General features: G+C 41.1%; 1 protein-coding gene across 1 annotated transcript; it reads right to left on the bottom strand.

The window, feature by feature from the left end:
* Positions 1-31,355: 31,355 nt before the first annotated feature.
* Positions 31,356-41,624, bottom strand: TYRP1 (tyrosinase related protein 1). The gene is made up of 7 exons (XM_054398353.1): positions 41,243-41,624; positions 37,995-38,317; positions 36,481-36,685; positions 35,468-35,635; positions 33,631-33,810; positions 32,064-32,210; positions 31,356-31,561 (listed from the first exon to the last, which is right to left on the bottom strand). Exons 1-7 carry the CDS (start codon positions 41,622-41,624, stop codon positions 31,356-31,358), a joined length of 1,611 nt encoding a protein of 536 aa, XP_054254328.1.
* Between the last annotated feature and the right edge of the window lie 30,465 nt (positions 41,625-72,089).

Raw genomic sequence — 72,089 nt, 5'->3', positions numbered from 1 at the left:
GACATTTGGGGGAGTGCGTGCTGGAAAGCGGCAACTTGGAGAATAGACTTGGGTGTATGGTTTGCTAGTTGCGTGAACATGATTTTATTCAGGTGGAAAAGAAAGCAAATGGCATCCTGGGCTTGTATTTAGAAACACAGTGCCAGCATAACATGGAGGTGAACATCCCCATGTAGTCAGCGCTGGAGGGCCACATCCTCAACGTATTTAGTTTAGTTCTGGGCCCCCCCGCACTATAGGAAGGAAATTAAGGATTCTGGAGCATCCTCTAGGGAAGGGCAAAAAGGCTTGTGAAGGGCCTGGAGCACATGACCTATGATGAGCATCTGATGGAGCAAAGGGTTGTTTCAGTCTGAGAGCAGGAGGCTAAAGGAGACCTAAATCAATCACCGCTCTCTACAACCACACAAAGGAGATGGAGAGAGGAGGGCGCCAGCCACCTCTTGATGACACATGACAGCACTAGAAGGAAAAGGATACAAGCTGATCCCAGGTGAGGTTTTAGCTGGATATTAGGAAAAACTTGCTTCAAGAAGGGAAAATCAAACATTGGAACGGTCTACCCAAGGCAGCAGTGGAAGTCCGCATTACTTGAGGAGTTTTTTTCAGTGAAGTGTGGGACCTTGCACTTAGAGATATGATTTTAGTGATGGCCCTATCAGTACAGGATCAAGGCTGTATGGATGATCTTCAAGGTTTCTTCCAACCAGATAGATATCTGTGATTTGTATACAACTGTTGATTAGAAATTCCCCTTCGGAACCATCACATTTCTCTTGTAATCGTGTCAAATTCAGCAATGGATGATCAATGATTATTTTGATGTTGTTATTCTTTATTGCTTCCTCAAGTGTCACATTTGGCTGCTTCTAGCCCTGGTGCTTGGGCTTGATGTGATGGTTTTGGCAAAACTCAGATGAAACCTAACAGATTTGAAGATTTTTTTTTTTTTGTCCCAGGAATGATAGGCTTCATACTAGACTCTTGACTAACTAGCCCCGTTTGGAAAAACAGAACTACATTGAATTTTGCAATAGCTAAGAAGAACTCTCACCTGTTGGTGGCAATGGGAACACACAGTTTTCCTTGAAAGCAGATTTTTCAGTCACGTGGGTTCACAGACCTTGGGGAGATCTGTGGACTGCTATTTTTAATTAGGCTTATTTTAGCTAAGGAGACTGTAAAAAACTGCTGTTCAGAAGATTTTTAAAATCTATTGTACAGTGATTGTACTCTGTTTACAGAAACAACATTTAAGAAGCTTCGTAATATGGGGAAGAAAGTTATGAACCACTGAACTTGGAGGGCTGCTGAGATGGCTGCATGCACTTAGGTGCTGCCCAGAATTCTATATAGAGTGGTGTTTTTTTAACAGCCTTATTATAAATCACAGAACAAAGATTGCAGAATGATAGGGAATTTGAAGGGATGGCCTCAGGGAGTTTCATCATAATTAAAACCCCCAATGCCAGAGGATGTTCACCTAGAGAGGTTGTACAGTACAGCACATCCCAAGGTAGGGTTTTTGAAAAGACTCCAGAGGATAAGATATCACCCCCCTCTGTGGGCAGCCTTTTCCAGGTGTTCTACCACCTCAAAATAAAGAAGTATTTTTTCCTCATGTTTATATTGGGAACCTGACCCATGTTCAAGTTTGTGTCATTAACTCTTATTCTGTCTCAGGGCACCAACTGAAAAAAAGGCATGGCCCGGCCCCACCCCTTTAAGTATTATAAAAGCATTGACAAGATGCCACCTCAGTCTTTCTCTAGGCTAAAAAAAGCCCAAGTCCCCTCAGTCATTTCTTTGTAAGGAGAGGGATGTTCTACTCCCTAATCATTCTTCGTAGTCCCATATACTGTATCCTCTTCCAAGCCAGGGTAGCCAGTACGTTCTTGAAGCAGGGAGCCCCAGAACTAGGAACAATATTCCCAGATGAGGCCCTCAACCAGGATAGAGGGGAAGGAACAACCTCCCGTGGATATCTATTTTCCCACCACTCCTTCTTGATGCACCCCAGGAAACACATACCTTGGTGTGGCCACAAGGACACATTGTACACACACAGGCCAGCCAGCACTCCCAGGTCTTTTTTTCCACAGTGCTGCCTTTTTCCAGCAGCTCAGTGCCTAACCCGTACTGATACATGGGGCGTGTCCCATTGTAGGATGCAGCATAATTACGAATTGCTCTTCTTCAAACTTTCATAAGGTTACTCTCTGGCAGCTCTCCCAGAGCCTGTCCAGGTTGTTGCGGGAATTGCAGCCACAGCCTTTTGGTATGTCCAGCCACATCTCCAGCCTCGGCGTCATCACGCATAACCTTGCCTGAGGGTAACACTCCTGTCCCTTCATCTAGCCATTGAAAATCATAGCATCAAAGAAACACAGAACTGTTAAGGGTAGGGAAGGGACCACAAGGATAATCTAGTTCCCAACCCCCCTTGCCAATAGCCCAAGGGACAAAACGTCACAACCAAGATCAGGTTTGCTCAGAGCCACCAATCCAGCCTGGCCCTCTAAAAACCTTCAGAGGATGGGGCATTTCCACCACCTCCCTGAGAAACCCATTTCAGTGTCCCCACCCACACTTATGGTGAAAAACTTCTTCCTAACATTCCAAACTGAATCTACCCTATTTCTTATTTTTATTCCCATTTCCCCTTAGTCTCTGATCAATTACCGAACACCCTAAAAAAGTCCTTCACCCAGCCTTGTTGTAGGCCCCCTTCAGATACTGGAAAGGCCAAAATAAAGGTCTCCTTCGGAGTCCTCTCTCTTCTCTAGACTGAATAGCCTCCCAACTCTTTCAGTCTGTCCTCAATAGGAAGTGTGCTCCCAGAGCCTCCTCTGATCATCCCTCATGGCCCAGTTCTCTGGACACACTTCCAGCATGTCCTAGATCCACTCCTGTAATATGGGCTCCAGAACTGATGCAGGTTAACATTACATAGCTGGATAGAGAGGGAGAATCACCTCCCTCGACCCTGCTGGCTGTTGCTTTTCTCTTGATGCAAGCCCCAGGATGTGATTGGCTTTGTGGGCTGCAGTGCAACAACTGTTGGTTCATGCTGAGCTTTTCTCATCCACCTGCAACGCCCCAAGTCCTTTCTTTCTCGAGGCTTGCGCTCAAGCAACGTTACTGCCCAGCCTATATCAGTGCTTAGGGATTGCCCCAACCCAGAATGCAGGACCATTCATTCAGTGTCTTGTTGAACCTCATGAGGTTGGCTTGGGGCCCATACCTTCCAGTCTGTCAAGGTGCCTCTGGCATGGCATCCGGATGGTCTGCTGGCACCACCCAACGCAGGTCTTGGTTTGCTGGCCAGGGCCTAAAAATCCAAAATTGCTTGAACGGGTTTGCCAAACTCAATCGGGGCCCACTGTCCATTGTTGCCAACCCAAAGGGATGTTTGCAAAACAAGGAGGGTCTGGTCCCAGGGGGGGGACTAATCCCTGATGGGGAACTTCCAATTGACACCTGGTCCTTCCACTTGCAACCAATTTATATTTTGCACCCCTGGTTGTCCGTGGTGAGCTGAAATTCCCCCCCCACCAACAATAACCAGGCTAGCCCAGTCTGGAAGCAAATGAAAAGCTGTATTTACAAGCAGAGTCTAAAATCTACAATGAAATGCAATGAATATGTACAAATATACAAAATTCACAACATTCACAAATATATACAATCAACAGAAAAAGCACAACCGATCTCCCTTTGCTTCCCCCCAAGGGGACCCTCCCAAAGGGGCCTCCCTCTCCCAGGAGCTTCCCCCCCAGACCCCCCTGGACAGAGAAGCAGAGTTAGTTAAGCAGAAAGTTGTTAACTTAGCTGCCAAGGTCAGTGTGTTATCTTCAGCCAGAAGAGAAGAAGAAACAGCAGCCAGACAGCCCAGCAACTGCCCCCACTGCCGAACGCAGAATGTGCAGAATGCCTACTTTGTTTTGGGTAATAGTTCTTAAACATTTCTATCTATCCAATGGAAGTGTTTAGAACAATCGTTATTTTGCTTTCTTACACCCAATAGTGACTTATTTACATTCTTTCACTTTCTCTGTTCTGAACTTTGCAAGGAAAAATTAAAAAGACAGTTTCAAACCATCACAGTCCACCCCTTCTAAACAATTCCATTGGCTGCTACTATCATTTATCTAATCTAAAATAATATCTACAACAATAGGTGAATAAAGACCATAGTCCATTCCGGCTATCTCAGATGTAGATGATTCAAAAGAGTCAAATCACAGGAAAAACAGCAAACAGCTTGTTTCCTCGCAGATGGAGCGAAGAAAGGAACAGGGACTCTCAGGTGACTCAGGGCTCTCAGGGTTCGTGCACCGTAGATCTCATGAACTCTCCTCTTGGGCGCGATGCTGTATCTGCGCAACACTCTGAATTTAACCTCTCTCAGCCAAAGTTAGATTTCTTTGTGGAATACACTGAATTTCACCATTTTCTTGCATCACCCAATAGGTGTGACCAGGACCTTCAGCAGAAACCACCCCTCGGACAGGTTTGGCCTCTCCTGAAGGAGAAAATACCCAAACAGTTTTGCCTAACAGATTCTTTTCTCTGATAACAGGAACTCTATCACCTTCTTCCTTTCGCAACAAATCTGATTGGGCAGGTCCAGCTCGATTCACTGAACCTCTACTATTCACCAACCAGGTTGCTTGTGCTAAATGTTTCTCCCAGTTTTTCAAAGATCCACCCCCCATGGCTTTGAGAGTGGTTTTCAGCAAACCGTTGTAGCGTTCGATCTTCCCTGCAGCTGGTGCATAGTAGGGAATGTGGAATATCCACTCGATGCCGTGCTCTTTGGCCCAGTTTTTTACAAGATTGTTCTTGAAATGAGTTCCGTTGTCTGACTCAATCCTCTCTGGAGTTCCGTGTCTCCACAGGATTTGTCTCTCCAGGCCAAGAATGGTGTTACGTGCAGTTGCATGAGGAACTGGATAAGTTTCCAGCCATCCAGTGCTTGCCTCTACCATAGTCAGCACATACTGCTTACCAGATGGAGAACGAGGTAGAGTGATGTAGTCAATCTGCCAGGCTTCACCATACTTGTACTTGGACCATCGGTCACCGTACCACAAGGGCTTGATCCGCTTTGCCTGCTTAATAGCAGCACAAATGTCACAGTCATGGATGACTTGTGTGATAGCATCCATGGAAATGTCAATGGATCTGTCACGAGCCCATCGGTAGGTTGCATCTCTGCCTTGATGTCCTGACGAGTCATGGGCCCACCGAGCTAAGAACAGCTCACCTCGGTGTTTCCAGTCAAGATCAGGATCAGGATCAGAGTTTGTGTCCACCTGGGAAACTCTTGCAGCTAGATCTGCCTGATGGTTGTGTTGTTGTTCCTCAGTAGCTTTGCTCTTAGGAATGTGAGCATCGATGTGTCTCACTTTCACTGGGATTCTCTCAATGCGAGCAGCAATGTCTTGCCACAGATCTGCAGCCCAGATTGGCTTTCCTTTCCTCTGCCAGCCATTCTTCTTCCAGTCTTTCAGCCAACCCCACAAGGCATTGGCTACCATCCACGAGTCGGTGTAGAGATAAAGCTTTGGCCATCTCTCACGTTCAGCTATGTTAAGAGCTAGCTGGACAGCTTTTACCTCTGCAAATTGACTGGATTCTCCTTCTCCATCTCTCGCTTCTGCAACTCTGCGCGTTGGACTCCACACTGCAGATTTCCATCTCCGCTTGTTCCCAACAAGACGACAGGAACCGTCTGTGAACAAAGCATATCTCTTTTCATCATCAGACAGATCACTGTAAGGAGGAGCTTCCTCAGCACGAGTTACTCTCTCCTCTGGAGGTTTAGCACAGCTTGTGCCTTCTGGCCAGTTTGTGATCACCTCCACCAAACCAGGCCTTTCGAGATTTCCCATTCGAGCTCTCTGTGTTATCAGAGCCATCCACTTAGACCAGGTAGCATCTGTTGCATGATGTGGTGAAGAACCTTTGCCTTTGAACATCCAATTCAGAACTGGCAATCTAGGAGCTAGAAGAAGTTGTGACTCAGTTCCGATCACTTCAGAAGCAGCTTTCACTCCTTCATAAGCAGCTAAAATCTCTTTCTCTGTTGGAGTGTAGTTTGCCTCTGAGCCTCTGTAGCCACGACCCCAGAAACCAAGAGGACGTCCTCGTGTCTCCCCTGGAGCTCTTTGCCATAAGCACCAGGTTGGACCATTGTCACTCGCGGCCGTGTACAGAATGTTCTTAATGTCTGGACCAGTTCGGACAGGTCCCAGACCCATCGCTTGGACTACCTCTCGCTTGATCTGGTCAAAGGCTGCTTGTTGCTCAGGACCCCATTGGAAACTGTTTCTCTTTCGAGTCACATCATAGAGAGGTTTCACAATCTGACTGTATCCAGGAATGTGCAGTCTCCAAAATCCCACTATGCCTAAGAAACGCAGAGTTTCTTTCTTGTTGATGGGATTTGCCATGGTGGAGACTCTGTTTATCACATCCATTGGGATGTGACGGCGACCATCTTGCCACCGCACTCCCAGAAACTGGATTTCTCTGGCAGGTCCTTTCACCTTGTCTCGCTTGATAGCGAAACCAGCTTGCAAGAGAATGTCAAGGATTTTGTTACCTTTCTCGAAGACTTCTTCAGCAGTCTCACCCCAGACGATGATGTCATCGATGAACTGAATGTGTTCTGGAGCTCCACCTTTCTCCAAAGCATCATGGATCACTGCATGGCAGATGGTTGAACTGTGAATCCACCCCTGGGGCAAACGATTGAATGTGTACTGAATGCCTCTCCAGGTGAAAGCAAACTGAGGCCTGCATTCCCATAGCAGAGGAATGCAGGCCTCAGTTTGCTTTCACCTGGAGAGGCATTCAGTACACATTCAATCGTTTGCCCCAGGGGTGGATTCACAGTTCAACCATCTGCCATGCAGTGATCCATGATGCTTTGGAGAAAGGTGGAGCTCCAGAACACATTCAGTTCATCGATGACATCATCGTCTGGGGTGAGACTGCTGAAGAAGTCTTCGAGAAAGGTAACAAAATCATTGACATTCTCTTGCAAGCTGGTTTCGCTATCAAGCGAGACAAGGTGAAAGGACCTGCCAGAGAAATCCAGTTTCTGGGAGTGCGGTGGCAAGATGGTCGCCGTCACATCCCAATGGATGTGATAAACAGAGTCTCCACCATGGCAAATCCCATCAACAAGAAAGAAACTCTGCGTTTCTTAGGCATAGTGGGATTTTGGAGACTGCACATTCCTGGATACAGTCAGATTGTGAAACCTCTCTATGATGTGACTCGAAAGAGAAACAGTTTCCAATGGGGTCCTGAGCAACAAGCAGCCTTTGACCAGATCAAGCGAGAGGTAGTCCAAGCGATGGGTCTGGGACCTGTCCGAACTGGTCCAGACATTAAGAACATTCTGTACACGGCCGCGAGTGACAATGGTCCAACCTGGTGCTTATGGCAAAGAGCTCCAGGGGAGACACGAGGACGTCCTCTTGGTTTCTGGGGTCGTGGCTACAGAGGCTCAGAGGCAAACTACACTCCAACAGAGAAAGAGATTTTAGCTGCTTATGAAGGAGTGAAAGCTGCTTCTGAAGTGATCGGAACTGAGTCACAACTTCTTCTAGCTCCTAGATTGCCAGTTCTGAATTGGATGTTCAAAGGCAAAGGTTCTTCACCACATCATGCAACAGATGCTACCTGGTCTAAGTGGATGGCTCTGATAACACAGAGAGCTCGAATGGGAAATCTCGAAAGGCCTGGTTTGGTGGAGGTGATCACAAACTGGCCAGAAGGCACAAGCTGTGCAAAACCTCCAGAGGAGAGAGTAACTCGTGCTGAGGAAGCTCCTCCTTACAGTGATCTGTCTGATGATGAAAAGAGATATGCTTTGTTCACAGACGGTTCCTGTCGTCTTGTTGGGAACAAGCGGAGATGGAAATCTGCAGTGTGGAGTCCAACGCGCAGAGTTGCAGAAGCGAGAGATGGAGAAGGAGAATCCAGTCAATTTGCAGAGGTAAAAGCTGTCCAGCTAGCTCTTAACGTAGCTGAACGTGAGAGATGGCCAAAGCTTTATCTCTACACCGACTCGTGGATGGTAGCCAATGCCTTGTGGGGTTGGCTGAAAGACTGGAAGAAGAATGGCTGGCAGAGGAAAGGAAAGCCAATCTGGGCTGCAGATCTGTGGCAAGACATTGCTGCTCGCATTGAGAGAATCCCAGTGAAAGTGAGACACATCGATGCTCACATTCCTAAGAGCAAAGCTACAGAGGAACAACAACACAACCATCAGGCAGATCTAGCTGCAAGAGTTTCCCAGGTGGACACAAACTCTGATCCTGATCCTGATCTTGACTGGAAACACCGAGGTGAGCTGTTCTTAGCTCGGTGGGCCCATGACTCGTCAGGACATCAAGGCAGAGATGCAACCTACCGATGGGCTCGTGACAGATCCATTGACATTTCCATGGATGCTATCACACAAGTCATCCATGACTGTGACATTTGTGCTGCTATTAAGCAGGCAAAGCGGATCAAGCCCTTGTGGTACGGTGACCGATGGTCCAAGTACAAGTATGGTGAAGCCTGGCAGATTGACTACATCACTCTACCTCGTTCTCCATCTGGTAAGCAGTATGTGCTGACTATGGTAGAGGCAAGCACTGGATGGCTGGAAACTTATCCAGTTCCTCATGCAACTGCACGTAACACCATTCTTGGTCTGGAGAGACAAATCCTGTGGAGACACGGAACTCCAGAGAGGATTGAGTCAGACAATGGAACTCATTTCAAGAACAATCTTGTAAAAAACTGGGCCAAAGAGCACGGCATCGAGTGGATATTCCACATTCCCTACTATGCACCAGCTGCAGGGAAGATCGAACGCTACAACGGTTTGCTGAAAACCACTCTCAAAGCCATGGGGGGTGGATCTTTGAAAAACTGGGAGAAACATTTAGCACAAGCAACCTGGTTGGTGAATAGTAGAGGTTCAGTGAATCGAGCTGGACCTGCCCAATCAGATTTGTTGCGAAAGGAGGAAGGTGATAGAGTTCCTGTTATCAGAGAAAAGAATCTGTTAGGCAAAACTGTTTGGGTATTTTCTCCTTCAGGAGAGGCCAAACCTGTCCGAGGGGTGGTTTCTGCTGAAGGTCCTGGTCACACCTATTGGGTGATGCAAGAAAATGGTGAAATTCAGTGTATTCCACAAAGAAATCTAACTTTGGCTGAGAGAGGTTAAATTCAGAGTGTTGCGCAGATACAGCATCGCGCCCAAGAGGAGAGTCCATGAGATCTACGGTGCACGAACCCTGAGAGCCCTGAGTCACCTGAGAGTCCCTGTTCCTTTCTTCGCTCCATCTGCGAGGAAACAAGCTGTTTGCTGTTTTTCCTGTGATTTGACTCTTTTGAATCATCTACATCTGAGATAGCCGGAATGGACTATGGTCTTTATTCACCTATTGTTGTAGATATTATTTTAGATTAGATAAATGATAGTAGCAGCCAATGGAATTGTTTAGAAGGGGTGGACTGTGATGGTTTGAAACTGTCTTTTTAATTTTTCCTTGCAAAGTTCAGAACAGAGAAAGTGAAAGAATGTAAATAAGTCACTATTGGGTGTAAGAAAGCAAAATAACGATTGTTCTAAACACTTCCATTGGATAGATAGAAATGTTTAAGAACTATTACCCAAAACAAAGTAGGCATTCTGCACATTCTGCGTTCGGCAGTGGGGGCAGTTGCTGGGCTGTCTGGCTGCTGTTTCTTCTTCTCTTCTGGCTGAAGATAACACTACTGACCTTGGCAGCTAAGTTAACAACTTTCTGCTTAACTAACTCTGCTTCTCTGTCCAGGGGGGTCTGGGGGGGAAGCTCCTGGGAGAGAGGAGGCCCCTTTGGGAGGGTCCCCTTGGGGGGAAGCAAAGGGAGATCGGTTGTGCTTTTCTGTTGATTGTATATATTTGTAAATGTTGTGAATTTTGTATATTTGTACATATTCATTGCATTTCATCGTAGATTTTAGACTCTGCTTGTAAATACAGCCTTCATTTGCTTCAAGACTGGGCTAGCCTGGTTATTGTTGGTGGGGGGGGGGGAATTTCAGCTCACACTGACACAGGGTGCATGTGCAAGTGGAGGCCAGTGACAATTGGAGTCCCACAGGGATTAGTCCTGGGACCAGTCTTGTTCAACATCTTTGTTGGCAACATGGACAGTGGCATTGAGTGCACCTTCAGCAAGTTTGCTGGCAGCACCAAGCTGTGTGGTGCAGCAGACATGCTGGATGCCATGCAGAGGCACCTTGACAGACTGGAAGGATGGGCCCAAGCCAACCTCATGAGGTTCAACAAGACTGAATGAATGGTCCTGCATCTGGGTTGGGGCAATCCTAAGCATTGATATAGGCTGGGCAGTAACTTGCTTGAGCGCAGCCCTGAGAAAAGGACTTGGGGGTGCAGGTGGATGAGAAACTCAGCATGAACCAACAGTGTGCACTTGCAGCCCACAAAGCCAATCACATCCTGGGCTGCATCAAGAGAAACAGCCAGCAGGTCGAGGGAGGTGATTCTCCCTCTCTACTCAGCTATGTTGTACTGCATCAGTTCTGGAGCCCATATTACAGGAGAGATCTAGACATGCTGGAGTGTGTCCAGAGAAGGGCCATGAGGATGATCAGAGGGCTGGAGCACCTCTCCTATGAGGACAGACTGAAAGAGTTGGAGCTATTCAGTCTAGAGAAGAGAGGACTCCAAGGAGACCTTATTTTGGCCTTCCAGTATCTGAAGGGGGCCTACAAGCAAGCTGGTGAAGGACTTTTTAGGGTGATCGGTAATGATCAGACTAAGGGGAATGGAATAAAAATAGAAATAGGTAGATTCAGTTTGAATGTTAGGAAGAAGTTTTTCACCATAAGTGTGGTGGGACACTAGAATGGGTTTCTCAGGGAGGTGGTGGAAGCCCCATCTCTGAAGGTTTTTAAGGGCAGGCTGGATGTGGCTCTGAGCAACCTGATCTTGTGTGACGTGTCCCTGCCTATGGCAGGGGGGTTGGAACTAGATAATCCTTGAGGTCCCTTCCTACCCTAACAGTTCAGTGGTTCTATGATTCTATGATTTCAATGGCCTAGATGAAGGGACAGAGTGTACCCTCAGCAAGTTTGCTGATGACGCAGAGCTGGGAGATGTGGCTGACATACCAAAAGGCTGTGCTGCAATTCCGCAACACCTGGACAGGCTGGAGAGCTGCCCAGAGAGTAACCTTATGAAGTTTAAGAAGAGCAATCGTAATATGCTGCACCTACAATGGGACAGCCCCATGTATCAGTACGGGTTAGGCACTGAGCTGCTGGAAAGCAGCACTGTGGAAAAAGACCTGGGAGTGCTGGCTGGCCTGTGTGTACAATGTGTCCTTGTGGCCAACAAGGCTAATGGTTTCCTGGGGTGCATCAAGAAGAGTGAGGAAAGTATATCACGGGAGGTTGTCCTTCCCCTCTATCCTGGTGAGGCCTCATCTGGAATATTGTGCCTAGTTCTGGGCTCCCTGCTTCAAGAAAGTACAGGCAACTGCTTGAGAGGATACAGTAATGGGCTACGAAGATGATTAGGGGAGTAGAACATCTCTCTTACAAAGAAAGACTGAGGGACTTGGGGCTTTTTAGCCTAGAGAAGACTGAGGTGGCATCTTGTCAATGCTTATAAATACTTAAGGGGTGGGGCCAGCCTTTTTTCAGTGGTGCCCAGTGACAGAATAAGAGTTAATGAACACAAACTTGAACATGGGTAGTTCCATATAAACATGAGGAAAAACTTCTTTATTTTGAGGGTGGTAGAACACTGGAAAAGGCTGCCCAGAGAGGTGGTGATATCTTCATCTCTGGAGTCTTTCAAAACCTCCTTGGATGCTGTACTGTACAACCTCCTCTAGGTGAACATCCTCTGGCATTGGGGTTTAATTAGATGAACTCCAGAGCTCCCTTCAAATCCCTATCATTCTGCAATCTTTGATCTGTGATTTATATAAGGCTGTTAAAAACAACACTCTATATAGAATTCTGGGCAGCACCTAAGTGCATGCAGCCATCTCAGCAGCCTCCAAGTTCAGTGGTTCATAACTTTCTTCCCAATTACGAACTTCATAATGTTTTTCTGTAAACAGATACATCACTGTACAATAGATTTAAATCTTCTGACAGCAGTTTTTACAGTCTCCTTAGCAAAATAAGCCTAATTAAAAAAGCAGTCCACAGATCTCCCAAGGTCTGTGAACCACTGACTGAAAAACTGCTTCAAGAAACTGTGTTCCCATTGCACCAACAGGAGAGTTCTTTAGCTATTGCAAAATTCAATGTATCAGTTTTTCAAACGAGTTAGTCAAGAGTCTAGTCTGAAGCCTTCATTCCTGGGACAAAAAAAAAAAAAATCTTCAACTGTCTAGTTTCATCTAGAGTTTTGCCAAAACCATCACATCAAGCCCAAGCACAGGGCTAGAAGCAGCCAAATGTGACACATGAGGAAGCAACAGAATAACAACATCCAAATAATCATGCTCATCCATTGCTGATTTGACACGTTACAAGAGAAATGTGATGGTTCCGAAGGGGAATTTCTAAATCACAGTGTAACAGAATCACAGAATATATCTGGTTGGAAGAAACCTTGAAGATCATCCATACAGCCTTTGATCCAGTACTGAAAGGCCAACACTAAAACATATCTCTAAGTGCCAGGTCCACACTTCACTTGAACTCCTCCAAGAATGCTGACTCCACTGCTGCCTTGGGTAGACCGTTCCAATGTTTGATATCCCTTTCACTGAAGCAGTATTTCCTAATATCCAGCCTAAACCTCCCCTGGAACAGCTTGTAACCATTTCCTCTAGTGCTGTCATTTGTCATCAAGAGGAGGCTGGCTCCCTCCTCACTCCAACCTCCCTTTGTGTTGTTGTAGAGAGCGATAAGGTCTCCCTTTAGCCTCCTGCTCTCCAGACTGAACAACCCTAGCTCCATCAGATGCTCCTCATAGGTCATGTGCTCCAGGCCCTTCACAAGCCTTTTTGCCCTTCCCTAGAGATGCTCCAGAATCTTAATATCCTTCCTATAGTGCGGGGCCCAGAACTAAACACAATACTTGAGATGTGGCCTCACCAGCGCTGACTACATGGGGATGATCACCTCCCTGTTCCTGCTGGCCACTGTGTTTCTAATACAAGCCAGGATGCCATTTGCTTTCTTTACCACCTGAATAAACTCATGTTCACTCAACTATCAACCAATACCCCCAAGTTATTCTCCAAGTTGCCGCTTTCCAGCCGCACATCCCCAAGTCTGTAACTTACCAGGGGGTTGTTGTCATCCAAGTGCAGGACCTGGTACTTGGCTGTGTTGAGCTTCATAACATTGGCCTTGGCCCATCAGTATGATCTGTCGAGATCCCATTGTAAAGCTTCCCAACCCTCTAGCAGATCAACACAGCTGCCCAGCTTGGTATCATCTGCAGACTTACTGAGGGTAACTTAGTCCATTCCCTCATCCAGATCATTGATAGAGATATTAAAGAGGAGAGGCCCCGGTACTGAACCCTGGCGGAATCCACTAGTGACCAGACACCAGCTATTTTTAACTCCATTCATCACCACTCTTTGGGCCTGGCCATCCAGACAGGTTTTTATCCAGTGCAGCGTGCATTACCCAAGCCTTGTGCCATGAGTTTCTGCAGGAGAATGCTGTGGCAGCAGTGTCAAAGACTTTAACTAAAGTCACAGAATCACAAAATCAAAGAATTAACCATGTTGGAAAAGACCTTTGAGATCAAGTCCAACCTATCACCCAACACCATCTAATCAACTAAACCATGGCACTAAGTGCCTCATCCAGTCTTACTTTAAACACTTCCAGGGATGATGACTCCACCACCTCCCTGAGCACCCCATTCCAATGGTCAATCACTCTTTCTGTGAAGAATTTCTTCCTAACATCCAGCCTAAACCTCCCCTGGCACTGCCTGAGACTGTGTCTTCTTGTTCTGTCACTGGTTTCCTGGGAGAAGAGACCAACCCCCACTTGGCTACAACCTCCCTTCAGATAGTTGTAGATGGCAATAAGGTCTTCCCTGAGCCTCTTCTTCTCCAGGCTAAACAACCCCAGCTCCCTCAGCCTCTCCTCATAGGGCTTGTGCTCTAGACCACTCACCAGCTTTGTTGCCCTTCTCTGGACGCATTTAAGCAACTCAACATCTTTCTTAAACTGAGGGGCCCTGAACTGGACACAGCACTCAAGGTGTGGCCTAACCAGAGCTGAGTACAGGGGCAGAATGACTTCCCTGCTTCTGCTGGCCACACTATTCCTGATCCAGGCCAGGGTGCCATTGGCCTTCTTGGCCACCTGGGCACACTGCTGGCTTATGTTCAGCCTACTGTCAACCAGTACCCCTAGGTCTCTTTCTGCCTGGCCTCTCTCCATCCACTCTGTCCCCAGCCTGTAACGCTGCATGGGGTTGTTGTGGCCAATGTGCAGAACCTGGCACTTAGATCTCGTTCCATTGGACTCTGCCTATCTGTGCAGCCTGTCAAAGTCTCTTTGCAGAGTCCTCCTACTCTCTGATTGACTACTGATCCTAGCTTGGTGTCCAGGTAGACAATGCCCACAGCCCTTCCCTCATCCACTAGGTTGGTCACCTTATTGTAGGTGGATATCGGATTAGCCAGACAGGACCTGCCTCTCATAAACCCATGCCAAGAGGCAAGTCACTCTGGAATATCACATGGCTAGGTGCAGGCGCTTTGAAATGAATGTTACTAAGTGTTGCACACATGAAATGATACAGTGTCTCTTTGTAACGAGGCAAGTCGCTGGGTTACTCTGGCTGCCCTCTGTCTGCCGGCCCGGGGCTGGCCCATCTGAGCAGTGACTTTCTTTCTCCTCCCGCCTCCCCGGGTGGGGTGAGGCGTTCTTTCTCCTCCCATGGCGTGACTGCGGTGGTGGGGGCTGGTAGGATTGGTGTGGTACCCTGAACAGGGTTGGCCTGGCAGGGCTGGTCCAGGGGAGTAGTCCTGCGTGGCAGGGCCGGGTTCCTTGTGATCGAGGTGATGTTTCCAGGTAGGCGGGGTCAGCCATCTCCAATCCCAGAGACGGGTTTTGGGGAAGGGGTGCATTGGAGCAACGCTTCCCCCTTGGCTCGAAGTGAGCTGACAATGCCGATCTCAGCGACTGCTTCCCATTTAAGGTGACAATGCAGTCCTTGGCTTGATCTCAAAGGAGAGGATGTCTTTCTCTCGGGAAATTCCGGGTTACATTGCCCTGATGACACAGGGCTGCGGAGTGGCGACAGTGGGCAGCTCCTCTTATCTCCCAGAAACGGCAGGGATCATGCAAGCTATGTAGCTGCTTATGGCTGCAACTGTGCTGGACTACCTGGCTTGGGCTAGTCCTTCCCCCTCTGGGCTAAAGCTTACCCTCAGGGTTCCAGTCCTCTTGACTGGGCTTACAATGCTGGCTTTCTGTAACTCTCAGTGAAGGGATCCCCTTTGCAGGTTCCTGGAGCAGCTCGGGGAGCTGGCTTCTTTACGTGTTGCAGTGGCCTCTAGTATTCTTGCACGTGGGAGTAAGAAAACTTAGGGGTTGTGAGCTTATGTGGCTTGACCAAAGTGAGAGAAAGTGAAAGGAGAGAGCAAGTTGGTAAACAAGAGGGTAATACTTCTAGATTTCCTGAGGCTGGATCTGGCCAATGGGCACACTTGTCAACAACCTGCTTCAACCTATAGAAAGGGTGAAGCTAGAATTATGCTCTTAGATGGCAAGAGCATGAACATGCCATGCGATGGGTGCATGTAGTTGTTTATCCTGTAGGAGACAGGTTGGCACCTAGGCCTTTGTCTCCCTCTCCTGAAAGGAGGGTGGAAGGGAGACTTACCAAAACATGTTGGGACAAGTTTGCTGGTATTTGGGGGCATAATTCTGGGCATATGGTGCCTTCACCACACATTCTGCCATGTTTCCTTTGATTGTCTTCCCCTTCTAATATCACAGATGCATATTATGGTATTGCAATACTGCTCCCAGGCACCATCATTTTGCTAGAGCCATCTTCATTTTTACTGCTGACAGAGTTGGATGTGCACACAAGCACCAGTAGTTTTATTCAAATAAAATACTGGTCTGTGCAGTGAATTGAGAAATAAGTATCCACATTAAAAAAGACAGGTGAAATATATATAACAAATTAGCTAGAGAAAATCTGTTTGGACAGGTTTTAGTCTGTGCCATTCTGGTGTAGAAATGTTACCTGAGGATCATGTCATATCTTGAAATGAGGAAAAAACACCTAAGCTGGGTACCGCAGCCCAGCACAAACAGTTTAAAAATACTGAATTAGCATTCAGAAGATCTTATTTCAGTGTTCAGGCATTGTGATACCTTCAAAAAAATCACTTCGGATCTGTATGTATTATGTCTTTATATGTAGAGTAAATTAAACCTGACCTTGCAGTTAGAGACTTTTCAAAATTCATAGTAAAACCTAAGGACATATATAAATCTTCCATAAGAAAAAAGGATTTCAAAGGATCCATATTTTCATTATGATAGTCTTGCTTATTTATAAATAATAAAGTATATTACTGTTGTCAGAGGTTATCACTTCTTCAGACTCTGGTGCTTTGCTTCCAAAACATAATCTCTTGATCTCTGCCCTCAAAGTGAAGGAGTTACCATGCTGTTGAAAAATTAACCATATTTCTAGGCCCCAGAACACTGAGGACATTCATCACATAAACCTTACATGTATACATGAAAACACCAACTATTTCCCACCCATGTACCAAAAGTAGTCCTTTATACTCTATGCAGCATGTGTTGTCAGTTAATTTAGCCCTGATACCTCTTGCCTTGTTAACAAAAATTGCCTGTTACTGCAAAACACTTTGTATCCACTCCAGTAGTGGTCCCAAAAAGCACTTAGGTGTTTGGAAAGTGTTGCGAGAATGGATATAAATCTGCACAGCTCAGCTTCAACTGTTTTTCTGTATATTCCCTGTATTACTTTTAATTATGTTATCACAGGCATTGTTTTCAACCACATTTTACCTCTTCCCATTTGATTGCTTCCCAAGACAACAATATTTCTATCACCCACATCTTTCAGTTCCTGCCTTCTTCTCAGCTTTCTCATTTCAGTCTTGCTCTTGCTTTGCTAGTGATTTCACTGATGAATGTCTAATTTCCCTGTTGCAAATCAAGTCCCAGTCCAAGTCCAGCAATATCCCATTTCTTTATCCTCTTCCATTTACAGTTCAGCAGGATTTGTATTCCCCATTACAGCTTCCAGCCATCAAGAGCCAGCATGTAAGACCAGAAAGCCCTTGTATTTTCCCATATGTAATTGCTTAAACCCAGCTCCTTCCCAGATCAGTCCTTAGCACTCATTTTCTTCAGAATCTCTTTCACTTCTAATCTGATAATACTTCCCCTGTCATCTGCCCCTTGCCTGCTTCCCTTCCACTCAATCTCTCCCAGTCCTTAATCTACACCTGATGTTCAGGTTTGTTGATATTCCCTTTCACAGGGAATGTTCTTTTTCCTTAATTCCTGAAGGTCAGCATGGTAGGCTCTGTAAAAATGGAGAGAGTTGTTTTCTGCTTTTAACTCTGCAACCTGACTCTACATGTGAACTTGTCAAAAGAAAAGTCAGTCTGTCCTATCAGTCAGTAACTAACTTAATGGTGTATGTGCTGCTGTTGGTTGTAATGGGTAGAGCAAAGCCACTCTGTGGACTGAGAGACTATGTTATATGAGAGAACATAAATCATTTGGGTTTAGGAGTTCAGGGTGGAGAAAACTAGCTGAGCATACATAAAGTACCATTTCAACATCAGTCAGGTCTACAATATTTATAGGTATATTGTATTCAGTATACTTGGAAAGCAAATGGGTGCTTAGAAGGGAAGCAAGACTTTTTGAGATGAAAATAAATGCATGTATCCAAACACACAAAAAAATGGACTTGCCATTTTGTAGTTTAGTTTGATTTGGTTTGGTTTCTTTCCTGTCACAGGATCACAAGATCATAAGATCACAGGATGTTAGGGGTTGGAAGGGACCTCCGAAGGTCATCAAGTCCAAACCCCCTGCCAGAGCAGGACCGTAGAATCTAGCATAGGTTGCACAGGAATGGTTCCAGATGGGTCTTGAAAGTCTCCAGAGAAGGAGACTCCACAACCTCCCTGGGAAGCCTGTTCCAGTACCCTGTGACCCTCACAGTGAAGAAGTTCCTCCTCATATTGAGATGGAACTTCCTGTACTGTAGTTTATATCAATTACCCCTATCACAGGGTGCAGCTAAGAGCCTGTCCCCTCCCTCTTGACACCCAGCCCTCAGATGTTTATAAACATTTATTAAATCCCCTCTCAGTCTTCCCTTCTCCAGACTAAAAAGCCCCAGGGCTCTCAGCCTCTGCTCATAGGGCGCATGCTCCAGTATCTTAATCATCCTGGTAGCTCTCCATTGACTTTCTCCAGCAGATCTCTGTCCCTTCTGCAGAGCCCAAAACTGGATGCAATATTCCAGGTGTAGCCTCACCAGGGCAGAGTAGAGGGTGAAAAGAACCTCCCTCAATCTGCTGGACACACTCCTCTTAATGCACCCCAGGATCCCATTGGCCTTCTTGGCCACAAGGGCACATTGCTGTCCCATGGATAACTTGTTATCCACCAGGACTCCCAGGTCCTTCCCCACAGGGCTGCTCTCTAGCAGATCACCTCCTAACCTGTACTGGTGCAGTTTATTATTCCTTCCCAGGTGCAGGACTATGCACTTATCCTTGTTGAACCTCATTAGGTTCCTCTCTGCCCAGCTCTCCAGTCTGTCCAGGCCTTGCTGAATGACTGCACAGCCTTCAGGTGTATCAGCCAAGCCTCCCAATTTGGTATCATCTGCAAACTTGCTGAGCAGACACTCTGTCACTCTGTCCCCTCATCAATATCACTGATGAAGATGTTGAACAGGAATGGACCCAGCACTGATCCCTGGGAGTGTCCACTATTTACAGCTCTCCAGATTGACTTGGCACCATTGACTACCACTCTTTGAACTCTATTTTGTAACCAATTCCTAATCCATCTCACTGTCTGTTCTATTCCACATTTCCTGAGCTTGCTCACAAGGATGTTGTGGGCGACAGTGTCAAAAGCCTAACTAAGGTCAAGGTAGACTACATCCACTGGTCTCTCTGCATCTACCCATTCAGTTATGATATTATAGAAGCCTATCAGATTAGTCAAGCATGATTTTCCCTTGGTAAATCCATGCTGACTGCTCCTAATCATCTTCTTCTCTTCCAAGTGCCTAGAGATAACTTCCAGAATGAGCTGCCCCATCATATTTTCAGGGATGGAGGTGAGGCTCACAGGTCTGTAGTTTCCTGGAAACTCTTTCTTGTCCTTTTTGAAGGCTGGAGTGACATTGGCTTTCCTCCAGTCCTCAGGCACCTCTCCTGTCTGTCAAGATTTTGCAAAAAAGATGGAGAGTGGTAGAGCAAAAACATCAGCCAGCTCTCTCAACACTTTTGGGTACAACTCCTCAAGCCCCATGGACTTGTGAATATTCAGTTTATGTAACTAATCCTTAACCCAGTCTTCACTGACTAGTGGAGAGTCTTCCATCCTCCAGTCTTCTTCTCCTTCATCCAGAGTCTGGACTTCATAGGGGAGTTCAGTCTTAGGAGTAACGACTGAAGCAAAAAAGGCATTCATCAACTCTGACTTCTTTGCACCCTCAGTTATCAGGGCTGTCTCCTTGTTCAGCATTGAGTCCACACTTTCCCTGTTCTTCCTTTTCGTACTGATATATTTGAAGAAGCCCTTCTTGTTCTCTTTTACTTCTTTTGCCAGTTTTAGTTCCAAGAGGGATTTGGCCTTCCTTGTTGCCTTCCTACATGCCCTAGAAACTACTCTATACTTCTCCCATGTGACCAATTCCTTCTTCCATGAACTGTAAGTATCTTTCTTCCATGAGATTTCCTTGAGAAGCTCCTTGTTCATCCATGCAGGTCTCCTGGCACATCTACCCATTTTTCACTCAAGGGAACAGGCCTGTCTTAGGCTTGGAGGAAGTGGCATTTAGAAATTGCCCAACTTTCTTGGGCTTCTTTACCCTCCAGAGTCCTTCCCCTCTATTCTTCCCCCTGGTGAAAAGTGTTGGATTGTTTCTTTTATTTCTGAGTTTTCACATCTTTTCTACCTCTCTTGTGTCAAGCAAAGGGGGGAAAAAACCAATCTGGAAACTTCCCTTATTTCAGTGACTGCCATGCAAATCTACCATTTCACTTGACATCAAGCTACATAAACTTGCCCTAGGTTGCTGCAGGTGGATTGTGTCCAGTAGGCCAAAAGAACATGGTATCTGTCCTTGGCCAGCCCAGAAGGTCCGTCATATTACCCATTGCATTGTGCTAATTTCTGGACTTCAAATTGAAAAATTCAGGTTAGCTATATTTCTAACAGTGGAAGCTGATTACATATTCAAGGGAAAAATAAATCTAAGAATTTATAAAGGACAAAACTACATCACCAGAGTTTACACAGTCACAACAGGAACCAAGGCATATTATTGCCAGTTTCCAGCTCAGTCTCTAGGAAGGTTAATCTTCATTTCTTTTTATCTGAACAAACTTTTGGAGGTGTAAATAGTAACGCTCCTAGTGGAGAGAAACCATGGGAATGTAACTTGATATGGAGACACCCATTAAGTCTGTCTAAATATTTCTATGATTGTTTCCCATCATGCAGCAATCCTTGCAAAATCTTTTACACTCCATAATTTAGGCATTGTCCCCTCACTTCTTGGTACTTCTTATCCTACCCCCAGGAAGCTACCAACTAGTTTGCAACACTATTTCCATCAGCACCCTTCCTTTGGAGTTCTTCTATGCAATGTGGTTCAATACACTCGTTGATCTTCGATCATCGAAATTTGATTGGTCTTTCAGGGCTATGGCTGCTACATAACAGCTGAAATGTTTGAGAGTTTATTCTGTTCTGTGTTTAATTCCACTAAAAAGTACTTGTGTATTCTTGGCCATCAGCAAGAAACTGTTTTGCAGGTCAGATTTTCAGCAAGAAAATTCCTGTGACCATTCACTGTGGGAAAGCTCAGGTGTAGAGGGTGGAATGAAGATTTTAAAGGGACAGAATGCTTTTGACAGCACCAGAATTTGTACAACTTCTAAAGGTGTGGTTACTTTTCAGCCTGTTTCCAAGAGGTTTCTCTTAAAACAAACAAACAAAAAGTATTTTTAATTCAATTACAAAGTATTTCTCCCCCTTACATCAGAATTGCAAGTGAAGGGGCCTGTTTCATTTTTGAGAGACTATACTGGATTCTCTTTTGGCTGTATCTTCTGCATTCCGCTATATAAGTTCACTTCAGGAATGAAAAAGGTTTGTGTTGGTGAGTAAGCTAAAATAGCTTCTCACATTTACAGGATTTAACAATGCATATTAACTAGTGTGGTTTCCTGCTGTGACAAAATGTTATTCCTCAGAAATTTCAAGAGATAGTAGAAGGGTTCCTTTCTCTGAACTAGGACAGCAGTATTCTTGGTAACACCATATTGCTATCTTTTCTACCAGTTCTGAGTTTTGCAAGTAAATTGAGACTCCCAGGAAGATGATAGTAACCCAAATTCAGAGCCAGCACAAATCTTCTGGGCTCTACTAGCAGAGATACCACACTTGTTATTCAAAGCACAAGGCTCCTCATCCTCCCAAGCAGACAGTGGAAGAGCATGGAAAGTTACGAAAGGCATGTGAAGGAGGTTGTGATTCCTCTTCTACTTTTTATCTTACTGTTGAAAGATTCAGTTTTGACATTTTAAAAAAAGATAGTCCTTGTGCAACTGCTTCCCTTTTTGCCTTTGAACACCACTTGATGTTAGCTATTCATTCCTTATTACATAAAAGATATTAGATAAAATTTATTCGCTACAGTATTAGCTATGCAGACAGGTTCCAGCTCTGTCACAAACATGGTATACTATGTTTAGCCTTGCATTGATAGAAAACAGTGTCAGAAGACAAATATCAATGAAAGTGGTGCTGAAAGCTGATTCTATTTATTGTGGGAAGTGAACAGTGTTATCAAAGCTGCTAGGTAAAGAAGAGCTATTTAGTACAGACAACTTCAATATCTTTGAAAGGAATAAAATGAAGAGAACCCATTCAATTTTTGCCCTCCTCCAAGACAATCATTTTAAGTGCTGGAAGAAGAGGAAATTGTTCATTATTTTAAGTGGCTTGAATTGCTTCCCATGCCTCCCACTTCTACTGAGAAAATATTTAATGTGGAACAAACATGCAGAATCAATATTCTTCTGTTGTCAGTTTTTAACAGTAACATCACTTACATTTATGAGCTGGGATCCAGAGTTAAAATGATTCCCAGCCAGATTTATTTATGGCCTAGTTAGGTAAGGCACAGAAAAACTCTAGAACATTCCCAACTTGGTAGCATGTAATTTTCAGCTAAGATTTTCAGTTTATACTCTTTTAAAGTATAAACACACTCATGGCAAACTCCAGTGTCTGTTAAGGTCAATCAAAATATCCTTCTGTGTCAGTGATGCTGTTTGGTTTCATGTGAAGTGGAGATCTATTCCAACTGCATAAAGCATGAAACACCCATCAAACCTCGTTTCAGTCTCACAGCAGTGGCTCTGTGCCACTGTCCAACCAGTGTCTAGGTCTGTCCCAACCTAATTTTGTCTATTTTTTTAAATTTCATGCCTTGATTGATTCCTGTCCCTAATGATCAGCCCGGAACCACTCTCAGCTATTCTTTTAGACACACCCAAAATGTAGTGTGGTAGTTTTAGGCTATGCCTTTAAAACTTTTCACAGATCTTTTACCATATTTCACATGACCGACAAGATCAAGGCAATAATCAACAACACCCCCAAACACTGCTTTTACTGACGTCCACAGCTTCATTTTGGCTTCCTTAATCTAAGCAGGAATTAATCAATCAAGTAATGCCCCATGCTGGGCGTCAATTAATTTTGTAATGTAGTGGGTTGAAAATTCCCCCCCAACATTTAAATTTGCCAGACCAGCACAGTTGGAAACAAATGAAAGCTGTATTTACAAACAATGTACAATGGAATACAATGAATATGTACAAAATATACAGTATTTACAATATTTACAGGTATTTACAATTAATAAACAGCACAAGGACCCCCCTGGCCAAGGACCAGGGGGGCTGCAAATGGCTTCTCCCTCCCTGCCTCTCCTTTACCCTCTGTACACAAAAGGACAAGAGGCAGAGCAGAGAAATCAGAACTTAGCCTGGTTATTGTTGGTGGGGAGGGAATTTCATCTCACACTGACACAACAATGTAGCCAAGGTAAAGCTGAAGCCAGCAGAAGCACAAAGTTAGTATCTCCCAGAGCAATGAGGCGAGAAGAGAGAGATATTGTTTTGGTACAACTAGTTTAAGTCCCTTATTTCTCCAATGGGATTGTTTAGAACTACCATTATTTTCCTTTTTACACCCAACAGTGATTTAATTACATTTTTACTACTTTCTGTTCAAGATCTGTGAAAAATTTTAAAGGCATAACCTAAAACTACCACAATATAGATTTAGCCTGTTGAATGTTTTCAACTGCTCAACCAAATTCTGTTGATCTAAATTCAAGTTGCCAAACCAGCAGATTCATCATCCTTGCTGGTTTAAGCCTTAATTTCATAAAACCCCAGTGACTACTGGCAGTCACTATGGCTTTTAGAATGTATTTATTTTAGTACTGATTTAATGTAATGTTTTCTCTTTAGAGAGATAACCTTAACCCAAATTAGCAAACCTGTTCCAGACATCATCTATACTGTGTCAGACAGATGCCAGCTCTCCAATACTGGCATCACCAGTAACACTTCAGAGATTTCCAACCTGCAGGCTAATGACATGTTTGAAAAGCATGCTCTCTTTTTTCCTATGACCTTGGCACTGTTGGGCTGCATCTGAATATGGGCTGAGTGAGAAGGCAGACCAAGAGAGGTCTTTCCACAGTAAAAGAGGGTGAACAGTTATATCAGTCAGTCAGGCCTGGGTTGCCTCTACAGCCTCACATGGTGCAAACAAATGGCAGAGAAAAGGCTCCTGCTTTGCAGGCTTGTATTTGGTTTGGCTGAGCTGGAGTTAATTCTCACAGCATCTTTCTAGTGCTGTGTTTTGCAGCAGTAGTTGATAACACACCAGTGTGTTGGCTAATGTTTAATAGGGGTCCATGACGTGTCTTTTCAACATTTCCCTGCCCCAGGAGGATGCTGAAGGGTGGGCAAGATCCTGGGAGGGAACGCAGCTGAGCCAGCTGACCCAGACTGGCCAAAGGCGTATTCCATTGCATGATATAAGAATGAAGTGAAAGAAAGAACTGGGAGGATTCATCCATGGCATCTGTCCTCCTAAGGAAGCACCAAGCTTACAGAGCCCTGCTTCCTGAGACCGACTGTTGTCCTGCTGATGGGAAGTAGAGACTAACATTTCTCTCCCTCTGCTTTCACTTCTGTGTGGTCTATTGCCCTTGCTTATTGTTGTTATTATTGCTTCTATCTTACTACTGGCTTTTGTTATATTTTTCCTCTCTCCCTTGTCCATTTAAGGAGGGTAGTGATAGAGCAGCTTTGCTGGGCACCTGGCCCTTAGGCCAGGGCCAAACCACAACAAGGTTGCAATATGTGATTCCTGAGGAAGATTTAGTGTGCAACCCTGAGTGTCAAGCTTCACAGCATTCATATCAGATACCCACTATTGTCTTATTACTGAGAACACAGTTTGAACTTTTCTTTCCATGTCATTATCCTTCATTGTCCTTCATTTTACATCATCTCAGACTCCATTATTCCTGCCACTTTACTAACACATAAAGAGTAAGAGCTGTAATTAACATTTCTGGGTATTTGCCTTTAGGTTAGAAATAGTTTTGAGGTAATTTTTTGCAGAAACAGAATTTGGTGTCTGTGATGAAGCTAAATTTGAAACATTTTCTGTCTGACCTCAAAACCCAACTCCTAGAAAAAGCATTTTAAAAGTCTGGTAAAGGTAATTATAACAAACCTCAGACTGATGACAGAACATGTGGAGAAGTCACACACAAAAAAATTAAATGTCATTAGTGAAATACTGTTCAGCCTCTTTTCTGTAGATCATGCCTAATTTTAGCCTGTTTCCAGATGATCATTATAATTGTCATACAGTTTTTCAAGAAAGGGTAAACAGGTCTCTCATGTGGTGGAACTGCAATCTCTTTTGCTTACCTTTTCAGAGGGGAAAGGCACAGTGGAAAGAGCTTGATGGTTGTCTACAAGGAGCCTCAGTGAACAGATGCTTTCCAGAATAATAGAGTTGCTCTAGGCTACAACCAGCACTTATGTTCAAACCAAAGAGGTGAAAATCCAGGCCAAGGGCTGACACTGATTGATGATATCCAGCTGAAAAAAGAATTGTATCTATCCATTTTTGTGCAAGCTTGATTGTTATCAGTATCACTTTTCTGAATTCTTATTTGTGTTCTTTTTGCAGGCCCTGCTGCTGCAGCTACTGATTTATCTTTCAAGACTGCCAGAAGTAAAACACTGTCAGTGCTAAAAGGACAAAATCAGATCATAAATTGCTAATATGAAATGGCACTGGTGTTTGGTAGGCCTTCAGTTTCTTCTCACTAGAATGGTGGGATGAAAAAAAAAAAAAAAGAGAATATAGCAATCACTTTTCTGCCTCTGTTAAAAAAAAAAAAAAGGAAAAAAATTGCTTTTCCTGACAACATTTACTTGCAGTTGTGAATCAATAATTATGGATATGAGATGGATATGTATTGTATCTGTTAATTTGTGTTTATTGTAATTTAAACAGGGTTCTCTTGGAATAGGAAGTTGAGGAACACAAATTGAAATAGTTGTTTAGAAAATTTTGTTTAGAACTTGAAGTGGCTTTTTAGTTAAGTATTGAAATTTTCTATTCCGTTAGAAAATAATCAAAATTGTTTGTTAAAGTGCCACCTTGTGGCAAGCAGAAAAACCTGTCTGCAGTAAGAAGCTCTTCGTTGTAGCAGCTCAAAGAAATTTTACAGTGAGCAATCTTGAGCCCATGGTATAAGTATGAATAGGATTACCAAGAAATTTTAACATGGAAATTTCTCCCTATTTTAAACATGAGACTTTTCCTTATGCCCCTCTTAAATGCAATTCAATAGTAAGGGTTAGCAAGAGTGACTTTTTTGTCAGATAAATTTAAAAATTAGAAGTAGGGGGAGGGTCTAGTTGAAACTAGAATCTTCACTTTTGATTCATGTATGACAGAGTAATTAATTCAGTCAATACTATTTAATTTTATTTTATTCTTTGTCTTTCTCTATTCTGCTCATACTGAGAAACATTCCTGTATATTGATTTGTAGGACACAACATTATGCTTGGAGGCTTTAGGTGCAATTATACTGTTTGGGTTTTGTTTATTTGTTTTTTCCTAACATCCTGTGTGGTAGTTTTGATAGAAATACTTTGGGGTTTTGGGTGTTTTTTTGTTGTTATTCAGGGTTTTGGGGGTTTTTTTGTTTGTTTGATTGCTTGTTTTTGGTTTTGTTTTCCTGAAAACTTCAAGATTAATAGCCTGAGACCAATTCAGCAGCAGCAAAACTTTCAGCTTATAAACAAGTATTTTCTCCCCCTTCTCTCTTCTCCCTTGAGATTTTTTTCTTTGGAAAGAATTTCTTCAGCTCAAGGCCATTTATCTATATCAGTATTTTTCTATTCAGCCTTTCTGAATTGAAGGAAAATAAAACTTAACACCAGTAGTAAGCAATCAAGCTATGTGGAGAGTTTAAAATCTTTGACTAGTTCAGCCTTAAATTAAGGATGTTGAGTTCTACAGAATTGCTTCTATATTTTCTGCTGCTTCCTTTACCTCAAGCAAGGGACCAAGGGTTTCTGTTGTTCTAAACAAGGTCACTAGATTCAGCAAGATACCAGTCCTATTCCTTGAAAAGCTCTTAGTAGTTATAAAATCCAAATCCATGCTTGTCACACTGCTAAAGATGTTAATGTCAGTTTCTACATTCATGCAAACTTAGCTTGCTGTAAAATTACCATTTAGATACCTTCCTCTGTTCCTAGCATTTACTGGGTGAAGGTGGAAAAAGAGGTGCATGTAATTAGAATTGTCAGTGGCTTACCTTAGATATCAGTGGACATTAAGACTGGAATTGGCAAGATGACAAAAAACCCCAATATACACTACGCTGTATATTTTAAAATCTATTCTGAGATCAACCCAAGGATTATTTTAGCTGGAGCTGCACTATTTTTATTCTCTCCAGTGGGCAGCAAGAAGGAAATATTACGAATAGCATTTCCCTTCACCATAAAACAACATCTGCTACAGCCAACACTTTCATTCTAAATTGGAAGTTAAGTGATATACACTTGAAATTAATTTTTGAGAAAGGAGATTCATACATTTTGTTCCAAATTAATATTTGGAAAATAATAATCTCAGTTTTAATGAGACTTCCATGTGATATTATTCTTTTGATAGTCAAAGGCTTAGCTACAAGGCATTTTTTTGACAATAAAAAATATTAAGATGACAAACAGAAAACATTTAAAAAATAAATCTTGTTTTGGAAGGCATTCCAATTCTATGTCAACATAAAGCTATTATTAAGCAGCATCAATTAGCCCTTCCACACATAGGAGAGGTAGAACTTTTAAGGTTAGAAATGTTTTGAGTTTTTTTTGTAAGTTCCAAAACCAGTTCAGCTTTATGTCAAAAGTGGGTATTCGTACAAGTTACAATTTTACTACAGCATTAAGAGGAGATTAATGGCACAGTCTCATCACTCACCACTAAATACCAGAATCTATCTACCTTTGAAAAATCTTTTCTTTCATGTAGAAATATCAGTTTGTAAGGAGGTTTTTCACCAGAGCCTACCTTGTCTATAGGCAGCAAACTTGCACAATCTTTTATCCTTCCAGGATACACGGTACATTGAACAACCTATACTACATCACATGTGGTGTTGTCACACTAGTATCACATTGGTTGTGTAATATTTTCTGTTCTAAGCTCGTTTGCAAATTTTTTGCAATTTTTAATTATTTATTTATTTTTATTCCCTGCATGAAAAATTTTGCATAGAACTAGAATTCGTGTTACTGAAATGCAGGGAAAGAGGGGAGACGTCACTGTGCTGTTTAATTTCCTCTCATTTTTCTTCAAATCTTAAAGTTCACAAGGTTTTCTGCAGGTTATCCTTACTCTTCTCTATGTTCTCTTTCAGTACTGTCCTAGGAGTGAGGACTGTACAAGCAATTTGGTTTTGTGTGTCAGCATCTCTCCTGAAATAACTAAATAAGGTTGATTCAGTAATTCTGAATAGTAAATTCTGTTAGTAAAAGGCTACAAGGACTACCTGTATAGACCTGGTGCTTTTTTTTCAGTACTACATCATCATCTTTTCTCTACTTAACTCTCTACCCAGTCTAGGGATCCTATTCCAATTTCTAACTTTTTCAGGTTTAAGCAGATGGCTCTTTACCAAATGCTTCATTATCAATAAAATCCATAAATAAAATCTTTGAGTTATATTATCAAAGAAAGCTATTAAGATACCTAGCATACTTTGGTACCTTGCTAATTCCAATACATCTGTGATGTATTTAGTTCCAATTGTATTTTCATGGGGTTTTTTGGTTTTGTTTTTCCATATCTTACACTGTTGAGTCTAAATTATCAAGCTTGTAGTTTAACATAACATTTTTACTTTCCCTTCACTGTGAAACATTGCTGCTCTCAATTGCACAGTACTTTGGCTGATCTGATGGAATTATTAAAATACTTTACAGAGATACTTTCAGTTTCCTATGTAATTTTTGGGTTCTTGGATGGAGATTATCTGCTGAATCATGCAAATACATTGTTTAGTTTCTCTCTCATAAATCCATTTCTGTCTCTCATCCCATAAGCCTTAAGCTCTTTCCGTACAAGATCAGGATAGTTCCTTACTGAAATCAGAGATCACCTACGACTGACTTAGAAAAATATCTCTTGATCATACTAGTGTTTCTCATAAAAATCTACCTGGCTTCCTTTGTTTATGTGTTACAGCTCTAAATGGCAGGCAGGTCTCCTCATTCTCTGACCCACAACAATTATGATCTGCTCAAAACATGAGTATGTTCTTTTGCTAACATGTCTTTGACAGCTAATGTCGTCTTCACAAGATGCAATTTTGCCATGTTGTTTTCCTTCTACTGTCAAAGTTCTGTATGTTTTTTCCCATCTACTGAAGTAAAAAAAAAAAACCAACAACAACAACAAAAAAGACTTTAGAAAGGAACTTCTACCATCTTCATTTTATAAATTAGTCAAAAGAGACACAGAGGGAAAAATATACCAGCTAAGAACATTCAGCAGGCCAGCAAGAGAGCTAAGAATAAAATACAGGTCTCTTGACCCCAATCCAAAGCACTTTGGATCAACCTGCTTTAATCCACTGGCATTGCTAAAGTGGGAAACTTGTTAAATTGCTGCTCAGTACAAGCAAGAGTGGCAGAAATAGGCATTTAAGTTGAAAACCTATGTGTACCTGAAATACCAATTTGCTATACAAGAAGAGAAATAAAACCAAGAGTACAACTTCGAAGACCTTTGTCTAATTTACTTTTTATGCTGTGGGTGCCACAGGTGAAACTTTTCTTCCTATGTATCGGTTACATGTTATTTTTTTTGCTGTTATGCTCCATGCTTGGTAAGATTGGGTAAGATCATAACCAATCTTCCACTCACTTAGTCAAGAATACCTAGAATCCTTATGGAATCATATAATGTTTTGTGTTGGAAAGAACCTTTAAAAGTCATCTAGTACAACCTCACTGTAGTGGGAGTGTTGATCTGCATGAGGGTAAGGAGGCTCTACAGAGGGACTTAGAGGGGATCAATAGACCAACTTTAATGGGATGAGCTTCAACAAGGCAAAATTCCATGTCCTCTGCTTGGGTCATAACAACCATTACTACAGGCTTGGAGAACTGTGGCTGGAAAGATGCCTAGCAGAAAGGGACCTAGGTGTCCTAATTGACAATCAGCTGAATATGAGTCATCAGTGTTCCCAGGTGGCCAAGAAAGCCATTGGCATCCTGGCTTGTATTAGAACTGCTGTGTCCCCTTGTACGCGGTGCTGTTGAGGCCACACCTTGAGCATTATGTTCAGTTTTAGGCAGTTGAATACAAGAGAGATGTTGAGGTACCGGAGTGCAGAGGTGGGCAATGAAGCTGGTGAAGGGCCTGGAGAATAAAAATCTTATGAAGAGCGACTGAAGGAGCTGGGGCTGTTTAGTTTGAAAAAGAGGAGGCTGAGGGGAGACCTCGTCATTCTCTACAACTACCTGATGGGATGTTGTGGAGGGGTTGGTGCTGGTCTCTTTTCACAGGTAATTACTTACAGAACAAGAGGGAACAGCCTCAAGCTGTGACTGGGTAGATTTAGACTGGACATTAGGAAAAATATTTTCATGGGAAAGAGTGACCAGACATTGGAATGGGCTGCCCAGGGAGGTGGTTGAGTAACTAACCCTGGATGTGTTTAAAGATCCTTTAGACGTGGTGTTTGGGGGTATGGTTTAGGGGCGAACTTTGCAGAGTAGGGTTATTGGTTGGATTTGGTGATCCTGAAAGTCTTTTCTAAACTGAATGTTTCTGTGATTCTATGATTCAGCTATGCTGGAACATACATGTTTAAGTGCTTCAGTGGATTCTTAAAGGCGAACCTCTTTTCACAGATTCACCTAAGAGCATCAATGAGATCAAGATTATATTCTATGAATAATGTTATTTTTCAAGCACACTGTTGCTCTCAGCACTCCCTTGTGACCTGCCTGGCTATTTCATAACACATTTCTACCTGCCTAGCCAAGGTGTTACTTGTATTTTGGTTCTGCTTCTGTCCCATTCTTGACTGAACATTTTCACAAAAGTAACTTGTAAAAGAACTCTGGGTATAAAAGCTAGTGATGTTGGCTGTTGGCAAGTGAACTAAATTTTACCAGAGTACACAGCAATACACATGAAAAATGCTTGCAGGTGAGCCCTGAAAAGTTAAGGGAATTGTATTAAATTCAAGACAGAATTAGCTTTGTGAAAGTGACTTATTGATGCCTAGGATACATGAAAGAGAAGGTGAAACCTAAGGGAAACATATCAAGATAGCTGACAGTTTATGCTCTTTATTTTAAAGCAAGTAGATGACCACTATTTATAAAATACAGCAAAATAGACAGTTTCAGTCACATGCAAAAAAATGCCATCTATTCAAACAACAGATTGGCTTGGTGTTGGTATGCCATCATAATCATCTGAATAATGCTGATACTGGTCAGTAAGAAGAGGCTGATGCAACTCATCCTTATTTTTCTTGACACGTACAATGCATGCAGCAGCAGCAAAGATAATCGCGACAAGAACTAGTGCTGTCACTATTGCAATAGTTATCATCTCGGTAACACGGAGAGCCCGACCTATAGGAAATAAAGCAAAGGGAAAGTTATCAACAGTAAAGGTCAAGTGTATGGAAAAGCATCAGAGGGATAAACCAGAGCTCAATATCTGTTATTATGCAATGAGTATTGAAGTGAAGAACATTTCAGTCTGTTATGTTACACTATAAAAACAGCCCAGGACCTTTTTGCTGCTATCTGGTTTGTGAGGGATTTGCATTTTCTGTAATGATTTAATGAAGGCATATGATAAATGAATAAAGACCTTCTGCAAGGTTTGGATCCAAATAAGAACTCTAAAAATTGAAGTGAATAGTGGGAGCTTCATGCTGGAACAGTCTATAATCAGTAGCTATTTAGCTACTGATCTGTAAAGCCAGGCAAGAGAAGAGAAATAGATCTTTACAAAGGTATCAAATAATGTTTGTGAAATGTGATGAAACGTTGATGTATGATGCATAAACATGAAGGGAGAAAAAGATGATGAAAATAAAAGAGGAAGCATCAAGGTTGGACAGTTTACCTGGCCACTCAACTTCATAGCTGTATCCCAGGTTTTCTGGTGCAGTAACAAACATTTCATTATTGGAAACTGGAGGCCAGAAAGGCACCATGTTGTATTGCCGGTTGTGTCCAATAGGGGCATTCTCCAGTGGATATGTTGAGATATCTAAATGTGAAAGTCATACCACACTGATGTAAATAAAATTAAAATCATTGCACTATTTAATTGTTTTTTTTTTTCCAACAGTGTCTCACGGTTTTGAGTACCTTAGAGGCTAGTTTGTTTTGATTTTAATTTTATTTTTGTTTGTTTGTTTTTGGTTTGGTTTGGTTTGTTCCTAAACTAAGTTAATCTGGGATTGGTTCTCCAGTCCAGTGTGACAGATCCAGAATGGAGGAGTGCTCTGCTCTATCCAAAAGCTAGACTATTAAAGATTTCTTTTTTTTTTTTAACTAGAGACTACCAGTAAGTTGTAAAACTTTCTGCCTATATTGGACTTTGCATTTCTTCTTGCATGGAAACAGAGAAATATTTATATATGCAGAGGACTTGGAAAACCTTTTTTGCTACAGTCTAGACTTTTCTGATTGTAACGGTGATGAAGAGCTCTTTCATGAAATTCAGGAGGGCAGATGATATGACCTCCAGTGGAATATTTCGCAAAGTTGTAGTAAACCAGAAGCAAGTCAGCTGAAGGGAAAAAAAAGGCAAAACCACCTCGGTAAGATGATGCAAAAGCTTGTGGTAGGGCATGCAAGTAGCACAAGGGGATACAATTACTGTTTCATAGCTGGCATGGGAAAAATACATGAGGAAGGTGTGTAAACTGCACAAAGAAGACTCAGTTTTACAACAGCAGCTTTCTTCTCTAAAGGAATAAAAAGGGGACAGGATTATCATTAAAGGAATACAGTTGTTATTTTTTACAGACTAATGCACTAACATTAGGGTTACACAGAATTGTCCCCCCAGTTCACTGATGACAGTCTCTTTCCTTATTTCATTTTTTTCTTCTTCCCTTTTATTTCCTTTCTTCTGCCCTTCCTTCCTCCCTTTCCTGCAGTTCTTCCCTTATTCTTTTTTGTTCTTTTCAGAGCTTAAGACACAAGGGCAGCAAGAGTGACCATCCTTTGAAAAGATATGGAAATGGTTATTGAATGCTACTAGTAAACCACAAAAGTGGTTAAGATGAATTGTGAGAGTGTGCATGGCACCTGATCTTATTTGACAAGAAGGAAAACAGATATTTACTCCATACAGCAACTGAAGTATTTACGCTTTTCATGGTTCCACTGTCTTTGCTATATGGAGACTATTTGTTTGCACAATTTGTTCTATTGAATTGTGCCTCGTACCTCTTGTCAGTTCCCATCCCAGCCAGTGATTTGAAAACAGATGTCACTGGGGTAAGGAAGGGAGCTTGCTTGTTTTGGTATTATCTTTGTTAATTATACGAACTGCTAAAATTCCAGTCTGCTCTCCTAAGCTCAGGGGCATCTTAGTGTCCCAAAAGAAGCTTCTGAATTCCTCTCTTTACGAAGACTGACATCCACCCATCCTACTTCTATCCATTGGCACATCTTACCTGCAGAATACCTTCTCAGCCACTCATCAAAAACAGCATCTGTAAATGTGTGCAGGAGGACAAAAATGGGATCATTTGGTGATAGATGGGTTTGCCCTCCTGTCCCATTCAAAAATAGATGAGCCAGATTGTGAAGACTTCGAACTGCTGGGTCATATTTCCCTGAAGGATCACTGTACCCTGAACATGCAAACAAAGAAGAACACACACACACACACACAAAAAAAAAAAAAAAAAAAAAAAAAACAGTGAAGATTTTGTGGGGAAGCTGAAGTCCCAGATGGATACTATTTTCTTTTTGTCTCTGAAAAACTGCCATGTTTTCGTAATGCCTTGATTAGCAGAAATTAGTAGCTAATTATATCTACTAGCTATAATACTTACTAGCATTTGAGAAATCCCTAACATACACAACTTTCAGATTAAAATACCCTTTCTAAAAGAATGCTGGGAATGTGGAGTGCAAGGTTGCTAGGATCTAATGCAAAAATGGCCAAAGTAAACTGTATCATAGCCTAAAAACAGAGATATATTTGGAACCTACATATCTTTCAAGGTAACTGAATTAGTTGCGTGTATTTTCTGATGGCTGACTTAAGTGTGTACATGTTGCCATCTATCCTAATGAGCCAGCTGTTACGTTTCCACACATAATTTTCAAGTGTACTGCTAACACGTCTCAGAAAATTTCACATTCTCTGTTTTGGTTTATTTTGTTCTGGTTTTGTGGGGTGTTTTCTTTTTTTTTTTTTTTTTTTGTTATTTTGTGTTTTTTTTCAGTGAAGATATCCTGTGTAACTTTGTTAGTGTCCACATCCCGTAATCCTCAAGTCAGATGTCCAGATCTGAAACATCTTGAAGAATTCTGTTTTCAAGCTTTGGCCAAAATTTCCAGAGAAGGATTTATGCAGTTAATTGACAAACCCATGTTTAGCTACCTAGATATTGAAAGGCCAAGGTAAGCATCCTAAACTTCCATATATGCTTAAAAGATTCTTGGGTGTAGATTCTTGAGTTTGTTCTCCAGGAGGAAGAAAATGTAATGGATCCTCCCCATTGTCAGAGTTATGCCTCTTCAAAAGAGCCAGAGGATCTAGTGGAAGTCGGGCAGAGATCTGAACTGTTAATTGGTAGTCTTTTCTCATATATCCTAGTGTTTTCTGTTGAAAAATATGGATTATTAAAGTTCAGAAGCAGTTTACAGGATACTGGCTGAATAGTATGAATAAAATCTTTGGTCTGGTTTCTGTATTGGTGTGCGTATGTTCAGATACCAGTGACTGAAAATTCTATTTTAAGCGTGTAAGGCTTGGAAAAGAGCTGAGCTACCTGGCTCAGAGAGAAGGACTAACATGCCTGCAGTAAATCCTGTACCCAGACCTCAATTACTACTCTCAATACCATTTTATTAATTACTACCAATGCTTACAATTTCTTTTGCTTTCTCTTGTTTTATTTTGGATACAAGAGAAAGTGCTACGAGCATCTATTTTCCTCATTTAAAGATGCAGCTTGCATCAGTCCACAGGCAAAGGCTGCCTGTTTTCAGCAGTAGCAAACTATGACTTGATTACAGTGACCTGATTTTAGTTCCTACCTGGTATGCTAGTGACAGACTTTAGAGGCATTTATACATGTAAAGAACTGACATAAGCTATAACATAATTTACCCTTATCTTATTTCACTTAATACTAAACTAACACTTCATGCTAAAACCAATGTATTCTCAAGGTCCACTAGACTGTCTGCAATCTCACACTTCCAAAAGGAAATACGGCACCCCTGCTCATTTGACTTATTTGGAGGTGTTCCAGGCCCTTAATTTGTAATGTTTACCTTCTACTGTGTTACGAAAACTGTCTGTTGAATTGGAATAGAAAGGAGGAGTGTCAAATACACTGACTTCCAAACACTGAGCAACATCCTCAGGCTCTGGGAGACGCTGTACCATAGGCCGTGCAACATTTCCAGCTGGATTTCTTCGGATGGGACCACCTTCAGTACCTGAGGGCAGAGAGAAGAGAAAGCAATGTAAAATGAAGCAGTAGGTTACAGAAAGCATCTTTCTAATGACTGAACTGTGGAGAAAAAAAAAAAATCCCTCACAAATAACACTTGAATGAATGGGTTGGATACTCATGTCAGGCAAAGAGTCTGAGTCTCCATGGAGCTTTGTGTGTTGGATCCTTTTTACCAGGATTTTAAAAAGGCATCTCTAAATTTCTTTCTGAAAGCTGAGGTCTGTAAATAATTTGGGAAAATTTGCCATAATTTTCCAATGTAATTTCTTCATGAAACATAGGAGAAAAGTTTTCAGGATGACCTGTTAGAGTAGCCATGGAAAGGACTACAGTTGATTATGTGGGTGTTTTTCCCCTTCTTTTTCCTTGTATTTTCATTAAGACCCTGAGTTGTGGCTTGAAGTAATGAATACACAAATTCTTGCTGGGATTTTTAGCTCTTGCAGCTTCCTTTTAGAAGCAGACTGCCATGAAGGTGATAGGTGGAGCAGTCAGAAGAAAGCATAAGCTTCAATGAAGAAACGGCACTGCCATATTTAATTATTTATGGTATGGGAAATGAGTAGAGACAGCATAAGAGGGGAAGTCAAAGCATGCAGGTCTTCCTCTGCTACAAGCTTCAGCTCAAATTTTGAACTGGTTTGTGCCTCAGTGCAAGACATGATAAATATATGCTATCTCAGAAGACTGATGAAACTTGGATCAGAAGTATTCAAAAACCACTTTAAGACTTTATGACTGGGGAAAGCCATTGCAATGTAAAGTATTGTATTTATTTATTATTTAAAAGGATTTTCTACCCAAATATCTGCCAACAGTCATACTTACTGTTACAGATAGTTCCCAAAGTTTCATAGTCTTCTATATTTTCACACAGCACTCGCCATTGAGAGAAGATTGAATTTTGGCTGATAAGAGAGACGTCAAAATTACTTCTAGCTCCCATTAAGTCATCCGAGCAGATATCACAAGTGTTTTGTCCTGTTGCAAAATTCCAGAAAGGCAGTCCAAAAGTGGGGTCCTGCAGCATGTTCTAAACCACATACAGATGATATTAATACATGTGTGCCCCAGACTGATAGAAGGATGTTAAAACTCAGTTAAGTGTATCTTAGTCAGAGTCAGAGTCTGACTTCATGAAGGAGAGAAAATCTAAGGAATCTGCATTGAAATGTTTAGTAGTTTTTCACATTCAAGCCTTTGTTCAATAGAACAGATAATTGGACTATTGACCTGAGTCATGGATCTTCCTCATTAATAAGACAGTACCTCTTACATGAAAACATACTGTGAAGTAAGAAACATCATTAATACTGATATCCCATTTTTCTGAATATTTTTAATGGCCTATCAACAACAACAATGTCTGTAGCACACAAAATAACTAAACTAACTGTGGAAAGACTGAGGAGATAAATAAGTAAGGAAAAGAGATACCAGCCCTTCAAATTGTCAGTTTGGTTCTAGCATAGGTTGGAGTTGAGTAGTTCTAGAATATGTCCTAGCTTCCAATATTTACATAACAGAATGATTTGGACAACCAAATTATCTTAAATAATGATCAAGTTTACTAGCATAAATAAGAATGTATATTAAATCACCAAGAGTTAGAACTTTCCAAGGCTTACACATAATGAAATGTCACTAGTACCAAATGTGAGTTTTTGAAGGGAGTTTCTGCCTTAGTCTGATGCAGAGCCATTACACCTAGTGGAAACATATAAAGTGATTTCAAAGAATCTTTAATCCTGACATTGACAATTTAATTTTCTTTTCTTTAAGAAAGCTGACAGTCCATTAAAAAAAAAAATCCCTTTGATTTGTAAGTCTGCCCAAGGAAAGGAAAACAGGAAAACCAAACACTAATTTCTCTAACCAGTTACAGTAAATAGTAGAGTAAAATGTGACTCTGAATCCTCAAGCCATTTCTCTTACACCTTTCCATAGAATTTATGTTGCTTTGAATAATTTAGCAATACAAATTCAGAGCCCTGATGTTAAAAATAACAAAGGCAGTAAATCTTATTGGTCCAATAAAATGCCTTCTGTGGATGTATCTATAATTTGTATCTATTTTTCCAGGAAGTTTTCATGTAACTTTTATAGTTTCCATTACTCTGATTGAAACATTACTTTTAGCATCCCTGTAACAATGATAATCTAAAACCTAGATGTGCTCTATTAAGTTTAGAATGCTTACTAAGTTACTGCACTTGAAGCCGAATTATTTCAATACATAGAAAGAACTGCTATCATTTTTGCATTTTGGAATATGAAGAGAAGTTCTTGAACTATACAAAATATAGCATGAACATATGTCTTAACATTAATGCAAATTTTACCTGCATGTCTCTTTCAAGCTGCAGTAGGTGGTACCTATGCCATGTGACAAAAGCTGGCCCCTCATGAGAGAAGTCAACTCCTCCAAAACTCTGCTGCCCTGCACCAAGAAAAGTCTTCCTGACAGAATAATAATGAGACCACACAAAGTAGTTGTAAATGGTGATATTCTCGAATTGTGGTGTGTTGCCATCTGGTCCAAATATTTCCTCACGTCTTCTTGTGGCAATAACAATGTCAGGATGGGTTGTCACCTTGGCTTGGTGTAAGGCATTCACAAAACGCCTCTTTTCTTCTGTACTCAGATCCAGAAGATTCCTCCTAACTGTGAGGATACAGAATAAGCAAGTTATGAAAGTAATAGACACTCAATTTTGATTTCATAGGACCAATTTATTTTGCTTTTAATAATTCCAAGTAAGTCCCTTTTTCTTCATACACAGATCTGTGGTTGTTTCGCTTGTTTGTATTGGTGTTTGAAGTTTTTTTTTTTTTGTTTGGGTTTGGGTTTTTTGTTTGAGGTTTTTTTGTGTTTTGTTTTTTATTGTTTTTTTTTTTTTTTTAACTCTGGCGATTCAGAGAGTACTGAGCATGAATAGAAAACATTATTTATTATCAGAAAGGTTAAACTAAATAAAAATAAATGCCAAAATCTTGTGGGTTTAGTAATATTAGAACTATTGTTACAGAGATAATCTGTCCATTCTATCAGAGAAAAGGGTGACAGTTCTTTGTCACATAAACCTGTCAGAATTTCATCTAATATACTTAAGATTTCTTGTGGTAATATTTTATGAAAAAAGTATACTATACAGCAACCTGTAATAATCAGAAGATCTACTGCTTGACACTTTACTTAAAAAATTCATGTGTTGTTTATGCTTGAACCTTTGTAGGAAAAATGGCAGACTGACTAGCGAATTGTGGATTTCACACAGTACAACACAGCTTCTATTTAATGTCATTGCCTAGTATTATAAACAACTGCCAAATATTAGCAATTTTTAGCCATATATTTCAAAACCATTGCAAAATATCATTGTCCATATATAGACAATACAACAAGGAAGAAAATTTAATGGTTGAAATACCAGTGTACCAACAAGAGGAACAAAGTCCAAACCACCTCAGTTTCAGTCCAGCATTCTTTGACCTGGACTGAGATTTCAACAGGCTTAGAAAAAGTCTAAGGGAGAAGTCTTCATAACTATTTTTCAAAATGCACCTATTTTTATTACAAAAAAAGTGCTGTGAAGTCCAAAATTATTACAAAAATGTGCTGCAAAATCCATAATTGAACACATGAATGATAGCATATTTTGGTATGAGGAGTATAGGTCAGTATGAGTTATATAATAGTCAAATATCTTGAACTGTGTAAACTTGATTCTGTATGGAGCATTTTGGCTTCATTAAAGTTCATAGAAAAACTTTTATGAAACACTAGTTTCATCTATGAAGTCTGTATTCAGAAGCATGTTTTTCTGTTGCAGAATGGAAATGGTATACTAGTCTTGGTCACTGAAGCTTTCTTATTGTTGATTTTCAGTAGTGCACTGAAAATATCCATCTAGTTTTTATTTGCATAGACGTATTAACCTTTTCATTTTTCAAAACATGTACTTGAACCACAATAAAAAATTTGGATTGTTATTAAAGTTAGGCATAAATTTAGAAGGCATGAAGACACCAAACTGAATTTTATATGTGCTAACAATAATCCAGTAATTATTTCTAATGTCTGAGCAGCTGGGGCTAGCTCTGTGGACGAACAAAATAGCTGACCTCGATGTGGAAATTTAAAGCATAATAAGAAGCTAATTTCCGCTGTTTAAACTTATGTTGTCATGCATGATAAATCTGATTTGCTTAGCATTTTACTGAGTGGTAAAGGACTTAATAAACAAGAAATGCAAAAAGTGCTCCTGTATACCCTAGAAAATCAGCTAAATCCTCTTTTTGTTTATTTCCAGATTTACTTTGATAGGTTTGTATGTGTTAACATGTGTTTATTGCTTGTTTTTCAGAATTTTTCAGAGCATCACAGGGTCCAACTTGGCTTTGCAGATCCAATATATGAGACATATTTCCTTCTTCCTAATTTGTGTCTTGGAGCATAAAGGACAAATAAAATCCTAAAGTCTTCTTCACAGCCCTCAAAAAGTTGGTTTTAAGCAATATTATTTTTAAGATTTTTAATTGGTAAGTGACCCTTTGTTAACACTTGCTGGACCATGTACTCACATTCATGGAAGGTTTCATGTCTGATGAAAATGAAATGTTTCTGTAAAAGGCACTGCACGTTTGTGTGAAAGACCTGTTGTTTCTCATGTCAACAGAACCTGTCACTCATTTAGGGGATTATGGATTTTGCAGGATTTCAGTAACACCTTTAAATGTAAACTAATACAGACTGAAATGTTGCTTGTTCAGAAGATTTTGACTTAAGAATCTGTCCTCAAGCCTGCTTGCTTTTGTTTTTGTTTTTGGTTGGTTGGTTTTTGTTTGGGGGGTGTGTGTGTGTGTTGTTTTTCAATTTATCTACAATATTGAAGATCTTTCCACTCCCACGTGGACTTCATAACTGTTTAAAAAAAATTTAGACGTCTATTTACCTATATTCTGGACTGAGCTGCAACTGAAGAACTCCCAGAAAAGCCCACCAGTCCCTGTGCTGATTAGTTGGAACATCTCATACTCATGAGTTAAAGCTTTTTAAAGACATAGACAGCAACTAGGTAAGTAAACTGTCACAAGGTCAGGCACACAGTTTAAAAATGTATTTGGATTTTAAATCAAAAGAGCTCCTATCACACTTAGTCACAAGGCATTAAACATCATATCTTGATAAGTATTATTCCAAGCTATACTCACAAACACAGGTACATGCCTATATAAATTGTTTTAAGTAATTCCAATTAAGAACATTTTTTCAATTTAGGTATTCACTTCTATTAAAGACTTAGTCCTAATCCTGCACTAACTAAAGGGAGGGAGGAGTGGGCTTGTTTGTTGTTTTTGGATGGTTGTTTTGTTTTTTTTATTGAGTAGTAACTGTAGATGCTTGGCTCATAAACTAAAAAACTCATCTAGCATCTGCTTTAATAACCACTATGATAATGTATGTTTGCTACATAAATACAAAGGACATTTTTCATTTTAAAGGGAAAAAAAAGGAAATAAAAAGGAAAAGTACTTTTAGGAGCACTGCCTATAAGCAATTTTCATGTCATGTTTCTGATGCTCTTACCTATATTGATTTGTTGGCTACAGGTAGGTCCACTCCAACCAGGGCGACATGAGCCACAGTTGTAACCAGAGAAGTTACCGTTGCACCGGCAGGTTTGGTTGAAGAAGCGTATGGGCCATTGCTCACGATCATCCCGCCCATCATGGATGTACTGTGGACCGTGGGGTCGTGAATCGACGATCACCTGTACACAGCGGCCCCTTCCCGTAGACACACCACATCGGTCAGTACCTGGCCCAAACACAGGGAAATAGTCTGGGCAACACATGCCACTCCTCAGAGACTCGACGGTAGCACACTGGCGAGGGAATTGAGCTCCAACTTGGCCAAACATGCCAAGAAGTGGTGACACAGAAAGGAGTAGCAGCACAGGGATCTGCATGGTGGTGGATCCTGCAGAGCTGGCTGCTTCTGAGAGCCAGCTGTCCACGCACGCTGACTTCGCTCCTGCAATGAGACACCCAGCTCTACAGCAAGGGAGAGAAAGAGAGAGGAAGAATAAAAATAAGTGATACAAACCTCCAGGCTTCTCCTTCCACCCCAGAAAACTACTCTACACTCTGCACTTTGATACTTTAGTGAAAGGCTAACAGCTCTAACTACAGACGCTGAGGCTGTTCTCTCATTATCTGCACAAAAGATAGTAACTACCTAGAGCTGTATTTGCTCACTGATTTCTAAGTCCTTCCCAAATGTTCATCCATGATGTACATCTGCAAGACAGATTTACTTCACAAACAAAAAAAGCTAAAACCTGTCTTAGGCACCATTTTTTTTGCCCCTTCCCCACCCCCACTCATTTTTTTTTTTTTTTTTTTTTTTTTTTTACTGCCTAGCCCCTGCCCCACTCCTCAGACTGTTCATGCCTTTTATTTCTGGATTTAGCTACTGTATCTTGTTCTCAGCAGTTCTTTGATCTGTTCACTTGCTGTTCTCTAATGACAACTCCGCTAGAAAGTGAAGGTACAATGCTTCGTGCATAGTGCCTGTTCTCTCTTTCTGGTACCTCTCCTCTGCTGAGATCCTGTTCTATCTCTGCACGTCCTATGACTGTGTGTAACCTAAAAATAAGCTTTGCTAATTTCTCTCCTGATTCAGCCTGCTTACTAATCCTTCTACTACCAACACAGTATGGCTTGGCTTCACCCTCCTTCTTCTATTAATCCGCTTTCTACTTCAGTGCATTTCACTGGACTTTAAGTACTTGAACAGCACATGATTTCTTTCATGCTTCTCTCCTTGTGATTTTACAAGTTTTAGCAAAGGTCAGAGACAAATACTTGAATTCAAAACAGAACAACTGTGAAGTTGTTTTTTTTTCTGTTGTGCCTTTTTTTTAATTACTTGTGAAGAAAGACTCACTTGAAAACGGACAAAGGACACTGGGGAAATTCACATTTAATAGATATTAAAAAAAAATCTGAAAATCTTCAGATGGCATTTTCTAGGTCAGGGAGAAGTAAGTCACAAAGACATGTTCTTGAGAAAATTAAAAAAACTCTGATATTAGACATACAATTCTCAGTTTAACTATTTATGTTGATGATCAAAGAAAAAGCCAATGATTATACTGGAATATCCCAAAATGCTGAATTCTGAGTTGATGCTAGAAGGGGTAATAAAATAAAGAAATAGAGAAAAAGTCTCAGGAATGAACAAACTGCTTCTCTATTTCCACTGAGAAAAACTGACCTTATTCAGTCTCTTACTCTATTTCTCATCTATCAATAAGGATGGGTTTCAGTGAGATAAGGATATTTTGTCAATAAACGTATTAACTTTATGAGGACAACAGATGAACAGGTTTTCTGGGAAAAGGTTCAACCATAGAGCAAGTGACATTGAGCAGAAAATGGATTACCTACTGCTTTTTCAGCTTCTCTAAGTGCATTTGCTTATGACAGGTCATAGAAACAGGGAATTTGAGTGTTTATTGTTGCCAGCCTGCCATGGACCAGAACCATTAGCCTTGCCACCTATGGCTTGCGCAAGGAAACATGCTATAGCTTGCTTCCTGTAGGACCAAGGCTTTTGGTACATCCTACATATCTTTAATTCATTCTCCATTTGCAGTCAGGAATATTTGATAAACCATAAATGAAATAATTTTCTGGCCTTAAGTTTATTCTCCACTCCAGCCTGTTTTCTCTTCTTTACTGGTTTATTCTGTACTTGGCTTCTTTCCAATCTTAAACCTTTTCTCTTTGGGACACGGGACAAATTTGCTGTTATTACATCAGAAGGTAAACCAGAGCTAGTAAAAATTTCTTGAGATTTTACCTGTAAAAAGCTACCAGATCAGAGAAGAAGCATACAGGTTTTAACTATGAATATTTAGCAAACAAAATTAAAAATTAGCTTAGAAGGGATAAATTCTGCTCCTTAGATAAAGCCTCAATAAAAAAGAGCAAACATGCATATGAACTGGGGTTGCTTGGTGTTAAAGAACTTTCCTTACAATGGTAGACATGATATAGGCCATTTTTAATCCTTTTGCATACCAGCACCTATGAATTTTGTTCAGCAGACAACTAGAGTTCCATAGTTGAAGGTCATTTCCCTTCTTTGCCCCCCAGAAGTTCATCCTGTGTTTCCTGCTGGAAATATTGCTGAACAGTTTGGCAGTATGCAATTTCTTTTATAGTTCTCTGCTATGTCTGGAAAGATTATCCAAATGCACAATATTTGTGTTTCTGTGGCTCATCTACATAAGAAAGGTAGCAAGGAAAAGGTCTATGTATGAACCTCTAGCTCACTAAAAGTCCTGCAAAGAATGCTAGACATTCATATATAATTTGCACAATTTTCCTTGTGTAAACGTTAGTTCTTCCTGTTGAGAACAGGTCTCTACACAGCTACATGAGGTTTAGTCATGGTCTATAGCTTAAAATAATGGAGAGCATTAAGCAAATACAATCAGTTCCACATGCACTCGTGTGATGCTGAAAGTTGATGTTCTGGTTCTGTCTTAACTCATGCCATTAGCTATACAGTCAACCATCAGTTCTGTAAATTACCCTATATTATTTACTGGATGTCCAAGATGTACAAAGTCTTTAAATTATGATATACTTTGAGAGCTACCATAGTTCATTAAGATTTTTCTTCTCCTATCTCAAGACACATAGACCCCTAGAAAAATTATATTCTGACAGTTGTTGAGTGTTGCTACTGTTATTAATATATCACCTCTGATGCAAGTGTTGCACCACACTGCAAGTGTTTATGAACTGAATATTGGAGTGATCAAAAGGATGAAATTGGCAGTGTGCAAAGGAGCATCTGAAATTAAAGTATAATTTTCATCATCACTATTGCTTTCAGAAGGTTTGGAAATCAACAGCCTTGCCTTTAATCTGTAATTTATATTACTTGTGGATCTTGGTCAGGTTTTAAACACTTCAGTTTCTTTATGTTAGTTTTTAGTGTTGTTTTTTGTTTGGTGGGCTTTGTTGGTTTGTTCGCTTGCTTGGGTTTTTTTGTGTGCCGTATTTCCATGATGACTGCAAATGATAATTTCAGATATTTATGCACAAACCAGATATTCTTATTCACTGAATATGATATACAGTTGCAGTGTTTCATAAAGAGTTTGTTATTATTGTTAACACAGATATCTCATGTTTGTTTTTCTCTATAGCTACAAATAAATAAAATCTTTTGCTTTATATTGCAAGCTCCTATCTTGGAGCCTTGGGGTGTTTCATATTGCTTGTCCCTACAGGGGTCCTGAATAACGTCTTTCCTCTGACAGTTTATGCCACTCCTCAGTCTCTTTGTCCACTCTTTGGTGCTTTCAGTCAATCCTGCAAATCTAGTTCCAGTTCTGAACAGAGTATGACTCACCTCAGGTCAATGCCAGTGTAATATCACATGTGAGTGCCACACTCAGTTAGCTGCATGCATTCGGTGTACTGATTCTTTAGCACCTGCAACCTCAGACAATTTTGTAAATGGTTTACAAAGCGCAGTACCACAAATGACTAAAACAAATACCTTATCTCTATTTCTATTGTCCTTCTCTGACTAAATTGTCTATTCTTCAGGTCTTATCCTCATCTGTGTTTTCTTGCTCTTGTAATATCCTGTTAGCTTTTGTACCAGTGACACCCATTTATGCCAAGACATTATACAGTTAGTTCCAGGCCCCTCAGTTCAAGGAAGGGAACTGCTTGAAAGAGTCCAGTGCAGAGCCACAAAGATGAGTAAGGGATTGGAATGTCTGCCTTATGCGGAAAGGCTTGGAGGAGACTGATGTTTATAAAAATGTGGACAAAACCAGCCTCTTTGCAGTGATGTCCAGTAACAGGACAAGGGGCAACAGGTGCAAGTTGGAGCATAGGAGGTTCCATGTGAACACAAGGAAAAAATTCTTCACTGTGAAGGTGACAGAACACTGGAAAAGGCTGCCCAGAGAGGTTGTAGAGTATCCTTTTTTGGAGACATTCAAAACCCACCCAGATGTATTTCTGTGTGACCTACTCCAGGTCCAGGCTCCAGCAGGAAGATTGGACTAGACGATGTTTCAAGGTTCCTTCCAATCCCTAACGTTCTGTGATTTGGTGCTTCTGTGATTATATGTAGTTCCGAAGTTGCTTCAGCATATAAAATTTGTCTGTCTTTGTTCTTTTTTTTTTCTTTCCCAGATGTTGAATTGAATATTGTCAATGATTTGACCTGAAAAGTTTTAAAGAATTACAAAAGAAGCAGAAGTAGCTGTCTAGGCTTTAGGTATCAAGGTCAAAAGGAACAAAGCTATTAAATGAGAGAAGTGCTTGGGCTGGAAGGGACCAGTTTTAGTCCAATCTCCTCCTGAAAATAGTGTGAATCTAAGCCCAGTACAGGTTGCTCAGGTGTGTATCCAGCCAGATCTTAGAGAAGTGAAAGCATGGAAATGACCTCTCTGCTGCAGTTCCATTGCTGGACTGTTCCCAAGGTGATGGTTTTATTTCCTTACTCTAGGCCAGAGCCTGTCCCATGTTTCTGGGAGCTAATGTTAATAAGCTGCTGTTGAGTGCCCTCAAAGCCGTTCTTTCTCCTAGGTGAAATAGCTCTAGTCCTGCAGCCTCTCTTTGCAGGGCAAGGACTTTGGATCCACCAGGTGGCCACCTCTGAACTTATTCTGATGTGGGCATCTGACAAGCTCTGGGCAGAAAGAATAGCCCACGGCCGTCTCCCAGATCTGGTCCCTGTCACTGCTCTCCCCAGCCTGCAATCTTGCAAATCTTTGCCATTTCAGGGTGGGGTTTGGGCTCATTCTCGGTAAATTTTATGGCATCCAGTCAGCTCCTCCCTCCCCCAGTCCAGGTTCCACTGGACTGCAGCCTGGCTCTCCATTTTGGTGACTGCCCTGCCTTTAGAATCACCTATAAATTTTATGTGCTTGCCCTCTGTGCCATCCTCTGAGTCACTGGTAGAAATATTAAGCAATACCAGTTCCAGGATAGGCCCTATAGTACCAAGCTTGTTACCCACCAGACCATGAACAGATTTTCCTTGCTCAGCTTATTACTGTTAGTGTGAGAGTAGAAATTCTTCCTCTGACTCCTGATGTCACAGAATCAAAGAATCACAGAATGTCAGAGGTTGGAAAGGACCTACAGAGATCATCGAGTCCAATCCCCCTGCCAAAAGGGTACCTAGGGTAGTCTGCACAGGGATGCATCTAGGAGGGTTTTGAAAGTCTTCAGAGAAGGAGACTCCACAACCTCTCTGGGAAGCCTGTTCCAGTACTCTGTCACCCTCAGTGTAAAGGTTCTCCTCATGTTGAGGTGAAACCTTCTATGTTCAAGTTTGTATCCATTGTTCCTTGCCTTATTACTGCACACCACTGAAAAAAGATTGTCCCGCTCCACTTCATACCCACCCCTCAGATATTTATACACACTGATCAGATTCCCCTCTCAGTCTTCTCAAGACTAAACATGCCCAGGTCTTTCAGTCTCTCTTTGTAGAAGAGATTTTCAAGTCCTGTGGCTCTACATTGAACTCTCTCCAACAGGTCTCTGTCTCTCTTGAATTGGGGAGCCCAAAAGTGGACACAGTATTCCAGGTGTGGTCTCACTAGGGCAGAGTAGAGAGAGGGAAGAACTTCCCTAGGTCTGCTGGACACACTTTTCTTGATGCACCCCAGGATACCATTTGCTCTCTTCGCCACAAGGCCACATTGCTGTCCACCAGCACTCCAAGATCTTTCTCCATGGAGCTGCTTTCCAGCAGGGCAAGCCTTAACCTGTACTGGTACCTGCTGTTATTCATCCCTAGATGCAGGAACTTGCATTTGTCCTTATAGAACTTCATGAGGTTTGCCTTCACCCAGCTCTCCAGCCTGTCCAGCTCTCACTTGATGGCTGCACAGCCTGACAGAGTGTTGACCACCACCTCCAGTTTTGTATCATCAGCGAACTTGCTGAGGGTACTCTCATCCCCTCATCCAGGTCATTGCTAAAGTTGTTGAACAAAACTGGGCCAAGTACTGATCCCTGGGGAGCACCACTGGCCACAGGCCTCCAAGTTAACTCTGTGCCACTGATCACAACCCTCTGAACTCTGTTGTAAAGCCAGTTTTCAATCCACCTCATGGACCAATCATTTGTGCCACTTTTCCTGATCTTTTCTACAAGGATGTTATGGGAGACTGTCAAAACCTTACTGAAGTTAAGGTAGATGACATCCACTGGTCTTCTTTCATCTACACATTTGGTCACCGTTTCATAGAAGACTACCAGATTAGTCAGGCAGGATCTCCCCTTGGTAAATTCATGCTGGCTACTCCTGATGACCCTCTTTTTTCCCATGTGGTTAGAGATGGTCTCCAGAATGAGCTGCTCCATCATTTTTCCAGAGATGGAGGTGAAGCTAACTGGTCTGTAGTTGCCTTCTTTCCTTTTTTTGAAGACTGAAGTGATACTTGCTTTATTCCATTTCCATGCCCCGCTCCCATTCCCCATGACTCTTCAAAAGTGGTTTTTCAGAAATGCAAGGTTTCAAGTTTGCTGAGCTTTGCATTTGCTAAAACCATCTTAACATGCCTAGGCAGTGCCTATATACCTTTTGTGTTGCCACTCCTTATTTACACATCCTATACACATTCCTTTCTACATCACAGCTATTGCAAGTTTCCTAATTTGCCACACTGACCTCTTGCAGTTCTTATTTCTTTTTATTTTTTATGGAAAGTAATGGCTCTTGTGGCTGAAGATGTTGTCCTCAACTGCTGACAGATTTGCTTCTTCTTTCAGTGCTGCCTTCAGTGGGACTCACTATAACAATTCTATGAATAACCCAAAATTTGCTCCCCTCAAATACAGGGCCTGTACTTTCCTGATCTCATTCCTCTCTCCCTCAGAACCACAAACTCCACTGTTTCATGTTTACTACAAACATTGGTTAGCACATCCACAACCAGTTATACCTTATTAGGGAACAGCAGATCGAAATGTGTGCCTGCACTGGTTGGCCCATCAAATACCTCTATCCTTGATAATATCTTGATATTCAGAAATCTTAAACAGAACTTTTCTTGGCCATACTGCCTTGCCAGAAAGTGAAAGGGAGGTTAAAGTCTCACATAATAACAAGGATTTTTGACTTGGAGTCTTCCTTCAGTGGGCTGAAGAAGGCTTTGTTCACTTCTTCATCTTGTGTGGATTGTACACTCCCACAATGTCATTATTATTGACCTATGCCTGAGTCACAAAATTCCGTATAACCTGTATTTATCAAAATAAAGCATACATTTGAACTCTTACTTCACATACAAGGCAACCCTCTCCTCCTTGTCATCCCTGCCTGCCTTTTCTTAACAGCCTATATCCCACTGTCAGAGTGTTCCGTGGCTCTGGACTGTCCCAACAATTTCAGTGGTATCATAGCTTTGTGATGACATGTGGAGCTCCAATTTTTCCTGCTAGTTTTCAAGGTTGTGTTTATTTGTTTGCAGGTACTTGAGGTGAGTCTTTTTGCAATGTCTTTCATCCTTTTCAAAAACTGCTTTGCACTCACACTCTGTGAGTACCATCCATGACATTTGTTTATTGAATTAATCTCAAGTAGCTATCATTGGCCTCCCTGGTACCTAGTTTAAATCCCTTCCTGACAGGCTGGCATGCCTGTTGACTAAGATGCTCTTGCTCTACTTTGTCAAGCAGATAGCATTTGTTGATAATGGTCTTAATTATTCAGAGAGGGTTTCGTGAACAAAAATGCACAAGTGCTACCTGTAACACTTCAGCCAGTTGTTAATTTACAAGTTGTGCTCCTTTCTACTGAAGCCTTCCTTTTCATTGATGGGATGTAGGTGAGCAATACTCAGGCTTCCACTGGTAGTTATCAGATGTTTGCCTCCAGAATTTTGTAGTGCCTTTTTATTTAGTTCACGTGTCCCTTGACAGCACCCTTGTTGTCCATGTGGATGGCTAACGGGATACTAATCTGAGATCCAGATAAAGCTTGGCAGTGTTTCTCCAGAATCCCACATCTATATACCTGACAGTTCATCAAATCACCTGTGACAACATTCCCTGTCAGCAAGTATTTGCCTCATTACCCACAGAAGGGAATCTCCAACTACCATTTCCTCCAGTTTCTTCCTCTAGTGCTCAGTTATTAGTTGTCATGGCCTCTGAAAACACCTCTGTCAGAGTTTGCTTCTCTTTCCTGGCTGTTTGAATATTATGAAAGTTGTGAAAACTGAGTTTTCAAGGCACTGAGTACTGTGCATGTCCTAAGTACCAAAGTCAGTATCTCACTGAAATAAGGCTGGATCTGGAATAGAAGATAATGCTCAGATGAAATGCTTATGTTTCCTGCAGCAGCCTACTGATAAAGGCTTTTTCATACATTTTCAAAGTCAACAGAAGTTCTGACACTGAAATACACACATCTATTTGTTTAGAGTATGAGAACACAGTATTCATTCATAAGCTCCATTCCTGAACACATGAAAAGACATATGATTATAATGATACTGATTCATGTATTTTTATTCATGTGAAACAGTATCTTAAAGACTCATTAAAGGTCAATGCCAGGAAACACATTCTTATCAACCATACTCACAGAGAATATATAGTGGAACAAGGTTGCTTATTCAGGTAAACCATGTCTTTGTACTTCAGTTGCTGTAGGCTTGTTCAGTTCTGTGTGACTCAATATTACCTTTTGAGATTTTAAGATTTAGGCTGTTTCTCCTATTTTTAGGTGGTGCATCCTAACAGTGCAAAACATCACTAAAGTAAAGATGAGCTAAGTTCACCTAATAGTTTTATTCTGAAAAGCAGTGGGAAAAAAAACCACAACAAAAACAGCCTATTGTGTTACTTTTTTTCTAGCATATACTAAACAATAACCAGTAATATTTACTGTTTCAAGGCATTGGTAGCTGCAGAAATAACACTATTCAGATTTCAGGAAATGATGCTACGGTTTCATTGATGGAAAACGTGGATGCACAGGACTATGAATGCATAAAGAAATTATGAAATGACAACAAACCCCACCAACACTAATTGATGTAAAGCAGATAAATTTTTGTTTATAATTGGAAGAACAACCAATAGGAAATTTATTACTGGAAATTTTCCACTGTGGTAAGTTGAAATTTCCCTCCCACATTAACCACACCAGACTAGCTCAGTTTGGAAGCAAGTGAAGCTGTATTTACAAGCAAAAATTACAGTCTACAATGGAATGCAATGAATATGTACAAAATATACATTATTTACAATATTTGCAGATATGTACAATTAACAAAAACAGCACAAAACCCTCCTGGACAAAGCCAGGAAAGCTATCCCTTTGCCTCCACCTTCCCTGCCTTCTCCAGACCCCTGGCAAAAGGAAGAAAGACAAGAAGCAGAAAGCTTGTTAGAACTTAGCTTTCAAGGTCAATAGCCACTGTGTTATCTCTGAAGAAAAGCCAGAAGAGAAGAGTAGAAACACCCTGCTAGAATGTTGCAGAGAGAACTGAACTTTGTTTTGAGAACTGAATCTTAAAGATTTCTATCTTTCCAATGTAGAGGCAATATTATTTATTTTTCTAAGAAATTATGTAGATAATTTGAGAAATCTCAATTAATTATAATTAAAATAGCATTTAGCAGTCATTGTTTTTATAGACAATAATTTTCTCATTTGGAGAATATTTGAAATCTGGAACAACTATAAATTCAATTAATGGAAAAGATTTCTTAGAAGTTTTGTATAACCTGATGGAAAACAAACAAAAAACCAGACAAAACCAAACCAAAACAAATGAAATCAAGTCAAATAATGTTTTAAATTAATTAATATTAATTTTCTTAAAGTTATAATTTTTAATAATTAGTCTTACAAAGACTATACACAGTTTAAAGCAGAGTAAGCAAGCTAAATACTACTCCCGTCAACAAAATCAAAGTTTTAGACACAGTACTTAAATGTGTTTCATAATAATGCTATTAATGTCTGAACATATTCTCCATATTTTTCATTTTTCTTATTCTGGAATGGTATCAGTGTGCATAAGTATGGCTGAAAGACAAAACTGCACTGCAGTGCCTCCTGTAAAGAAAAGTGTAGAAAACTGAGGGTATGTAGGTCTAGAGTTCTCCTTCAGCAAGAAAACTTAAAAAAGTCTTTATTACTTTCACCAAAGTTTAGTAGTTAGAAAGAGATCTGCAGTTTCAAAATGTTGCAATAGAGGTGACAAATTACTGCCTACAGAGGAATGAGTGAGACTTGGAAGAGTGTTGCAAATAGACATATAGTGAAATTAAGTAACACTTGTCTAAGAGTTTGAAATAGCTCCAAAGCAACACACAGTACCAATGCCTCATTAAGACTAATGTAAGATATGAGAACAGTATTTCAGAGAAACAGCTGACTGACAAAGATGCAAATTTGGATACAGCTCACGGAAAGCAGAATGAGTGATGGGGTTTTTTCCTCCTGAATTTAGAGAGTAATACATGCAATGAGCCTGGGGTCGTGATGTTAACTTGTTAGTGACTGTTGATGAAATCTAACTTTCTTCGCAGACCAAGAGGAAGGAACTAAGATATGTTACAGACCTCGAGACTGTAGGATAATGTTAATATTTCCAGATGGTTTCAGAAAGGGTCCTGGGACTATGGAATGGGTAGACCTCTTACTTGTAACGTGACTGGGACAAATTTGATACTAAATCTGGCTTTCTGTTGTGAGCATAACTAGCTAGCTGGTTCTGTTGGTTTATATCATCCTCTTTCCTACCCTTTCATATCAAATAATTTTCAAGGACAAAAATATTGTTTGTCTAACACATTTTATCCTTTATAAAGCACCCTGACATTGAAGGCAAAAAAGGCCAGATTGCTGTTTGGAATAACCTGTCACAGCTCCAACAAATTCAGCATGTGGCCATTCAGCATGTGGCTGTTGATGTCCAGGAAGCTCCAGTGATTTATATTTAGTGAAAATCATGTCCTCTGTGCTGAAAGATACTGTATTTTTCTCTTTGCTGAAGAGTTTTTTGTTGTTCACTTGAAAAACAATCTTCCAGTATTATGAAGTGAAAGACTTGCTAGATTATGCTTACTCTCAAGTGGCATTTTGTTCCAGGTCTTGAAAATCGAAAAAGTACTGACAGAAGATTTTTTTTTGTCTATTATTTGAGGTTTTCTGTTGATAGCCACCTAGCCTCTGGTGGAAACAATTAAGTAATAATGATCAAGGTTTTAAATTTCATAGATAAAATTACTTTGTAGAGAATTATTGTATCAAACTATTATATGGATGTTCTATAAATTAAAGAGCAATTACAGACATTTTTGCAAAGTAGGTAGAAAACAGAAGTTTGGTGCAAGCAAAACAACATATCCATTTATAGAGAACATGCAACTATCTAACTGCTACTCTCTCCAGAGTCAATGCTTTTCTCAGAGTACGCTGAAATTAATACCAATCTTTCATCTGGCTTTGCTGGACTGTAGTCCAGATTTATCATGACTGACAGAAATTCATAATGTGCAACTATGATGTGGTTGCTGTACAAAACATAATGTTAAACCTCTCCAGAAATCTTTATGAGTTATTATATAGCTTTCATAGATTTGATGAAAATCACTTAAATTTTATGGCTTAAATGGGTGAAGATTTTCTGGTGTTAAGTAAATTTTGGAAAATTTTTTCTGATGACAATAATATTGGGAGTAGCTGAGCTAGAATTTGAAACTGGTGCCTTGGAAATCAAGAGTAAGATACAAGTGAAATGTTTCATGATTTAAATTTTTTTTTTAAAAAAAAGCTCTATTTTAAAAATCATTTATCACCATTAAAAACATTATTTTATATTTTTACAGCTATCTTAGATCAGGTCTCATAACTGTGTCAAAATGTATGAGGATATATGATAATATAAAAATATGACATAAATAATAAATAAATAACATAACAAACAAACAAACAAATAAATAAATAAAATAACAATATGATAACATAACAATGGCAGTCTGTCTTTTAAGATTGTCTGGTCACTGTGCAATGTTAATATTTTATATTCTGGAAGAGAAATCTGCAGATCCATTTTGAAACTGAAGTTCGTATTTGTTATATATGAATATCAAAGTTTTAGTGAAATTTTTTGGGTTTTTTGGTAATGAAATGATGGAGTCCTTGATCAGCATTAGCATGAATGATTGTTTTATACCCATTTGGCTGGTGAGCTGATTGGGATCAACACTAGGTCCACTGTGCCTGCTTTGGCATCTTTCTCTTTTCATTTCTTTTTGGGGTTTGCAGGTCAGAAGGACCCCTGGCAGAGAGCGACAACCAGCGGTCATCCTCTCGCGTGCCTGCTTGGGATTGTGACGTCAGCTGCGGGAATTTTTAAAACCTGGCGGGGCTGAGCGTGCGATGCCATTTTGGCTGGTGAGCTATAGGCTTCTTGCCTGCTTGCACATGCCAGGTCAGCTGACAGAGTACAGGGAAAAAAAAAAACAAACACCAACACAAAAAACCCCCAAACAAACAAACAAACAAAAAACTCTCAATAAAATCTCCGATCTTAAGATCTCTTGCCTGAAGGTACCTACCATGGTAACAACTCGGACAAAGGGTGTTAAACATGCAGTAGGTTCCCAGACTAAGTCTCTCTACAAGCATGCTGGTGTTCAGGCTTCTAGCTGCAGTGAGTGTTTGAGCCTGGCACTTGGTGTGGAGGGTGAAGGAGACACCTGTGTCAGGTGTGACCAGGTGAATTTTCTCTTAAATTTGGTAGCTGAGCTGAAGGATGAAGTGGCTGAGCTGAAAGCGGAGGTAGCAAGGCTCAGGACCATACGAGAATGTGAAAGGGAGTTGGATATGTGGGAACAGGTTTTGCAACCCTCTCCTGTTGAGGGGAGCAGTGGAGGATGGATACAGGTCCCTGTCAGGGGAAGCAAAGGGAATGCACCCCGACCCTCTTCCCCTCCCCCATTGCCCTTGAGCAATAAGTATAAGACTCTGCAGGCTCAAGGCAATGTGGACGAGAGTATTGTAGAGGAACCAATCAAGGAGATGCCAAAGACAAAGCAGCCCCCGCAAACCTTAAGGACCAGAGCTACAAAGAAAAAGAGAAAGGCTATAGTTATTGGAGACTCTCTCTTGAGGGGAACAGAGGGACCCATATGTCATCCCGACCCATCCCATAGGGAGGTGTGCTGCCTACCTGGGGCCTGGGTGAGGGACATCACCCAAAGGTTACCTAAACTAATCCAGCCCTCTGACTATTACCCATTGCTGGTAATCCAGGCTGGAAGTGAAGAAATTGAAAAGAGCAGCACCAGGAAGATTAAAAAGGAATTTAGGGCCCTTGGGAAATCAATTGACGGGGCAGGAGCTCAAGTGGTGTTCTGCTCAGTTCCCTCAGCAGCTGTGGTGTACACTGAGAGGAACAGGAAAACCCACACCATCAACAGTTGGCTTAGGAGATGGTGCCAGCAGCGGAATTTTGGCTTCTTTGATCACAGGGCAACTCTTACTGCACCTGACGTGCTGGACCAAGATGGGTTGAATTTATCTAGAAAGGGTAAGAGGGTGCTGGCACTGGGGTTGGCAGGACTCATTGGGAGGGCTTTAAACTAGGTCTGAAGGGGGTCGGTGTGGAAACCAGTCTCCCTGGAAAGGAGGGAGGACCACACAAACTGGTGAAATCAACAGCCCAGCTGAAGTGCATGTACACCAATGCACGCAGTATGGGCAACAAACAAGAGGAACTGGAACTCTTGGTTCACCAGGAGAACTATGATGTAGTTGCCATTACAGAAACGTGGTGGGACGATTCTCACAATTGGAGTACTGCACTGGGGGGTTATAAGCTCTTTAGGAGAGACAGGCAAGGGAGAAGAGGAGGAGGGCTGGCCCTCTATATTAGGGAATCCTTTGATGCCTCAGAACTTGAGGTTGCAGAAGAAAGGGTTGAATGCTTGTGGGTTAAAATCAGAGGGAGGCCGCACAAAACTGACATCCTGGTTGGAGTCTGTTATAGACCACCCAACCAGGATGAGGAGGCCGATGAGATATTCTATAAGCAGATGGAAGCTGTCTCAAGATCATCAGACCTTGTCCTTGTGGGGGACTTTAACCTACCAGACATGTGCTGGGAACTTGATTCAGCAGAGAGGAGACAGTCCAGAAGGTTCCTAGAGTGCATGGATGACAACTTCCTGATGCAGCTCTTAGGTGAACCTACCAGGGGTAAGGATCTGCTTGATCTGCTGTTCTCAAATAGAGAAGGGCTGGTGGGAGATGTGATGGTTGGAGGCTGTCTAGGGTGCAGCGACCATGAGATAGTGGAGTTTTCAATATGCAGGGAGATAGGGAGGAGCAGTAACAGAACCCTCGCTTTGGACTTTCGGAGGGCAAACTTCAGGTTGTTCAGGCAACTTATTCGGAAAGTTCCCTGGGTAACAGCCCTTAAGAACAAAGAGGTCCAGGATGGTTGGACCTACTTCAAACAGGAGCTCCTAAAGGCACAGGAACTGGCAGTTCCCACATGCCGTAAGACGAGCCGGCGGGGAAGACGACCGGCCTGGATGAGCAAGGAGCTCCTGAAGGATTTAAGGGAAAAAAAGAGGGTTTATCGCCTTTGGAAAGGGGGGGGAGGCAACTAGTGACATGTTTAATGATGTTGTTAGATCACGTAGGAGAAAAATTAGAGAGGCAAAAGCACAGTTAGAAATTAAACTGGCCGCTTCCGTGAAGGATAACAAGAAGCATTTTTATAAATATATTAATGCTAAAAAGAGGGGCAAGAGGAGCCTCCACTCTTTGCTGGACATGGAGGGTAACATTGTAACTAAGGATGAGGAAAAGGCTGAGATTCTAAATACCTTCTTTGCCTCCATTTTCAACAGTAAGGCAGGAGGACTTCAGGATAACTGGCCTCCTGAGCTGATCGATGGGGTCAAGGAGCAGTGTTGGACTCCTGAAATCCATGTGGAATTAGTTCGAGACTTGTTGAGTCACTTGGATATTCACAAGTCCATGGGACCTGATGGGATTCATCCTAGGGTGCTGAAAGAGCTGGCAGATGAGCTGGCCAAGCCTCTCTCCATCATTTTCCACCAGTCCTGGCTCACTGGAGAGGTCCCAGAAGACTGGAAACTGGCCAATGTGACACCCATCCACAAGAAGGGATGGACAGAAGAACCTGGGAACTACAGGCCTGTCAGCCTGACCTCAGTGCCAGGGAAAATCATGGAGCAGATTGTCTTGGGGGCAATCACTGCGCACCTGAAGGATGGCCAAGGAATCAGGCCCAGCCAACAAGGATTTAGGAAGGGCAGGTCCTGCCTCACCAACCTGATCTCCTTCTATGATCAGGTGACCAACCTGGTGGACGTGGGAAAGGCTGTGGATGTAGTCTACCTGGACTTCAGCAAGGCCTTTGACACTGTCCCCCACAGCAAACTCCTGGCCAAGCTAACAGCCTGTGGCTTGGACAGGAGCACTCTGTGCTGGGTTAGGAACTGGCTGGAGGGCTGAGCCCAGAGAGTAGTGGTGAATGGTGCCACATCCAGCTGGCAGCCTGTCACTAGTGGTGTCCCCCATCCTGTTCAATATCTTTATTGATGATCTGGATGAGGGGATTGAGTCCATCATCAGTAAATTTGCAGATGACACCAAGCTGGGAGCAGGTGTTGATCTGTTAGAAGGTAGAAGGGCTCTGCAGAGGGACCTTGACAGGCTGGACAGATGGGCAGAGTCCAACATGATGGCATTCAACAAGTCCAAGTGCCGGGTGCTGCACTTTGGCCACAACAACCCCATGCAGAGCTACAGGCTGGGGTCAGAGTGGCTGGAGAGCAGCCAGGTGGAAAGGGACCTGGGGGTACTGGTTGACAGGCACCTGAACATGAGCCAGCATTGTGCCCAGGTGGCCAAGAGAGCCAATGGCATCCTGGCCTGCATCAGAAATAGTGTGGCCAGCAGGAGCAGGGAGGTCATTGTACCCCTGTACACAGCACTGGTTAGGCCACACCTTGAGTACTGTGTCCAGTTCTGGGCCCCTCAGTTTAGGAAAGATGTTGAATTGCTGGAGCATGTCCAGAGAAGGGCAATGAGGCTGGTGAGAGGCCTTGAGCACAAGCTCTACGAGGAGAGGCTGAGGGAGCTGGGACTGTTTAGCCTGGAGAAGAGGAGGCTCAGGGGAGACCTCGTTGCTGTCTACAACTACCTGAAGGGAGGTTGTATCCAGGAGGGGGTTGGTCTCTTCTCCCAGGCAACCAGCACCAGAACAAGAGGACACAGTCTCAAGCTGCGCCAGGGGAGGTTTAGGCTGGAGGTGAGGAGAAAGTTCTTCACAGAGAGAGTGGTTGGCCATTGGAATGTGCTGCCCAGGGAGGTGGTGGAGTCACCATCCCTGGAGGTGTTCAAGAAGGGATTGGACGTGGCACTTGGTGCCATGGTTTAGATAGTCATGAGGTTTAGGGTGACTCAATGATCTTTGAGGTCTCTTCCAACCTTCTTGATTCTATGATTCTATGATTTAATAAGTCTTAGTATTTTCAGACAAATGGGGCAGTTCCCTACATTTCAAAGTGCAGACTGTTTTATGATGTTTTTATGGAGCGATTTTTTTTCAAAAAACAGACAGTGTTTTATTCCAGATGTGACTGAAGTTGATATATATTAAGAATTGATGTTAAGGAGTACTGAGGCCCATAACTCTAACGAAAGACTTGGGAATTTCATTATTGAACAATCTTGAAAAATCTCACTAATATCTGATATTAACTCATAGATTAGACCTAAATCCTTGATGCATGTGATAATATGTAAAGCATATTATAAATTATCCCCTATTGTCTATTATGAGCTATCTTAGCAGCCTGAAGAAAAGCCTCTTTCTTTTATGAAAACATACTAGTCACTGCAACATTGTAGAAACTCTGTAAATTATAAACTAGCAAGATAGGAATACAGGTTGAACTTCTTTACACACTTAGTCCATTTTAAGTGTTGTCTAGATGTTTTTAGGGTTCTGCTTTGGTTATATTTCAAAATAAAATCACCCTAAGCAAATCCAATAGAAATGCTAATTCATCTTCATCTCTGCTGGTAACTAAGAAAAGAGAACATGATCAAATATTTTGATGGTGGAAGTGTCAGCAGCTGCTCAGAAAATCTTAAATGAATGAAGATTTAAAAATAAGATAGGACACATTGGTCACAAATGTAAGTGAGTTCATCAGGGATGTGCAGGCTGGAGTCAGCCTCGGGTATGGTGATCACACAGTGGTGGAGTTTATAGTCCTAAGGGGTATGAGTCAGACAAGGAGCATAGTCAGGACCTCGAATTTTACAAAAGAAAAATTCCAGCTTTTCAGTGACTTATTCAGTAGGACTCCCTGGAAAATGGTCCTCAGGGACAGTGGTGCAGAACAGAGCTGGCAGATCATTAAGGATGCTTTCCATAGAGTACAAGAGCTCTCAGTTCCCAGGTGTAAGAAATCAGACAAAAATGGGGAAGAACCAGCATGGATAAGCCTAGACCTATAGTAAAAATAGAGATGGAACTACATCAATAACAGAATCATGGGTAGCTAACCTCACCTGGAATTCTGTGTCCAGCTCTAGAGTCCTTAATATAGGAAGGACATGGACCTGCTAGCGCAAGTCCAGAGGAAGGCCATGAGGATGATCAGAGTGCTGAAGCACCTGCCTTATGAAGGCTGAGAGTACGGGTTGTTCAGTCTGCAAAAGTGAAGGCTTCAGGAAGACCTTTTAGCAGTCTTCCAGTATCTGAAAGAGGCCTACAGGAAAGCTGGAAAGGGATTTTTGTAAGAGCATGAGGTGACAGAACAAGGAGCAATGATTTTAAACTAGAACAGGGTAGATTTAGGTTAGACATTAGGAAGAAATTCTTTGCTATGTGGGTGGTGAGTGTGGTGAAGGCACCATATGCCCAGAGTTATGCCTCCAAATACCAGCAAACTTGTCCCAAGACATTTTGGTAAGTCACCCCTTTCCACCCTCCTTTCAGGAGTGGAGGACAAAGGCCCAGGTGCCAACCTGTCTCCTTAAGGGGTAAACAACTACACGCACCCATCGCATGGCCTGCTCATGCTCTTGCCATCTAAGGGCATAATTCTAGCTTCACCCTTCCTCTAGGTCGAAGAAGGGTGTTGACAAGTGTGCCCATTGGCCAGATCCAGCCTCAAGAAATCTATAAGTATTACCCCTCTTGTTTACCAACTTGCTCTCTCCTTTTGCTTTCTCTCGCTTTACTCGAGCTATGTAAGCTCGCAGGGCCCCTAAGTCTTCTCATTCCCACATGCAAGCATACTAGAAGCCTCTGCAACATGGAAAGAAGCCAGCTCCCCGAGCTGCTTGAGGAACCAGCAAACAGGAGATCCTTTCGCTGAATCTATGAAAGTAGTCATCGTAAGCCCAGTCGTGTCTTTGAGAGGACTGGAACCCTGAGGGTAAGCTTTAGCCCAGAGGGGGAAGGACTAGCTGAAGCCTGGCAGTCCAACATCTGCTACAAATATAAGCAGCTGACCAAGCAGCTACACATCTTGTGTGACCCCCGCTGTTTGCAGGAGATAAGAGGAGCTAGCATTACTGCTCCACAGCCCTGTGCCATCAGAGTAATGTAACCTGGGATTTCCTGAAAGAAAGAGAGATCTCCTCTCCTTTGAGATCAAGCCAAGGTGACTGCATGGTCACCTTAATGGGAAGCAGTCTCTGAGAGTTTGGCATTGTCAGCTCCACTTCGAGCCAATTACTGCATAACTGCGCCCCTTCCCCGAAGCCTGTCTCCAGGCTTGGAGATGGCCAATCCTGCCCACCAGGAACTGTCACCTCGACCACGAGGGCCGACCCCAAAGGACCCGGCCCCACCATACAGGACCACTTGCCCGGACCAGCCCTGCCAGGCCGATTCTGTTCAGGGAGCTGCACTGATCCTGCCAACCCCTGGCTGTCACAGTTGCACTGTGGGACCACCCTGCTAAGGGAAATGTCTGATCGGCAGAAAGTCACCTCTCCCGCAGCTGTGGGAGGAGAAAGAAAGCCTCACCTCTCCCGTGGAGGAGGGAGGAGAAAGAAAGTCACTATCCAGAGGAAAGCCCTCCTGTGGCCTGCTAGCAACTCAGCTGCAGCCTCAGCCCCAGGAGCCTTCCCCCACCCAGATAGACCAACCCGGGGCCCACAGACAGCAAGCAGCCAGAGCAAGCCAGCAACTTGCTTTGCTACAAACAAAGACACAGTGTATCTTTTCACGTGTGAAACACTCAGTAACATTCATTTCAAAGGGCCCATGCCTAGCAGCTTGATATTCCAGATTGAATTGCCTCTTGATAACATTGTAAATGTCTCTGGGCATAGTTACAGCTGCCAAGCACAGAACTGCACCCTTTGTTGCCTTAAGTAGGAATTAATTATGTAAATATTTTAATTGGGTCAAATTGTATATACTAAACCAGTTATGGAATATATTTTCACAACCATGCATTGAAATCAATATATTAAAAAGTGATTAATTGGTTATTAATAATTTTAATAATTAATAAACAATATTATAATAATTCCTATTTCATAATTCATAAATTAATAACCATCCATCCTCCTAATCACCACAGTGAGACACTGGAACAGGTTCCCCAGAGAAGTTGTGGATACCTCATTCCTGGAAGTGTTTAAGACCTGGTTGGATGAGGCTGTGAGCAACATAGTCTAGTGGGAGGTGTCCCTGTCCATGGCAGGGGATTTGGAATTAGATGATTTTTGAGGTCATATCCAATGCAAAGCATTCTATGATTCTGTGATTTTATGATTATTCACTGTTGTTCCCAGAATAAATAATTGTAACTACTTTGTTAATTTAGATAAATATGTTTTTCTAAACATATTTAATTATGCCCTATTAAGAGAGAAACACAGTATTTATGAGAGAGTGTATCACTGGGAATAACATTATGTCAATTAGAGAAAAAGTAATTTTCAGTTTAAAAATACCTAAATGTTTGAGACCATATGTCAGATTTAGTGACTCCAGATCTGAAAATCTGTTCAGTAGTGTGAAAGATGAATTAGGGTTTAAACAAGATTCACTTCTATCACTGACCATCTAGAGCAGATATATTAAATCTGTAATTAATTTGCAAGAAGGAGAAAACTGTTCATTGAGTCTGACGAAAGCTAGCTCTTTTTGCTTCTAGAGAATGAAGTGTTACTGTGGTCCAGAATACAACCATATGTGGACAAAATATTTTGACACTGTTTATCATTTCTATAAAGTGAAATAAAACATTACTTAAAAATATCTAACCATTCTTTCCCCATCTATGAGTGCACCTCACATACCCAGGAACGGCTGTTCTCATTAGGGAAGACAGACTGTCAAAGAGGCTGTAAATTAATCTTGGTGTCAAAATTTTAACCAAATCAGTTTCTTTTAAAACTCAATATAACACTTAATCTGTATATATTAACTATTAATACTTGTTATGACAATCTATGACACTCAGAGAAAATAAAATGCTACATGTTTCAGTAATAAGTAATGATGTACTTTGGATTTGTGTTCATTGGGACATTTCCAAAGGAATGAGTTATCTTGGACTTTTGTGGCCAAGGGGTGCTCTGAATGAAGTGACATCATTTTGGCAGCAAGAGTCCATAGAATGGACTGCTCACATGCAGGAATAATGTAATATATTTAAATTTTTAGCTCAATAAATATGAAGACTGGATGATTAGATGGGTTCTAGTAGGGTTTTTGTCACCACATTTCACTGAACACAATATATTTATGTCTGAGTATTTTACATTCTGCATTTGAGCATTTAGGGAGTAGGGGGGTGTTAGAGGTGTGGGGGGCAAATGAAAAGAAGTCAGGTGGATGGCTTTATTCTCTACCTCATGAAAATCTCTTTGGTAAGATGCCCTGGAAATAGGATTTCTGAAGTGATACAGCTTCCATTCAGAGAACCTTTGCCCCATTGCCCTGATTAGTTCAAATCACAATGAACTCTCATGGTTGTATTTCAACATTATTCTGGAAGCTCAGCTCACGCTAAAAGTAAATTGTAGCTGTGTCTCAGTAATCAGGAATTTCTGCATGAAAGCTCTGACAATTGAGAACTACTAGCATGCTTGTATGTTTGAATATCTCTATTATGGGTCAGGGAAAGAAAGGCAATTTTCCATTTGAAAACATCCAAATATTCTGATATATTGTGTTTTTCTAAAATTATATGTTTCTTTGAACTGTTTTTGCTTTTATACATTGAATTGAAAGAAACTGATACAATCTACATAACAGGACATAAATAGTTGCAAAGGCTCAACATGATGGCCAATATGGATCAAGCACTGGGCTAGGACTTATCATGTATTCTCGTGGAAACCAAGTGTTTTAGTAAAATGATTCTGTGGTTGGGATATAACTTGGGAAATTGCAACCCTAAATGCCTAGATGTAGTCTTAGTATTTTTGCAAAAGGTAAAATACAAAGTCCCTTTATTAACAAGCAGTATGGTGGTATATATAAGACCTACGTCATAGCTACAGGGATTAAATGAGGTTTGCTAATAAATATGACAACTCAACTGGAAAGCAGCTTCACAGAAAAGGATGATAGGAGTCCTGGGGAGATCAGGTTGCACGAAGTAGGATAATGGGATACCCAGGTGCATTAGACAAAGTATTTTTAACATGCTGTTCAAGAGAAGTGATTGTTCCCCTTTAGTCAGTGCTGATAAGGCTACACCTGGAGTCCTTTATCCCCCTCTGGGCTGCTTGATACAAGGCAGACATAGATACACTGGGTAGAGTCCAGGAAGATGCTAAAATGAATGGATTGTCACTTCTATAAGGAAAGGCTAAGAAAGCTGAGCCTATTAAGCCGGAAGAAGGAAGGGCTCAGGAGGCTCTTATCAATGTACATACATGGCTTGAGATGGGAATCAAATCTGTAAGGAAGACAGAGCCTATCTGCTTTCAGTGGTGTCCTATGACAGGACAAAAGGCAATGGGGATAAACCAAAAAATGGGAGATTCCCTCTGAATATTATTTTGTTACAGTGCGAGTGACAGAACACTACACGTGATTGCCTAGAGACATCATGAACTCTTCATCTTTGGAGATATTTGAAAGCTGCCTGGACTTCGTCCTGGGCATCTGGTCCAGCTGGCCCTGCTTGAGCAGTGAATTTGAACCATAAGACTGCAGAAGTCCCTCCAAACTTCAGTCATTCTGAGATTTTGTGAAATATGCTTCATAGGATCCTGAAAATTATTATTTGATGAATAAGAGCAGTAGAGAACAATCTTTTATTTTTTCTCCACAGTCATTTATTGCTATGATAATGAATGGTAATACCCACAATTTAAACTTAAAAAGACATACTTTAAAACTTCATAGGAGAAAATGATCATAAGTAACACAAACCTGCAGTTTGTACTGCTTTATTTTAGATATAGGGAACAGGTTAAAGCCAGGTTAGTAATTTTAGAGGATATTCCAGGTTTCCCCAAGTGTTAATAAAGAGTAAATGATTGGTGAAGGGCCTGAACTATCAATTATAAGGCCCAGAAGGACTCTCTGTTCTAGATGCTGGAGGATACTACCCACTTACTTATGGAGAAAATGGTGCGAGAGTTTTCAGAAAACAACTGTCAGGATTGTAGGATGTCTTTAGTGTTACTGTTTTTCAGTTAGTTACACTAGGAGCCACTCTCTTCTATGAGGGTATCTCTACAAGGGAAGGACCACATCTTTGTCTGGGAATGGTCCAACAAGGGATGAGATCTATTTTTCTATAATAAACTCTTCTATTGAGTTAGACATACTAATAAAGCTGTTTTTGTTAGAACAAAATAGGTGTACTTCTAGTCATGAAGGAATACCTTTGAGCATTTCTCCATTTTATTCAGAGTCATATGAAACATATTAAAAATTAGGAATGTTTGAGTTACAAGTAAAAAGAGCAATTACTTTGGTCTTCAGACGTAAGCAACATATTATCATCTAACTCATAATATAAAAGTAATGCCTAGGAAAAAAGCAGTGCCTAACTTCTTTTGGACAGCCATTATATATGCCAGACTTGTATTTTATATAGCAGTACAATTCTAGGAAAGTTATTTCTGTTTTATACAAGATGAAGTAAGATTAGATTCATATATATGTGATCAAATTAACAATATCTTAGCAGGTAATTCCAGAAAGGATTGTCTTTACCAATGTGACTCATTATCATTGTGGAAAATTCTCTAAATTCTCAATAACTGTCAGGATTATTCATCTTAAAGAAATTAAATATATATCATTATCTGATTTTCACCTAACCCATGTTGTAATAGTGGAAAAATGAAATCAATAAATAGAATATAAACTCAAATTATGGGTTGAATAGGTATATCCTTCAAAAATAGGGACAATGATTGATATGAACAATATGTGCAAATGAAAATAAAATTTCTGTTAGGGTGGTAAAATGTATAGAAACATTTAAAACAAGTGTAAATTATGCAGTGAGTAATTGGTACTTTATTAAAGCATTGTTGTAAAGTCAACAATGACAGGTTAATGGTGATGCAGTCTAGAATCCCTAAGGCAAATTTGAGTAAGAGACCAGACTGGTCCTCTGCAGGACATGGCATGAGCAAGAAAAGAAAAATAACTATTTCTATTCAGTCCCGAATTGTCTTCTCCAGCATGTTGCCTAAGGCCTGCATAGATGGAAAGAAAATAGAGCTGCATTAATGCATTCAGTTCCTATTTCACAAACAGTTTTTGATGCAAATGTTGAAGAAAATGAGCAAGCACACAACTAAGGCACATATATTTTCAAATCCAAGTGTAAAAAAACCTCATGTATGGAGGATATTGCAAGGATGTCAGTTTAGCAACACAGACTTCCCTGCATTCAGCTTTCCACTATGTGTGTGCTATCTTCTCCTAGACATGCCCTTCTCCCTGAGATGAGACATGAAAAAGAGAAAATTTATTTAGAAGATTCATTGGAATTTATAAATATTGGAATACGTTACTATTAAACTGCAGAGGATAAGGGAAAAAAAGTAAAAAAGTTGTGGGATTATTTTGCCCTTACAGAAGCAGAATAAACTTTGAAACTAAGCAAGACTTTTCACTAATTTAAAGTAATATGAGAAAAAAATACTGGGTGGGGTTTTTTTTTTGTTTGTTTGTTCATTTGTTTTTCCTCTAACATGTATAGATTCTTTATAAGTCTTTATTACACAGGGCAAGCTAATACTCCCATCTTAGGCTAAGGCCAGTTTCCTGTCACATTCAAGAGTACAAGAATGTGATAAATGAAGCTACCACAAAGTGATGTACATTGGTACTGTATAGTCCTCTGTGTGTAGAGGTCCAGTGAAAACTGGGAACAAAATAATCTGCCCACGACTTTCATGGCTTTGAGAAATAATGTGTACATGACATCATACAATGTCCTCCATGGAAATATTTATCTGCTTGGAACCATAAAATAAAATTTCTTCAGTTTTGGAGATTTTATAGAACTTCCAATTTTTTACTTTCTAAAATTCAGCAAGACAGAGGTACCAATCAGTGGTTTCATAATGGTATCCAACTCTGTTAGTATTTTGACAAGAAAATTCCTTCCTCTCAGAATTGTATTAACTAAAATATCTCATATCCAAAATCTGCATTGCTTATAGTCAGACAGCACTTTAGTACAAGCAAGAGCTGGTTTTACTGTACTCAATCTGAACTGATTTCTAAGTCACACAGGCAAGAGAAACAGAAAAAAAAGTATCTAATTCACCAGAAGATTGCTACCTAGATTTGGATCTTGCCAGAAATTATAAATGGAGGTACACCAGTGTAACTCTAGAAATACTGATTCAATTTACCTGTCTGTGGTACTTAAAAAAACCCCAACGATACAGCATAAATTAGACAAAGACTTCAGGTAGGAGAAACTGTCAAAAATGTGTGGTAGGAAATAGAACTCATTTAGATTAGTCAAAAATCAGGGTTATAAATGAAGCAGAGAAAAAGCAGAACAGAAAATTCAAATATTTGCATCTACTTACATACACATACATGTGCACTTAGACACTGCTTGTGGAGTTCATAAAGTCAAGCACTTAGACACTAGTAAACACCAGAAATAAGGTTGCCAATATTATATGCCTTTTCTCTCATTGTAATTGTTGATTGCAAAGCCACTTTTAATTACAAGAAGACATGTTGTTCACTCCATGGGTGTTCTGCCTCATTCAACAGTCAGGTTGAATAGGTCTCATTTTGTACATAATAATATTTTGTGTGCTTTCCCACTGCTGATTACCAACCATGGGATTCATCCAGCTCTTTATAGAGACCCCAGAAGTAGGTGTTTGTATCTGAGGTAGCTGCTCCAGGCTCCCCCTCTAAACAGAGGGAAAAAAAGGAAGCATTTTAAGAGCTGACCCATTTTAAATGTGTATTTTAGAATGAATCACCCCCTAAGCAGAATCACTTCTGTTCCTTGACTATAGAAGATTTTGAATAGCTCAGACAAAGCCTTCTGCACTGCTGATGTATCTCAACACATGGGACCCCAGCTGTTACTCACCACAGCCTTTAAACCTTGTTCCAAGCAAGAGGTATTATCGGCCCTACTGCTGGTCCCTGCAACGCCACCTTAGTGATTCCTGTAACACATTCATACTGTAGGCAAGAGGGATCAAATAACCCAGCTTCCAACACTATTGTTTGCTGGCAGAGCTATCAAGGCTATCTAAATTCATGCCATCAATAATCAGTGGAAGGAGAGAGACCTTTCCAAAGAACAATTCTATACCAGCTCATGAGAGAGGGTAAGGGGATGTATGCTGTGCTTAAAGCTGAATGAACTGAGTAACTGCCACCCAAGACTTCCCTTTTTAGCCAACTTCATGTAACATTTTACATGCTGAGTGCACAGCTCCTCTTTGCTTTCATTACTCTTGTGACCCACCACACACCTTCAGAAATCAGAGCCCTGGGCCTGAAGTCAGGCACCGAAAAATGAGGAAGAAACCACTAGTAATGATACCCGTTAAAGTCTTTATTTATAGTACACAAGAGATAAAACACTAATCTACAAAATGGGTCAGCATCTTGCCTTTTAATTCCATACACCCTTTTACAACAGATGAGGATGTCATGGTTTTTTGTTGTTTGTTGTTTGTTTGTTTTTTAATTTCACAATCCTTCTTAACAAACCAAGATTGGATATGGTACTTGGAGCCATGGTTTAGTTGTCAGGTGGTGTTAGGTATTAGGTAATAGGTTGAACTTAATGATCTCTGAGGTCTTTTCCAAACATGGTTGATTCTTTTATTCTGTGATTCAGCCTAATGGTAAAGCACAGCAGATCACAATGCAAGCCAAAAGTGATAGTAAATAGACATCATGTTGGTTTAAGATTTTAGAACATATTTGATTTGGAGCAAAGATGTTAGAGATCTGTATTATTATTTTAAGCTCTGTCTCATTTTCCATCATGAAAAATGTCAAAAATTGCCTCACTTCTTTTTTTAAAAAATATTATTATTATTATTGTATTTTGTTTAAATGTCATACTAGGTCTTAAACTTCTTAATGCTGCCAGAAATTATACATGTTCACTGCAGATATAGCACATTTAGAGGGGTTTTTGGGTCATGTGATGGCTGGAGTAGGAGATTGGAATTCCTACAGGTATTAAGACAGATATGGGCAGGCATTGACACTGGTCATGGGTTTATCTCATGGAAAAGGTTTATTGCATAACACTAAAAAGAAAGCATCAGAAAGAGACTTTTTTTTCATTAAAAAATAAGTTAAGCAGTGTATTTTAAAATTTTTTTTGGAATGACATTTGAAACAAAAATCTTTGTTTTACTCCCAGTGTTACATATTTTATGTCCTATGGCTTCAGAAGTGGGCCTATAAGAATCTCATGAATTTCAACAAAGCTAAGTACAAATTCTTGCACCTGGTTAAGGTAGTCCCTAATATCAGTACAGACTGGGTGGTAAATTTCGTGAGAGCAGTCCTGAAGAGAAGGACTCAGAGACAATAGTAGATTAAAAAATTGGACATGAAGCAGCAATAAGTGTTTGCAGCCCTGAAAGCATATTATATCCTGGACTGTATCAAGAGGTGCATCTATCAAGACTGCATCTATTTCACTCTTGTGAGATACCACTTGGAATGCCCTGTCCAATTCTGGGGTCCCCAATACAAAAAAGACATGGACTTGTTGGAGCAATTTCAAAGGAGGGCCACAAAAATGGTCAGAGGGATGAGACACATACCTCTCTTGTGACAGGCTGAAAGATTTGGAAAATTGGGGCAGAAAGGCTGAGAAAGTCCATCCTGAAACTGAGAAGGCTCAAGGGAGAGCTTATTGCAGCCTTTAACTGTACAAAGGAAGGCTTACAAGAGGGAGAGAGAAGTTTTACCAGGATCTATAGTGACAGGGCAAGGGACATTGGTTTTAAGTTGAAAGAAGGTAGATTTAGATTGGATGTAAAGAATATTTTTTTTTACAATTAAGGTGCTAAAACATTGCAACACATTTACACAAGTGGATGCCCCATCACTGGAAGTGTTCAAAGTCAAATGGGACTTTGAGCAACCCAACCTAGTGAAAGATGTTCTTGCCCATGACAGAGGTGTTGGACTAAGTGAAATTTAAAGGTCCTTTCCAATTCAAGCCATTCTATGATTCTTAAGATTTTCAACACTTTTTGAGTATATAGGGCAAAGAGTCCTACATTTCATATATGGATATAAAGTATTCATATGTAAACACAAATAATTCCATTTTCTAGTATTTTTACTATCTTGTAAGGCTTATGAATTGCAATTTTAATAATATCTGTTTCAAAACACCTGTAATTATGTGGTCCACCTTACATAGTTACAGTAAATAGCACTTTATGGGAAAGCAGTCTACCAAGTGAGGGATCATTAAATAGATTGTATATATACTATGGTTCTGTTACCAAATAATTTGTTTATTGATCATGAATTAACATGAACTTTGTACTGAAGTATGGTTTTGCTTTTCACCATCTATATTGGTTCATTCCTTCATTAATTTCACCCAGAATGCTCTTCTACTGTCCTATTTCTGTTGTGAAAATAGATCTCATACATAGCAGCCAACACATTAATTTCATTTAGACAAAGCTTTATCACATTAAAAGTAGATGAAAGTTCATAACATGTGATTTTAATGTGATCTTAAAGGAGTAATCCTTGCTATTAAATTAACAATTATCAAAAATCTAACACACATCAGATACCCATGCAGAGGCAGAAAGGAGGCTTTCTGTTTCAGTACCTTGCAGATGACAGACTTTGATTGTTAAATGTAAAGAAATCCTTCTTTCAAACTGAAGATCTGGGGTTTTATTTCATTCTTTTAAATCCTGTGCAACTCCTAGCAGATCTTGAAAACCTGATCACATCATTCTAATTCTGTAAGCACTTGGCCATTAGTCAGAGTAAAGAAGTCAGCTGCCTTCACATGTCTTTGCACTATTTGTTCTTGCACTAGTTTTCTGGAAGGCTAAATTGGTTTGGATCCACTCTCTATATCATTCTCACTACAGACAAGCCAGCTATCAGTTGTCACATCTACCCTTGTTCTCCCTTGTAGTGAACAGTAGAAATAGCTATATGTCACCTCAGATCATGATGTGACCCTCAACAACTACCAAAAATCCTGACAGCTCACTCCACTACACTGCCAGCAGATGTCAGGTAGGTTACTGTCCTCTGTGAGAACTGGGTTTTGTGATACAAACTTTCACTTGTGTGGTGAAGAAGCTTGGTCCACTTCTTTAGCCTGGCTGGGTAGATGAAATCCCACCATGTTGTTACCCTTACTGGCATGAACTTCTGACCTGATCTTATGAGCTCTTACCCCAGTGCTTGCCTATCATGTAGAGGAGACAGAATCACAGAATAGAACTCTGGCAGTCATCTCATCCAACCTCAATATCAGAGCAGGTTCACACAGAACAGGTTGCACAGGAAGGGTCCAGGCTAATTTGGACCAGAGATGGAGACATGACCACCTCTGGGCAGCCTGTTCCATTGCTTGACTGTTCTCAGAGAAGTTCATCCTCATGTTTAGGTGGAGTTTCCTATGTTCAAGTTTGTGCCTGTTAACTCTTGTCGTGTCACTGGGCACCACTGAAAAAAGACTCACCCCATCCTGACACCCACCCTTTAATTATTTATACACATTGATAAGGTTCCCCCCCCAGTCTTCTCTGGGCTGAAAAGCCCAAAGTCCCTCAGCATTTCTTCAGAAGAGAGATGTTCTACTCCCTTAAGCATCTTCGTAGCCCTTTGCTGTAACCTTTTAAGAAGTTCCCTGTCTTTCTGGACCAGGGGAGCCCAGAACAGGACGAAATATTCCTGATGAGGCCACACCAGGCCACACCAGAGTAGACAGGGAGGAGAACCTCCCTCTACATGCTTGATGTGCTGCTATTGATGAACCCCAGGACACCATTGACCATAAGGGCACATTGCACACACAGGTTCATGATGGTCTTGCTGTCAGCCAGCACTCCCAGGTCTTTTTCCATAGAGCTGCTTTCCAGCAGGTTGGTGTGTAACCTGTACTGATACATGGGGGTTATTCCATCCTAGGTGCAGTACCTTACACTTGTCCTTGTTGAATGTCATTAGGTTATTCTCTGCCCAACTCTCCAGCCTGTCCAGGTCATGCTGGATAGCAGCACAGCTTTCTGATGTGTCAGCCACCTCTCCCAGTTTTGTATCATCAGCAAACTTGCTGAGGGTACATTCTGTCCCCTCTTCCAACTCATTGATGAATACATTGAAAAGCATTGAATCCAATACTGATCCCTGGGGAAGACCATTTGTTAAGGACCTCCAACTAGACACTGTTCCACTGATCACAACCCTCTAATCCCTATTTTTCACCCAATTTTAAATCCACCCCACTGTCCATTCATATAACCTACACTTCCTAACATTTCCTGTGAGGGTGCTGTGGGAGACGGTGTTGAAACCCTTGCTGAAGTCAAAATGGACAATGTCTGCTGCCTCCCCTCATTTAACCATGCATCCATCCAGTCATGCCCTCATAGAAGGCTATCAGATTAGTCAGACACAACTTCTGCTTGGCGAATCCATACTGAACACTTCTAATAACATTCATCTTCTCCACACGCTTAGACATGACATCCAGAATGAGCTGTTCATCACCTGGAAGAAAGTGAGGCTGACTGGCCTGTAGTTTCCTCTACCTTTCTTCTTGTTCTTTTTGAATACTGGGGTGACACTTGCTTTCCTCCAGTCCTCAGGCATCTTGTATCTTCCCCAGGACCTTTCAAAGATGATGGGGAGTGG

The sequence above is a fragment of the Indicator indicator genome (genome assembly GCF_027791375.1).
Source record: "Indicator indicator isolate 239-I01 chromosome Z unlocalized genomic scaffold, UM_Iind_1.1 iindZ_random_scaffold_97, whole genome shotgun sequence".
Classification (NCBI taxonomy): Eukaryota; Metazoa; Chordata; class Aves; order Piciformes; family Indicatoridae; genus Indicator; species Indicator indicator.
The sequence above is the reverse complement of the archived record's forward strand: the minus strand, read 5'-3'. Positions and strand labels throughout refer to the sequence as shown.

What these genes read in the sequence shown, in the direction of transcription:
- TYRP1 (XM_054398353.1), bottom strand. Translation starts at nt 41,624, where the DNA reads ATGCAGATCCCTGTGCTGCTACTCCTTTCTGTGTCACCACTTCTTGGC. An exon ending in AGCTTGAAAGAGACATGCAG is followed by an intron (nt 36,686 to 37,994) that starts GTAAAATTTGCA and finishes TATGTGGTTTAG; the next exon opens with AACATGCTGCAGGACCCCAC. An exon ending in CTATGAAGTTGAGTGGCCAG is followed by an intron (nt 31,562 to 32,063) that starts GTAAACTGTCCA and finishes TATTTCCTATAG; the next exon opens with GTCGGGCTCTCCGTGTTACC.